The sequence below is a fragment of the Cygnus atratus genome, chromosome 2 (assembly GCF_013377495.2).
Source record: "Cygnus atratus isolate AKBS03 ecotype Queensland, Australia chromosome 2, CAtr_DNAZoo_HiC_assembly, whole genome shotgun sequence".
Lineage (NCBI taxonomy): Eukaryota > Metazoa > Chordata > Aves > Anseriformes > Anatidae > Cygnus > Cygnus atratus.
This window is the reverse complement of record NC_066363.1, coordinates 29,301,297-29,362,244: the sequence shown is the minus strand read 5'-3', so window position 1 is coordinate 29,362,244 and position 60,948 is coordinate 29,301,297. Positions and strand designations below refer to the sequence as shown.

Sequence of the window (60,948 nt, the reverse complement as noted above, 5' to 3'; positions counted from 1 at the left end):
TTTTCATGAAAGCTTCAAAATGTTTACAACAGTGATGTCTTGCACTACATAATCATGTACAGTATCTTAAATTTGTCCCCTACTCTACAGCCTTGTTTTTTTTTTCCTCCCAAACATCCTGCTACTTAATAGTATGCTGCAAAATTGTAGCATGATTTCATATTACATCATGAGTGAAGGGTGCTTTGCATAGTGCAAACCTGTTTTACATAGTCTATGGTATGCTTTAATAAAACAATGTCAATAAATTAGTCTAAACCTTTTTTTTTTCTTTTTTTTTTTGAAATTGCAACCTGCTGGAAAGACCTATACTGCCATAAACCTGCCGTAGAATTACTTATTTTTCCATAAATCCACTGTCACTGACACAACTCTGTCCCCACAAGAGCCGAGAACTACATTTGGCCAGTTGTCAGCTCTTTCAACCATACTATGCTCTTGCTCTCCTGTTGCTGTAAGAGACTGCAAGGCTGATAGCAGCAGAAGGAGCTGGTAGAGGAAAACCAGGGAAGAAAAGATGAAAGGTTTTTTTACTCCAGCAGCTGTTATTGTCACCTCTTTTGGTCTCCTGCATGATCCATGATGAAAGGTGTTAATCCTCCTATAAATACCATTCCATCATGATTAGCAGGGGTCAAAGAAGTACCTTAATGTTTAAATTTTGTCAGAGATCCAGAGCGTCTCTATTTCCAGTTCTTTATTTTGTAACTTGTTTGGTAAAATACCTCTTTCTTTCCTGTTGTCTTCTTTACAAATACAAGCTTTGGGAAAAACAAATTGTAATTTCAGCCATGCAGCTTTATAGGATAAGTTTATTATATTTGGTAACAAACCAGAAAGTTATCTAGAGAATTATGGAAACTCCTCATAAAAATTTCCTGAATGCTTAGAAGAAACTTACATGCTTTAGAGAACTGACAGAAATGAAAGACTGAATTCAATACTCAGGTTGTGCCAGTGATACCTTTTAAAAACTTGCTGGTCTGATGGAGCAGAACTGCTCCTTCCAGTGAAGAGACTCAGGGTGTGTGCACGGAAGATGGAGGCTGCAGACACCAGGGTGCCATGCCTCTGCCTCCGCTCCTGCCCTGGGACCTGCCGCAGGCACACCTGCTCTGCAAGGGGTCACCAACACCAGCACCTCCTCGAGGCAGCCCTCGCCCAGCGTTTCCCCTTGCAGAGGTTTAGCAGGTGGCAGGATGCAGCGTTTTGGTGTGCAGGGCTTGGAGACTCACCTGTGACAGCAGCAGCTATGTGTTCCAGGTAGGTCTATGCATCCTAAAGAGAGCGTGACGCATTTCTGTGGCCCGCTGTATACCCGTGTGTATGTGAAATACTTCAGTGTCTGCATGGGCTGGGGGCCTAGAAAGAAAAATAACAAATAAGTTTACAAAATCTTAAACACTGGGCCACTTCTCTGTCCTCTGCCAGACATTTCCAAAGAGGCACATCTCCCACCAAGCCTTGAAGCACCAAGTGCTTGAAACCACCAGCTACTTGCTGTAACACGCCCTGCATTAATGGTGTCCAGCACAGGAGTTTGTGGTTATTAAAGCACAATTACCAAACACCTCTGGTGATTTAAGGAAAGGACGGCAGCATTCACATCGAGCAACCTGAAACGGGCTCTTTCCCAGCACTTTACCACACCTTAGGGAAGAAACAGAGATAGCACCCCGCCGAGCACCTCCAGCAGGCCCCGAGGGGCGGCCCGGCCCTCACCCTCACCGCCCTCACGGCGGTACCGGGGCCAGGGGCGGTCTGAGGGCCGGCCCCGCCGCGGCCCCCTCGGGAGGGGCGGCATTAAGGCATTAAGGGGGTGGGCGCCGAGAGCCGCCACAACCACGGCGGCTGCGGAGGGGAGCGGGGCTGGGCCATGGCGAGGGGCGGCCTCTGGCTGTGCGCGGCCGTGCTGGGCTGCTTGGCCGCCTCCACCGCCCGCCGCCCAGGTGAGCGGGGCCGGGGGAGGGCACGGCCGCCATCAGGGCAGCGGGGAGGCGCCGGGGGGCGGCGTGGCAGCGCCCCCGGCAGGGAAATGCCCCGGTCCGTGTCTGTGTTGCTTAATATTTCTGGGAGAAAAGTCCACTTCAGGCCAGCATGCTGTACGGGAAACTACTAGAAAACAGTCTATAAGCATATACTTACGTGTATTTTTATTTTACTAACTTTTCAAAGTATCCCCTCAGAAGTGGACGTGAGTGGTGGAAAGTGTTTTAACACCCCTTAAAGTAGTGCTTTCTGTAAGGATGTATTAATGTGTGCATGCTGGTTGTACGTGCTTCGTTGTTTATTGTATAGCATTCATCTTCTTGTTTCTCTGCCTTGCAACATTGTAACTGCTACAACATTTATAATTGTAGGGTTTTATGCTTCTCATCCAAGCAAAGGGTATCTTTCAGGTGAATAGTTACATTTATTTTTATATTTTGCTTAAAAAAAGTGTTTCTCTAAATAATCATTTCAGGATAACTTCTTTCAAAAAGTCACCTTCTTTCTATTCTGGTGTTTTGCTGGAGTTTAAGTCCACAAATCCGTCTGAGCTCCCCTCTGTGGAAGCAGTCCTAGCTCCAATTAGTGCGTGGGATGCGGATATGCAGCGTCCTTTGCAGTCAGTTGAAGCAAGAAAAAGGACACAAGATGAGATTGGCATGTACTGATGTTCATGTTTGTTCACTTACAGTCACTGGCCAGATCCTGGCCCACGGAGAACAGGTGATATAAACTGCTGGGCTATCCGCACCTGAGGAGCTGTGCTGCCAGTCAGTGCCTGGACCACTGCTCCCTGGGGACCATTCCCCTCTCTGGCCTGTGCCCAGCACTCCCTGACAGCTCCTTAGCCTGGACCTTGCCCAAGAGCAGGTGGAAACCATGTATCAGCCCTTCCCTGCAGATGTGAAGGGGAAATTCAAATACCTTTCCTTTCTAAAACTATTTTTTACATTTGAGCGCCTTGGAGGTGGTCATTGGGAAGCTGTTTAACATCTCTTTGTGGAAAATGGGCTCCTGTGTTTTTCAAGAACCTCTTTGACTTTTTATTAACTTGGTGGTGTTCAGGATACATGTTACCTGACACAGTCACTGTACAAACCCCAGTGTGTTGGCAGCAAGTGCAAGAGTGCAGTTCCCTGACACTCAGCCTAATGATCTGCCTAAAATAGTTTAATTTTTTTTGTCTGGATGAGCTTAAGTAGCCATGCCTCTCAGAAGACAATCCTCCAGAAACAATTGCCATTGTCACTTTGGAAATTTCATCTCTGTGTCTCCCAAAAAGGCCTAATCCAAATATTTTATTTTATTTTTAGTTTTTGCATTTTAATCTGTTCAGATAGAGAACTGGAAAAATCTGCCCAATATAGAAAGCAACCAGGAAAACAGGTCTCAGAATAACCTGACATAACAAATAGATACCATGAAGCATGGGAGCAAACAGAGCAGAGATGTATTAACCAAAATGATTTATTAATCCTGAGCTGAGCTATTTGTACTACTTAAGGAAGTTTTCATCATGTAAGCTCAGGACTGGATTTAATAATGAGGCCTCAGTCTTTTAATTGAGAGCAATAGCCTTGATCAAGCAGAGCACTTCCTATTGCTCATCTCCAGCACAATGGTATCCTTGTGTTTAAGTTCTTGCAAAAGTTAAATTATTTTCTGGATTAGGGTCACATTTCTCAGTATCTGGCAGGACCAGTAGGTCTGGGAGGGATCCAGGGAAAGCTCGCTGTATTAATCCTGACTATAGTCAGCAAACAGTAAATAGGGAATCAAATTCTTCCTGGCAGGCAGAGACCTCTGTTAACAAGCAACAGAGAGCTATGAGACAGTATACAGGGTGTTTGTGGAAAAAAAGGACCGAAAATGATAAATAAACTCAAATTCTAGGAAAACAGTTACACATTTTTCTGAAGATAGACTGCTTTTTCAGCAGACAGCATGTCGTATCTAGACCTCCAAACACAATGGGAGAGTTTGACTTCCTAGAAGTAAGCATCTCCTCGTAGTTAGTTTGTGTTGCCCCTAGGTTAAGTTAAACCAATAGTGCACAATCTACAAAGGAGGCTGAATTTCAATCTCGATTCTTAAGTATTTATTTGTGTATTTTGTAATTAATTCGAAGTTTGGCTTCACTGTTCTAAAGCAAAAATTAAAAATTAAAGTTACTAAATATATAAATCACTAATATGTTTAAAGGTCCTAAAAGAAATAAAGGGAATATTCCCATGTATGTAGTAAGATTTTATTTAAGAATGATCATTCTTAAACAATACATTTTGTTAAAGCAAACTAACACGAGTTTTTCATTTTGTGTCAGAATATGTCAGGATATTTTGTGACTGTATATGCTGTAAGTCAACAGTAGGCGCATAAGTCTTGCCATACTTTAATGTACCTCCTATACTAGACAGAGCTGGTAGATAAGCTTACCCTGTAAGTAAGTTTCCTTAACACTTTGAGTATCAGACGCTGTTTTCAGTTCCTTACTATTTTGTCAGACTTGACTCATTGGGCTGAAAGTTGCTGGGGGTTAGATATAGGCATAGCTTTTCCGGAGCATTACTGCAGAATTGGTGTTAGTCATTCTGAGAATGAAGTTGAAAGAACTGTTTATATCAAGATTACTTCTTACAAGTCCTGAATAAGGAAAAAAAGATTTCAGTGGAAAATTTAGCCATCTCCACTAAAACGTCTGTGATTTGAGCAGGTCTGGTCTGCAGCGGTAACTTTCTCACAGTGAACCCAACATTGTGTGTGTGTCCATCAGTACAACAGTTGTACTTGTTTCTGCTGTTGCTGGAGGTAGGCAGCACAGCAGTTACACGCAGATGAGAATAGTTTAATCTGTGTTACTGACGATGGACATTATTTTCAGTTGTTTTGCAGAGTGGGTGAGGAGATAGGAAAGGAAAAGAAATCAAGCAGTGTTAGACAACATGAGATTTCTAAGGAATAGCTCTGGAAATACTAGCATACTTTGAGAAAGGAAGAGAGAATATATGAAGAGCTGGGTGACATTTTAAAGTGATGTGTATAATAATAAGAAACATATAACTTGATCTTTAGTAGGATTTATAACCCTATTACAAGTGAGTACAGTCAGCTGTTTTAGAGATCTATCAAACGATGATCTAATTAAACTGTAGAGGAAAAAAATAAAGACTTGTCTCGTGTCTAGCTTGATTTATTAATGGAAAACGTAACGGATATTAATTGTTTCAGGAGTGTTGCAATTACAGGAAACAAAACTAATGAGGGTGCTGTAAGAAAGGTAGAATTCCAATAAAAAATAGAAGACGGGAAGAAACTTTCACCATGGCTCATAAACTACTTGTGCTGACGCTTGCTTGGGAAACATTTCAATAACACACATGACTGACCTTTGATTCTTCAAGGGCTTTTCTTCAAATTCCATCGAGGGATAAGTTCTCGATAAGGTCAACTTGTATGGACATGAATAGCCTACAGGCTACGACAGGCAACTCAGAAGCACAGTGGTGGCACAGTCAATCACATTGACTTCCATCTGCCCTTAGAGGATAGAAGATAAAGCTATTGTTACCTGCTTGGGTAGCCTAAAGCTATATCAGATTAAATCTTTAGTCTTTGAAAGACTATAGGATTCTCATACCATGCTTGAAAGAGAAGAGGTCTGTTTCACTAGCGCATCTTCTCCATTTAAAGGGTGGGAATTCACTGATTTGGGAACTGTCTTATAATTGTGGTTATCTGAACAATGATTTGAAAGACTATGCTAGATACTGCATTATTGCACAGTTTGAACCAAAAATGTTTTTGCAATCTGTGACACAATTAGACCAAGCAAAATATGGGGCAAATATAAAAAACAAACAATCTGTACGTGAGAACTGAGAGATCAAACTAATAATACTCAAAATATAATATTATGGAGCTTTGCTTACAGCTGTATTTTTTAATTCATGTTAGAGGCAAGAATTGAGATTAACTTTGTCATCCAGTATAGACTGAAATTCCATTCACAGTCAGCATCAGTTGGTATCCATTTTTAAAAGCAAGATATATATCCTATTTTGACATCCTCTTTCTTTATTTTTGCCTACTTTAACTTCCCAAGCACTTTGCTGAGCAAGAATGGCCATTCATTATATTGCAGATAAAAACAGCACAAGCCAGAACTTTTACTCTCACTGCCTTTGACATGAGTCATCTCTGATTCCAAAGAGTGGTCTCAGAAATTCTGGTGTTTTGTTTTATTTCTGAGTGAGTTTGCATTTTTAAAACTGTTGCTAAGACTTTTTCAGATTCTGAATCCTAATTTTACCTAGCAGTAATTTAGAGATTATTTTGAGGCCATAAGGTCGCTTAAATGTCCCAAAATATGTTTGTATTCATTTCAGTTGAGCATGCCAGCTATGCAAATTGATTTAAAATGTGTAATAAAGTATGGAAACAGATAGGTACTTACAGTATAATCTGCATTTATACATGCAAACTATGTGCAACTATTGCATCCATTTGAGGGAATTCTTCATTTCATACACAGGGCCCCTGTAAAGTGGTAGCCTATATGCAAAAGATGAACCTTTGGATAATCCTTTTTCCTCAAGAAGTAAGAGTTTGATCCTCTCACGTATCAGACACCCCATTTTTCTTCAGGTTATTAGGTTTTGTAAACATCAGTGACAAGTCAAAATCCAGAGAGGAAGCCTAAACCCTGTTAAAATTATAAAAGCTTTCCACCTTTTCAACATCTGGAGTAAATACTTAACATACTTATTAATTTGCATTTATTGTCCATTTAAACAAAGGAATATTACCATGTGATGAATTCTATTAAATTTTAGAGTGCTAACATAGCTATTTGTTGTTGTTGTTTTTACTAAGATTTCAATATGTTTTTCAGTAAAAGTGGTCTCATACCATTCCGCACCATCTTCCAGTTAAAAATACTTGAAAGCTTTTTTAAATGTATTTGTTTGACATTTCGTCTCAATGCTCTTTCCCCACAGTTCTTGAATGCCATCCCGGTGGACATCAGATCCTGCAGAGCCCTTACCGAAGTGTCGATTTTGATTCATCCCACATCCAGCAGTCAGCTATTCAGGATTTGATATGTGACCATTCCCTAACACCAGGCTGGTATCGCTTTATGATTTTTGATAAGCCTGCTGAGATGCCAACCAAGTGTGTGGAGGTATTGTTACACCTCATTTGTTTATGAAAAATATACGTGTTTTTCATATGAATTTTTCAGTAAGATAGGTATAAAAAATGACACAGTTATGGAGACTGATGTGAAAGAATGTAAAGCACCTTTTTTTCTAAGTGTGTGGCATATTAAAGTATGTTAACTGAACAATAAAGTCTTATGTGTTGAAAAATTTTACACTGAATGGACTATGGCAGATGATGATAAATTAGATCACTTTTAGAGCATTCAAAAAATGTCATTGATAGTCACTGCAACAGGTGATTTTTCTCAATGCTAGCGTAGCAGGGATATCATGTTGTAAAGCTGCAGCTGTGTGATGGTCAGTCTTTTCCTAAAGCTATGTGTAAGCAGTATGAAGACTTGCAGCCACATAATTCCAGTAATTGTGGATCTTTTAAAAGTGATCATGTCGGAGAGATTACTCCTAAAATGAATTGAACTAACAGAGCTAACTGCAGATTAGTTCCTTTATCATCTGCAAGTCCACTAAGACTCAAGAACGACGTAGAATATTTAACACTTTAGACTTGCGATGCTTGATTTTGAAGCTATCTCAACATCTTTGTAATAGTTACATTTGAAGGAGATATATCTTTGTAGCTTCCTATTTGAAAATATTTCCTTATTTTAAAAAAATGTCATTAAGCATCATTTTACCTGTGATCCTGTGATTTTTATACCGAATTGAAATTGCCTGGGTTCAGTCTCTAAAAACAAACCAAAACCCTTTTAGAAGGAATGCAAAACAGTTAAAAATACTACAAAAATTAAATTGAGTTTGTAGCACCTTTTTTTTTTTTTTTTTAATCTTTAGAGCGTTATAAAGCCACTGAAATACCTTTAATATGCAGCTGACTCGAGGACTTAAAGGGCTGTGTGCAGAGGCTGTTGTTATCCATGCTGTTATCCTGCAAAAATCTTGAGCAACGTCTGTTTCCTGAAGGAAGGACTTTTTATCGGTTAGATTTAATAGAAACAAATTAACTGAATAGTTTTATTTCCTCAAAATGGACACATCTACAAAAGAACCAATATGATAAACCAGGAAAAAAAATAAAGCGTTTTTCAGAACAGAGGTTCATAGAATCACAGAATGGTTTGGGTTGGAAGCAACCTTAAAGATCACCCAGTTCCAAGCCCCCTGCCATGGGCAGGGGCACCTCGTACTAGATCAGGTTGCCCAAAGCCTCATCCAACCTGGCCTTGGATTAAACCATCAAGATACCTACTCTGATAATCTAGAAGAGTATTAAAAATCTGACCCAAGCTCTCAGTGCTTAGTAAATGTATGGTAAAAACAGGCTACCATCCAAATAGGGAAGAGCCCAGGTAATTACTGTTTGCAAGAGATTGATTTGAATCTTAGTCAGCAAATGAAATTTATGCACTGACATCTGCCTCTTTGCATGTGTTGACAAAACCAAGACAATTATTTTGAAACATTGAAGTCAAAACATTAAAACTGAACCAAAATGAATATCTTGTTTTGGAAGTTTCCTCCTTTCCTTCCCTTTAGGAGAAGTTTTATTACAGCTATACTTAATACTTGTCAAAGATTCAGACTGTGTTAAACAATCCATCCCATTTGTGTCTACTTCTCATAGATTCTGTCTGTCTGATGGATTGATGACACTCAGTCTGATGGCTCAGACACTCTAGACAAAGAAAAATGTACTTTTGAGATGAGTTTTGTGTACAATGAGCCTGCAATAGTCTTTAGACTTTAGACGAAGAGGTATTAAAACAAGATGTTCTGAGACCTCGTTTCACTATCAGGTCAAAGAATATTTGAGGCAATTTATGAAGGAAAAGAGGTTCTCAGAATCTTAAAATTTCAGATTATAGTTATCATGTAAATATTTTTCAAATCCTGGCTTTTGCATACTTCAGGAACTTTCTTGGAAAGTTTTGGGTTTATTTCAGTTTACTAGTTAGTTGAGAAAAATCTTTAAGGTTTTGTGAGGAAAAATACATATCGTTGTCCTTCTGTATTTCTCCTGTGCTTGCTTTCTGCATCGCAAGACAGGCTGTGATCTTGAACACATTCTGGTAACCCATGAACCAGATTCCCTCATCTCCTTTCATCAGGATTAATTTTCTGTATTCCATTGTTACACTCCAGCATCTGCTGAATGAGATTTAGGTTTTGGTTATTATGAGGGGTATTACTGTTGTGACCTGCATGGCAGCTTCCCTGACCTGAAGACCTCATATAGCCAAAGTGGTGGCAGGAGGATAGGGACTATTGCACAGCACAGCTCTCCTCACACCTTGGCATAAAGCACTGAGCAAGACTTTTGTTTGGGTGAGAGGAAGCTACAGCTGTCTTAAATCATCTGTTGAGTTGGCAGCGCAACCACAGACCTTGTAATGTCCACTGCTTCATAAACACCAAAGGATTTATGGTTTCTACAAAATCACCATGGTTGGTGCAGGGGTCCTACAAGCACGTCTGCTTATAGAGGTGGGGAGTTGAAAGACAGACTGAGCTTAGCCAGTGTCCTGTAGCTAGGGTGCAAGCAAGTAACCTTGCTTCATCTGATGATTAGATGAAATCCAGGAGGTTAGCTGGGCATTGAGTCCACAGCAAATGGCAGTAAAATGCTTTAATACCCTTTTTTGATAGTTGGTGCAGGTATGTTCTACCCTTTGTGCTGCCAGAGCCTTCACACAGGTGGTTGCTGTAGGTTAACTCGTTATGCCATAACACAACTGGTAGCTTTTTGGGGCAGAAAGCTCATGTGTGGTGGCTCCTGGTTCAGGGACTAAATTTTATCCTGTCTTTAGAAAGCCAAATTCATGAGACCCAAACAAGGACTTAAGTCTCTTTTGTGTGTACTTGTATTCAACTTTGAAGGGGAAAAAAGCAAACCCTCAGTTACATTATCTGAACTTTGCTAAAAGCTCATGCAGGAAATGGAATACATACGTATCTCCTTAAACCACAGCAACAATTTGACATAGCATTAACCATCTTCTGGCATTTTTTTTCTGGTGCTTCAGATGAATCACTGTGGTACTCAAGCCCCTGTCTGGTTATCTCTGAGGGAGTCAGAATCCATGCCTCAGCCGGGTGAGATCAAGCAGTTAACAGCCTGTGCGACATGGCAGTTTTTCTTCAGCACTTCAAGAGACTGCTGTCTTTTCCGAATCCCTGTCAGCGTGAGGAACTGCGGAGACTTCTTTGTTTACCTGTTGCAGCCCACCCAAGGATGCATGGGGTATTGTGCAGAAGGTGGGAAAGTACATGCTTTAACTCAAGAGCATATGTTTATTAGTGTGTTTTTCAAGTTTTCTCATGTTCTGAACAGCAGCGTTCTTCACTTCTTCAGCATTTCTTTCATGTTAACCTTCTTAAAAAGAATATATCTTCATTAGGTGTTCTCTGGTGTTTGGTTATTTTATAGTTATTCAAAATAGCTGAAAATAATAACATAAGAACAGTAACTGATGTTTCTGTGAAAACGTGATATTTTATAAGCTATTTTGCTGAGCATGCCTGGCAATAGTTATATATACAAAAGTTTTCTGCACTCTTAGTTTTGATGTGATAGAAAATGATTTGTTATAGCAAGGTGCAATCACAGACCCCTTTTTAATTTTCATTTGGCAATCAAGTGTTGTTCAAAGCCCCAAAACTTAGGAATTTATTTTTTCCATTTAGTCAGGTGGGGTTATGAGACACATCCAGAAGTCAAAATTCAGAGTACCTATGTTGGCACTGATACCGTATGAATCACCGTCACTGAATGTCTACAGAGTCATGTATAAGAGTAAATGTTGTTTAAGAACTTGATGAAAATATATTTATGTCAATTATTGTTTGTTTTCATTAGGCGTATCCTTCTTGCTCTAACTCTTTTATCTTATTTTTGGAGAGTACATTCATTGTTGCCAGGAGAAAGTTAAACACAGAAATACTCTACTGATACACACTTCTCAGTATGGTGAGAATGAACTGAAGTGAGTCCTTCTGCAATGCCTTGTGATGTTCTGGACCCTTGAGCTGCAGAACTGTGTTGTTCGCAGCCTGAAACTTAAGTATTTCATTATTCCTTCTGGATGCTTTAGATAACTTAAGGAAAGTACTGTTAAACTCTTACAGGTATGGATATTGATAAATAGTGACAAGCCAGTGTGGTCGGAGAATTTTATTAGTGCTGTAAAACACTGTTGATGAAAATACTTGCAATATTTTTATGCATGAAATAATGTATTGCTCTACGTCATATTCTCTATTACTGACTGCTTGCAAAAACTTAGCAGCGACACTACTGGTAGTTTTTACTGTGCTTTATTGGCCCATCATTATCCCTTTAGGACCAATTGTTAAGTCATTCTCTAAGAGTTTATTGACAGAAAAAAATGCCAGAAATGGGACTGAATGTCAGAATGCAAGTGACTGAAACAACAAAGAACGCCCGCACAATATGACTTTGCATTTCCTTTGGATGATGGTTTCATGAAGAGGAAAGAGGATATAAAAACTGTAGGCAGCAGGCTAGCAAATTTCTACTGCTTCAAAGTGGAGAAGAAACATAACTCTGGGTTGACTCTGGTGAATACTCCAAGCCCAAAACACATTTTGAGTTTAAAAGCCCTTTTTTAAGGTGATGTTTTTTCATGCTAAGTGTTTTGTATTTTTGTGCTGCTTTTTGTATCTAGGTTACCATATGTACTGCATTTTCCCTTTAATGCTTGATAGCTGCAAATGCTTGATGCAACTTTTCAAGCAGTTACTCCTGTACATGCTAAGGAATACAAATGTTGTATTGCTGAAGCATGGAACATCAAAATCCGCTTTTCATTCTTTCTAATGAATGAGTGTTTCAGTTTTGCTGCTGCCCTTTCAACTTTGAGCAAATAACCTCTTCCTACTCCTGTTAAAATGCTGTTATTTTCATGTTTAATCAAGATTCCACTGTGGTTTATTTTGTTGTTGTTGTTGTGTTTGTTTTTAATGACATTCAAAGCAAACAATAGCAGTGCATGAATATGTTTTCTTAGGCCCATGTAGGAAAGATAGATGTTTTTTTTTTATAAAGCAGGTCTGCACTCAATTTGGCTGTCCTAGGTTACCGCTAATAAATAAGCATTCAGATGTCGACCTTGGGAGACAAAAGATGTATTTTAGAGAATAGTTTAATTCCTTATTTATTTATTTATTATTAGCGACATCTCTAGGTATTTGCTAGGTACATCTGTATTAAAAGATGTAAAAGTGCTAAAATGTTCTGTACCCTTGCTCCTAGATGCAGCCACACAACTTGTGGTCTCTGTCTTCGGGTTTTGTACTGACTACTACCGTAATTGTGTATGAAGCAGATTACAAGATTTATTCTGTTCTGGGAACTTATACATCAGTTAGTGTCTTGTGATATTTGTTTTGTTGTTGTCGTTGTTTTTTTAACATGGGGCAATAATTTATAAGGTATAGGAATATTCTTTGGTATTTCCTTGGTATAGGAATATTCTGTATGCATGTTGATACCTGAGTTAGGAAGAATTTATAGATGTTGCAAATGCAAAGCCACAGACCTGTGATGCCGAGGGAATGAAAATTCAAGGCATCTGTTGCAGTATTTTCTTTTGATTTTTTTTTTTGAGATTTTCTTTGCATCCATGACCCAATAATGTCAACACTTTCTAAATTATACACTTTCTTAAATAAAAAAAGGTGTTCATTTACCAGTGGTATTGCTTGATATGATGCAAAATCAGAAGTTAGGAGGTAACTTCAGAACTGCAATTGCAAAAGTAGTTCCTCAACATAATGTTCAGAGTAAGTACCGTAATATTAAAAAGTAGTTTTAATAATTTTAATTTACTCATTACTTTGATTGGCAGATTCATGTTATAACTCCCAAGGAATCATACTGTTGCTTTTTCCTTTCCTTTTTTACATAGCCCATTCTATTTTTTTTCTTTATAAGTAGGCAAATTCCTTTGGATGTTGCTCTCTCCTGTCTGGTGAAATGATTCATTGCATTTAATTTGCTCGGTTTTTTTCTTCTTCAGCACCTTTGTATGGTATAGAATATAATCAGTTTTTCTCATTTTAATAACTAATGAAAGCAGAATACATGTTTTCTCTGATTCTCTAAGCAATTATGTAAGATCTCCACATGTGAAAAAAGGTAAATATTATTAGTGTATTAACTGATAAAGTATATGTCAATGTTGTTTCATCCGATACTGTTTTTGCACAGAATGAAAAGCACAAACCATGCTTTTGTTTAACTAGGTAAGCTGGCTCCTTCATCATCTCCATCTGTGTCACCACCACTACCAGACATTCCTGAGGTTGTAGCAGAGTTGATCAAAGGCAGCATTTACCTAAGGTGTACCTTTGACGTTCCTTTTGCAAACAGCTCGGTTGGATTCATTGTGACTTGGTCAAGGCTTTCTCCTGAAGGTATCAAAGAAGAACTGAAATGCGAGACAGCAGTTCATGCATTTTCACTTTTAGAGCTAGATGGGATAAACGTCAGACTTGGAGACAGAGTATGTTAAAAACTATTATAATCACTTATTTTTGTAAATTTATTTCTCCTCTGTAGCTGTTTTGTCTAAAGGTTTATGATTTCATAAATGCCCAGCAAATATTAACAGTTGTTAGAGATGGAGTCCCAGGGTCTTTCTGTATATTTTTTTCTTGGCAGAAATATACTGCCTCTAGTTCTTGTTTACATCAACAGTGTCCATATGAATGTGGAAATGTCACAGAATGTATCAGTAATTATCAGTGTCGTTATCATTTTGAGACTGTTTCAGTACAGTATACTGTGCCTTCGGTAGATAAATGTTTATTCAAGTTGAATCTTCTTCACCTTTACTACAATTTCTTTTGATACTGTAAATTAAGAAGATTCTGGATGTTACTATCTAATTGAGAGGCTATATGAGGTAGCAGTTTTGAGAAGCTGTGCTATTTATTCAGCAGATAGATTTCTTTTTTCAGAATCAGTAATGAGCCACTGCTTGATGATTTTGTCTCTGTTATCAGATTAAATAGTATAATTCTCAAAAGCAGTGTGAGTAATTACATTAACTTCAGTGGTAGCAGAATGAAGATCTAGGTTTATATGGTAACTTTTGAGAAGCTTAAGTACTGGAAAGTCAATAGGCTTTCTACCTGCATATACCAAAATAGAGGTTAAGCTTTCTTAGCCAAAATAAAAAACATAAGAACGTTTTGTGTGTGTGTGTGTGTGTGTGTACATATACTAATACCCAATTGAAGTCTGTTTTCCCAAGCTGTTTTATGTTGATAGTGCAGTGGGTTTCAAGCCAAAAGCAGGCTGCTTGAATGGCTTACAGGCAATAGTAATTGCTAATCCTCAAAAATCCTTCAGAGAATTTGTGTATAGTTGCCTGACGGTGCTAGCTCAGTGACAGTCAAACGAAAAGGCACAGTTATAAACTATCTGCTGTTGTGATGAATCCTTGCTTTTCTCAAGATTTCAAATATTTAATGTGTGGTCATTGCATCTCAAAAAAAAAAGGATACAGCAAAACAAACTATCACCAACCAAAAAACAGTGTATAGAAGCATGGAACTGGTTCAGTGGAGGGAAATCACAGCAAACTTTCTCAGTTTAAAAAAGATAATCCAGGTCCATAACACCAGGAAAAATCTGTATTGAGAAGAAAGAAAGAGGGGATGATTTTTTTACATAATCCATGATCTAGTGGGTACTCAACAAAATGAAAAGGCAACAAACATAAATCAGACAAAAAGAAGTAAGTAACGTTTAAGAAAGTATAGAATGCATTTCCACAAGGTGTTGTGGGGTGCAGAAATGCTCCAGAAGGGATTAGTTAAATACATGGAGATTTAGGTGCTTATTAAACATGGTGATTTGTATGCAGCCTTTAGTTCAAGAAGTGTCTGAGTCACGGGTGGAGTATGCCAGGAACAGATCTTAGAATATTCAGTCTAGTTCAATCAATCAAGCAGCACCACTGGCAACTGTTAACTTCTGATGCAAACAGAAGAGCAGGCTTGATGAGTTCATCAAGCTGGGGCATTATGGCTGGGTTATGTATTCACATGACCACTTCATACCAAAAATGTATTCTACTATGTTGATTTTGTTCTACAGGTCTACTGTAGCAGTTCTGCTTTTTTCGTGGAGAAGCCAGGTATACAAAGTTCTCCAGTTGAGAGCAAGGAATTTTTTGCTGGCATTAAGGTAATTTGAAAAGAAAAGAGTATTTTACTTTATTGTAGTGGGAGTCTTTCTGAGTATGAATGCAGCAGATATGTAACTACTTGGACTTTTTCTGTGGGTATACTGTGGGTAGATAGTTTGAATATTTCTGCAATTATTGTGTGTCCCAATCTGATAAGACAATGTAGAATGCTGAACAAAAGCAAGTAAATCATGATAGCCACAGCAGACAGTGAGTCCTCTGACTGGAAGGTACTCAAAATTTATTAATTGTTAATTAATAAAGCACGTTGTTGGCTGTAGTGAACTGGACGAGTCAAAGATGTTTCTGTATTCCCCATATAATCGAAATGCAGGAAGACTGAATCAAGAATTTTTGCAAGCTATAACAATCCAGTGAAAGCCTTCACCACCATCAACTAGAGTAGAGTCTGATGCTTCCTCTGTATTTGTAAACTAAGGAGGGCCATAGCTCAGACTCGAGCCCTGGCATATTTTTGTCCATTATGTTTAGCTACTTTTACCCTCTCTGGCCTGATTTTGGCCTATGATATGACAACAGGCTGTCCCAGAACATGGCTGACATAAGGCCTGTTCACAGCTGTCTGTGGGGAAGAAGACTTCAGGTTTAGATAGGAAAACTGGAAAAAGTTTAACTATGTAGATACAGGCTGTGTGATGCCACTTGATCAGTGGCCAGAGAACAGGTCCAAAAGGAAACCTTAATTTGTGCTGTAGATTTATGTACCTGTTTGCTGGCCAGGAGCTGGGACCCTGATCCCAGAAGGACAGACTGCACACAATTACATACTGGGAGTAATTCTATTGACTTGAGTGAGGATTTGCCTGTCATAAAGAATTTACCTTTCTGCAGGATCAGGGCCAGATTAATCTCATGTAAGTGCAAGTAAGTAGCACATGCTATAAATCTGAATGCATTACCATTTTATGTGAGGCCCGTATGTTGTTTTTTTCCTCAGACAATACAGCAAATTACTTGTATACTGATTTCCAGAAGTTACCCAGGGAATGCATTTTAGTGGTGTTAATGTGCTTTGCTAATCCCTTGCCTATTTAGCTAGCTTTACTTTATCCTTGCCCCTTATTCTCACACTTTCCAGACTCTTGTTACAGTGTCCTCATCTTCTTCCCAGTATGCCACTGCTCTTCAGACTGTCTAGATTACCCTAATCAAGTAGAATGAGCCATGCACCATGCCATTCTGCGTCTAGTTTTTCATACTTTCCTCCTACCTGGTCAGTAGTGGTGCTGTAGTTCACAAAGGATGTTTGCATTTTAAGTATACTTTCTTCTGTGATAGATACATCCAGAAACATATGATATATCAGAAGATGGCAAGGAATACAGGTTGGCAATAGAAAGTAGAATGCCTATTCCTTGCCCTGAATTTAACCAGCTTGAAAGTGACTGTAAAATATCACTAACGTTGAGTACTGTTGATGAAGGTAAGTGTTATCCTGATTTTTAGTGTGTTGCATTTTGTATGTTTGCTGTGTTTATCCAAATATTCCTTCTGGTTTGCTTCTTGGGAGAAGTAGGTACATCATAAAATACTGTAAAATACTTCCTAAAATACTAAAATATTCACAGAGTGTATATTCTATTGTTGAAAGAAGAATGTGACCATAATCCATTACTTGTTGAAGTAGAAGGTAGCTTTCGCGGCTATAGCTATCAGAGCCACGTTGACTTGAATAGTCAGAGTACCACAGTACTTGCAAAGTTTATAATTTAGTTATTTTTTTTGACTTGTTGTTTTGGAAGTATTGTATATACAGTCATGAAGTCCTCAGTTTTTACTATTATTGTCTTTTTCTGTAGTACTTTGTCAAGCCCAAGTCCTGTGAACCTCACAAGGAGCCTTGCCCGTGCAGACAGTCATTTTTGTCACATCAGCAAGACTTCCATTATTTTAATTTGTCTATCACTGTGGAAAATTAAAACCATTTTCTTGTGTTTGTGTGAATGTGTAGAGAGGGGGGTATGCATGACCAAACCCGAGGAAAACGCATAGTTATTTTCATTTATGAACAGAAAAATCTTTGCTATTTGCAAATAAATCAGTATTTATGTTAACAGTAATATAAAAAATGTGACTTGTTCAGAGGAAAGCTCACTAATGATGTGTTTTCATTAAAACAGGTAAAGAGCAGTTAGGTTTAAACTTGGCTCTTTCTTCTTGTCATGTGGATCTTCTCCAGAAACCCTGCAATAATGGAATCTGTAGTCAAGCTATAATTTATTTCACTGCTGTGACAGACTTTATGCAGGATGGAGACAGAATTACCAGAATTGCTGTTGAACCTATATCCAGTGAGAATTTTCTGTGGAATGGCTATGTTCCAGAAAGCATACAGGTTGAAAATCTTCATGTTAAGCTCTGTAAAACCAACAGGCCAGAAGTATGATGTAAATGAGGTTTCTATTTCAATTGTGACATGCTGATTACACCAAGATTTCTAAGTGGTCAATTTTCCCTTGGTTTATTTTTATTCAAATGCTGCATTTTCATTTGGATTTTTTTAAATAAATATGAATATTAATATAATCACTTAGATTGGTTAAAAAGTATAATATAACCTATTTATTAGAAAGTAAATTAATATCATAAGACAAGTAATGTGCCTGAGTCTATTTATGTCTTAACCTGACATGACTTAACTATGCGTTTCTTTGTTTTGAAGATTACAGTGAAGGATCTACCAACTGCCTATTGCTACTCATTTACTGACCCTCATATAATTACATTTGATGGAAGGTAATCACTGGATTGTTGCTCTTAATTTCAAGATTTTTTTGTTCTATTTTAATCTATGCTGGTGATGCAAACTGTAGTTTTCTGTAATTGTGCTGTGTGTTTTATACTCTTTCTTGGACAGTAACAATAAACATGCTTCAGTTAGTTAAAGCTTCTAGTATGTTTGTAATATTTGTATTTCAAAATATAAGATTTAGGTCGTGCCAAAAAGGGGAAGCAAGCGAACTATTTCCCTTTTCAGAGGAGTATGCCATGAGAGGAATGGTGGCTGTACAGTCTGAATATGAAAGACGGAAATATCATTAAGTATGAACAATGATAAAATTAGGCAAAACTGTTCTAATGCAAAAGTGTTTCCAGTCTGCAGCATAGTTTCCGTATTTCTGGTGTAGGTATCTGAATTCCTGTAAGGATCAAGTTGCTAGAAGCTATTTACTGTCAGTATGACATTGTGCTAGGTTCATTAATGGCATTGACAGCAATTTATTCACTGCTGTCACTTGCACATCACTAAACCTTCTTTCAAAGTGAAGACAGCTTCCTTAGCCACAGCTGGCATGGTTTTGGTGTGCTTCTGTCTTTCAAAGTGTTTCAAATGCATGGAAGGAATCAAAACAAGTACAGCTTCCATCTGAGGGACTTGTGTATTCTCTGCTCAACAAAAGCACATTTCTTCAAGTGACAGGGTGAGAGGAAGAGGATGTGTTGCCTCCAAATAAGGGTGTTTGTCCCACAGCGTGGTTCTTCTTGTGAATCTGATAAAGGAACGGAAAAGACAGGTTGTAATGGCTGCTCTGATAGCACTGTGACTAGTACTAATAATAAAGTCAGAGGAGTAATGCAGATTTGCAGCTCTTTCTTCAGTAGAAATGATAGGGATGCCTTCAGTGGGCATTTTAACCTTCAGTGCATTGTGATCAAGCTTTCTTGTGAAGCGGTGATTTACTGTGATATGTTCTTGCTGGAAGCACGGAGCTTCTGGGAAAGAACTTTATTTTTAATGATAAATAGTGTTGCTAATTTATTTTACAAACTGGGGAAACAAATAGAAAGGGAGCTGTCCCTACTGAATCACGGGTAATCTCGTGCAGTCCCAGCAGGGTGGCCATCTGCAGTTTGTCTGCTGGGCCTTTAAACAGAAAGCAAATCACCATTCTGCAATTAACTATCAAATGCCATTTATAGCCAAGAGGCTGTTAAACTTGCCGCAAAAGTTTTTTTCTTTGTTGTTGTACCTTTTCTTTCTTATTTTTTTTCCTTCTTCTCTTCTCACCACTGAATCATTAAATTGGCTATTCTAACCTTGCTTCAGGGAACAGATGGCTAACCCTAAGGGGAAAAAATGGAAGTGACTATTTATGGTTTTCATCTTAAATCATTTTCAAATCTTTGGGAATACGCATTCCCCGTCTCCATCTTAATAAAGCAGACCTTTTTAAAAGTATGTGACTTTCTAAATCATTTTTTCAAGGGTACTGGTACAATCTTCAACACCTGCCCCCCACATACACACAGTTAAGCATCTTGCTCTTGTTGTCTGGATGCATTGCAGTAGAAACACAAAGGGTGAGAAGCGCCTGTGATTCCCTGTTAAAGTATGCATAAGCACAATTAAAAAGCATCAAAGAATCAAAGTAGCTTTATGGTTACATTTCCATTTGCAAACATTGTCTACATATACTCCACTTGTGACCCTTCTCTACTTCCTTCTTTTTCTGCTGTAGAACAGGTTTGAAATTTTTGATTTAGAGCTTCACAGAAGATATGACGGTGTTTGTTCAGAACAAAGTTGTGCATTGGTTTGTGGGCTGAACTTTTTTTTTCCTGATGCATGAAAATGAATTACAGTATCAAAGGCCATCAAATATTATAAATCTGTTTTAAGGTAAAGTTGCTGACACATGGTGATACAACTGTTTTATAACCAAAGTGACATCACATACTTTTCTTTTGATTCCAGACTCTATGACAATTTTAAAACAGGAACATTTGTTCTCTCTAAGAGTACGTCTCGAGATTTTGAAGTTCATGTTCGCCAGTGGGACTGTGGAAGTCTTCACTATCCAGCATCCTGTAACTGTGGCTTTGTTGCCAAAGAAGGGAGTGATATAATTGCATTTGACATGTGCAGTGGTCAGCTACATGAGTCACAGCCACACTTATCCGTAATAAGTAGAGACACAACAGGAAGCCATGTCAGAATCACTGAATCCTACCTAGGAAGGAAAGTAACAGTAAGTAAATATTGCTTATGAAGGTAACAGCAATTATTTTTACCGGTTCACACCAGCTTCAGAACTAAAACGTTCTTTAGTTTCTGCAATTAAGCAATAGCATAATGTTTATTTTATGATCATAGTCCTTTAGCCAGTGTTTTGCTTGTAAGTGATGGACGTTGTTCTCAAAAACAAGGATGTATCAATGTGCACACCTTTCTGGAACTGTGTTGTCAGTTACAATATATGGCCCTTGTGTGGATGGTGCAGTTTTCTGATCTAATATGCACTTATTTAGCAGTTCTAATTTTCTGAAATGGGGTCTCTGTGTGCTGTTTGCTCACACCAGTGTCATATCGGAAGGTTGTGTAGGCACATAATGAAGTATTCCAGGTGACATCTGCAGAATTGGAAGTGTAGGTGGCTTCTCTAAAGAGTTTGGCCCTCAGATAAAACATTTATGTTTGCTTTTATAATTCCCTGTAGCTTTTCTTTTGTATAGAATTGCTTTAGAACTCCACTGAGTTTGAAATGAAGCAGAATTTTAAAATGAAACACTGAATTGCTCTTAATCATTCTGTTGGTCTGGAAAGCAAGCCATAAAAACAGATATGGCATTTCAAAGTAGATTTGGCTATTAGCATAAGAATACTTTAAATATTTAGTTGTTATCTGAACACTTCAGATATTAAATATTAAAGCATCATTAGGCAATAGAGAAATGGAATTTCTTACCTTTTAGAAGTAAAGATACTGAGAAACAGAAAAATTAAGTGACTTGCTCAGGTTTGTGCACCATTAATAATAGAAACAGTATTTAAACTTGGAAGTTATAAAATCTTGTGTCTTCACAACAGCCATACAATTCTCCATGGATTCCCATGAATGATTAGTGTTTCTTTGTCCTTTATGTGGAAAAGAGCATCTTCTCCTTTGGCACAACACTCATAAGCTTTTTTTTTTCCTTTTTTTTTTTTTTTCTGTGAGTAAAAATGTGTCTGGATTGTGTTTTTTAATTCTTCAGATTAGTAAACTAAAATTTTTAATTCTCAGTTTATTTTCAAGATAGTAATATTTCTACTGATCAAGAAGAATTACCGAGCATATTGCAGAATAAAATAATGAATATTTGAGACTACTCTGAGCTGTCTAGAAGACTTAGGATTGCATTTGCAGGTAGAAAATGATTCTGTTTTCAGCTACTAACACAGAGAATCATGTAGCTGACAAAAAGAAAGTGAGAAAGGTGCTCCCCAAAACTCAATTCATATTACCAGAATTATCTCTTTACATCTGAAGAGTGAGTGGCCTTTTTTTCTTTGCCCAGCTGATCTTTGATTTCCTGTAGTTTTGTTGTCATTGACCTTCTACAGTATACCTGATAATGATGGATGAAGCTTATTGACCTGTAGAGCAACATCTAGCTGCTTGCTAAGACTGAGATGCTTTGGATTTGCATTTACAGCATTTCTCCAGAAGAAATAACAAAATTTGTCTGATTTAGAAATGTTAGAGCCAGAATTTAATGGGATAACTTGGTATGCCTGGCTTTGCAAATTGTTCCTTGGCAACAAACATACCTGATTTTATTAGGTAAATTAAAAGTCATGTTTCTCACAATGATATCATCAATCTCTTTTTAGGTTTTGTTTTCTTCTGGAGCTTTCGTTCGTGCTGATGTGAGTGAATGGGGGATGAGCATAACACTTAGGGCACCCAGTTCAGATTACAGAAATACAATGGGACTCTGTGGCACCTTTGACGGAATTGCAGAGAATGACTATCACACTGCCAGTGGGGTGGAAATCCCAAACAATTCTAATGCTCCTTTTTCTTTTATTAAGGAATGGAGGTAACAAAACACTTCTGTTTCAATCAAACATCATCGGTTTTGGTTCAGCCTTGCCTTTGTGCTGTTTAAAAACTTGTTGAAATAAAACAAATCCTTCCAATTTTTTAACTTAAAATCAGAGTAAATTCAGACTGAAGTGCCAAATTAGTATTTAAATACTAAGTGTGATGTAAGATTAGTTTGAGTAGGTTTTGAACAAAATATCAGAAAAGATCTGTTCTCCTAATCTATTTTTTTTAAAGTTATTCTTATGGGTTTTGTGATTTAACCGGGGTCCATAATCGTAGCTGTATGTTGCAGATTCTGTAATCAATCCTGTAGAAGTATGAAACAACAAAAAGCAAAACAAGCTCTGATTCTTTATGGGGAAAAAAAATGGACAAGGAAGTTGAGATACAGATTCTTCTTTTTGTTTCTTCTATAGAATTCCACCAGGAGATAGCTTGTTTGACAGGATACCGGCTTCTTTACCATCTTCTAGGAAAACAGCCTTCTGTGACTGCACACTTGAAGTTGCTGGATTGTATCGATCGGTGAATAAACTAGAGGCAGTCTCTAAATCAGAACTTTCTCTGTCTTGCAAAGAAAGTGAAAATGGTAGATTTCTTTCTTTGATACCAGGACTGGATGTCACTGCTGAGTATCTCAGTCCTGTTGAGCTTGTCAGAGGCTTAAAGAAACGTTCACCTGCACATGAAATGGATTCCTCTACACTTCTGCAGAGGGAGGATAATCAAACCAAACTTCACAAAACTTCACTAGTAAACACACATGTCTCTGCAACCGCAGAGGTCAGTTTTGGTGCAGAAAGAGAAGAAACTCCAAGATCAGGCATGAAAATAATTTCCTCCAGTTCCAGTAGTAATCTTCAGGAAAGCCAATCTATTACAAGTAGAGGGAAGCGCCAAAATTACTATGAATATCATCCAGTATTTCTATTCCAAAGTCTTAGCCAAACAGACTTGGAGGGCTACAGGTACTTTTTCCCAGAGGACCATGCCACTGACACAGACCAGAAGTTTCTTCCTTCTTGGCCTACACCTTCTGGCCTCACTGAGTCTAGAGCTTTGGGACTGTGCCAGCAAGCAATAGCCAATTCCAGTATAGGAAGATCTTGTGGTGGCCTTCTTGGCAGGCGAATAGAAGATGCGATCAGTATGTGTGTTAAAGATTTGCTGCTGAAAGATGACCTCAGATGGGCAGAAGCTTCCTTAGCTCTTCTAGAGAATGAATGTGAAAAGCGAGTTTTAGAAGAAATAAATGACAACCAACAGGAGCTTCAAGGTTCTGTTGAGAACCTACTTATTGCACTGAAATGTCCCGGTCTCTGTAGTGGTAACGGAGAATGTACAGACTGGGGTTGTGCCTGCTTTCAAGGCTATGGCTCATATGACTGCAGCATACTATCTGGTAAGTGGGAAAAACAATGAGATTTCCTTAACGTTTTCCATATTTGTGCAACATATGTTTATTTTGCTGCCTTTCTCTCCTGCTTTTTATACACTGGCAGGGGTTCCCTATCGTGGGACTGTGTTCAGCAGTCTAGTTCCAATTTAATACAGCTGTTATTGTTCTCTATTCAGCCTTCTTGTTTCCCAAGGGCAAAACGTGGGTTTCTAGTATGTCAGATTTTAAAAAATTACCACTCAGTTTGCAATCCAGAGTACTGCCTCAAGAGATTACCGTGTTTCCGCATGCTGCCTTCTTCAAGGAAGATCTGCTGTACACTCCTGCGGTCTTGTTTATTAACTGCAAGCGGGATGGTTTTGGTGGCTACATCTCTGTAAGCTAACTGTTAAATGTGGTAGAAGCAGAATTGATGGTGAAGAAAAGAGGTATAGCAAATAGAGCTGGGCAGGGTTTTTTCAGTAAAAAGATAGTGACTGAAAACACAGGTAAGCAGCTACACTATAAAAATATGAGAAGTACTAGAAAATGTGAAACCCTTTCAAAACAAAAACAATATTTTGTTTTGCAATAGCATTTTGGTTTTAGTAACCTATTTAAAAAGAAATGGAAGAAGGAAGAGGGTAATAACAATAAATATTTGCTTCCTCTTTAAATTAAATAAATTAATTTTACTTCAAAAAAATCTGAGTATTCTAACTTTTGTAAGTTTAGTTCATGAACTAACCTCTACCTGTGATGTTTTTGTTTGGTCTTTAAACAAAAAATTCCAATTATAAATTATTGTATAATTCTAATCTTTGCAATTCTTATTAGTGGATTCTGTTTCAATTACATTTTATACTGCAAGTGTTATGTAGAGAACCATAGATGAGAAAACAGCCCATATATTCACAAGTGTTTATTATCAAATGAATGTTTTCTCTGCTTTATGATACTGAAGTTCCAAGAGAAGAGAAAAAGACTAGCATTAAAGCTAAAACTCATTTTACCAATACAAAGTGTTTCTCTTTGTACCTTTCATCAGCTGTTTACAGGTTTTATTGTTCATATAGTTTTCTAAGTTAGATAGGCAAAGAAACATACTGCTTAAAGTAAATGCGTATGAATGAGTTCAATATATTTACCTTCATTTTCTAACTTCTACTTTGAAGACCAGGCTCCAGAAATTACGGAGCTGGAAAATGCTGGGCTATGTGATATTCGGCAGTATGACTGCACATCAGTGAGAGTTTTTGGACGTGGCTTCAGGGAGTCATCAAGTTTGAAGTGTGAAATTACCAAGTTGCAGGTAGATCTCATTGTATGGTAACAATTATGTTTAAACTTCTCAGCGAATGAGGAAAAACTGTCTGACATCTACTAATCATCTGTGACCTAATGCTTTAGTAGAAACTAAAAGCAGAGGCACTCAATACTTTGCAGCAGACACTCAAGTCTTTGCAAGATTGCTATTTCCTCAATGATAAGAGAAATAGGAAACATAATGGGAATGTTCAGCAGCTAAGAGGGAGATAACAGCATACAGCAGCTATCCATCAGGAAAGGGCAAGGGCTGAGCTATTAGTAGCAACCAGTGCATTGTTGTTCGTTTTTCTTTTTTTTTTCTTCTTTTTTTTTTTCTTTCTTTTAAGTGCTTATGGAGAGGAAGTAAAGTACCACTTCTTTGAAAAAGGACAGCAAGGTTAGAGACATTACTAGATTTCTGTCTCAAATCTAATGCTCAAAATAGCCCCGTTTAAAAACATAATAAATCTGTTATAAAAAGGTTTTGATGTGTTGTCCATTTCCCTGGGGTAGAATGCCATGGCTATTTAATAATATGTCGGTTCTATACCCCAGGTTTGAACAGGAGATTAAGAATACTGCACTGTAAAGTAAGAGGAGTCTGTACAGACAGAATGCTGTTACTCAGACCTAGAATTTGCCCAAGGGAAAATTACAAGCTGTTTACAAGTGTTAGCCTGAAATGAACAATCTGTAATTACAAGTTTTTACATCATGTTAGACATGAGAATAAAAAAGCTTCCAAGTAAAACTGGATTTCACTGATGTGATGATCTGGGGAAGGGGATGGCAAAAGGAGAAACATTCAATGGGTAACTTTTGTCTCTGACACAAAAAAACAAAAACAAAGCATAGGTAGTGGATATTAAGGTTATTTAAGGTTATTTTTGAAAGATTAAGTAATATGGGCTATAGATTTCTTTTTTTTTTTTTTTTCCTGAGCACAATATGTATCCACTCATCTGCAAGTTGGCTTGAAATGAGAAAGTTGAGAGTACGTTTACACTCCATTAGGTTAAAAGACTTTTAGACCAAGCTCACAGTGAGACAATTATTGGGAGTTCGCTTGTCACAGCTTGAAATGTCTGTCTTAACTCATGGCAAGATATTCGGGTATAACACTCTTTGTGGTAGAATACTTGGCTTCTAACTACCCAAACCTCCTAAAAGTTAATCATTTTTACTGATGATCTTACTGTCAAGAGCCAGGTTAGAAAGTGAACAACATTGATACTATGTAAAATTAAGGAAGAGGCTGAGAGGTGTTTTGTTTTGTTTTGTTTCTTGAAAATACCACAGAAAGGTGGTTTGTTTTTTAACTTTCAGGCTCGCGTAATGATGGTTTTATGCAAATGCCAGTGGAGTCACAACAGTATGGAACTCCTTGTATTTTGAGATAAACTTAAATGATCAAAATTTCGTAGAAGAGACGTTTTGGCAGAATTTAGAGCTAACGCACACTGAAATTTTCATTTTTAATATTTTCACTTTTGAAAGACTAAATCAAATCCATTGTTCAGGGACTGGCCTACCATGTTAGAAAGAATGTAGGTCTTGTGCATGATGCTAAAAGAGGGGATTCAGAGAAGTCTGTATTGGAATACCTCAGAGATGAACTAGTGCACATCTCTTGGTAGAGGTTTGGGTAGGACATGGCCAAGGAGCCTATGATTACACAGATCCAGAATTTTCTTAGATTTTGTAAAGGATAAGAGTGCGTTTAAACCCCCAAAACAAAAATACAGTTTTAGTTTCTTCTCATTTACGTTGAATTGCAGAAGCAAATTTTTCTATGAACCTTGTTCTAGTAGAGATTTTTAATTGATTTTTTTTGAATGGTCAGTATGTTTCTGAAAAAAATTATCTGAATGTGCTTCCAGCTAATAAAAGGTTTCTGGAGAAATAGACTGCATCATATTTTGAAGGTTAAATGTTCTCAGAAACACCTATTTAGAAATGTTTAGTTGTTTTTAAGTCACCCTTGCCATGAATTTCTTAACTCAGTATAGGATGAAAGAAAAACAACAAAAAAATTGGTTTGAACAGAAACAGTTCGTATGTCTTTTCAGATTTTTTATTTTTTATATGGGGCTATTTTTCTGTTAGTAAAAATGGAAGACCATGCTTCTCATGTCAGGATAGGGATTAAATAAATGCCTCAATTGGCTCCAATAACTGAAAAAAGTAGCCAGCACTGTAAAACCTAGTTAAGCTCAAAATGATTTTGAACTTACTGTTCTCTTGATTCTTAGTCTGCCTAACTTTATTTTCAATATGCTTAACCCTGCTTCCTATTGCAATCAATACTTCAGTGAAGTATTACCATCCCTATTTTATCTCGGTCTCTCAAGATGTGGATGACTTGCCCTCGCTGTAGTTTAGAAGAGAAGTCTACAGGGGTTAATGGTGTAATCCATAGGCTTGTGCAGGGGTTCAGTGGCTAACGGCCAGTATCCCCTGGCACCCAAAATGATAGCTGAGCCCTGCCAAAACCTCATCAATTCATTTGACTAAAGCTTGTCCTCTCCTGGGAGCAGGGATGGAGAGGGATAAAGGCACTGATACATCGGATCAGTGCTACTAGAGGATCACCTGCTGCTTAACCCTCCCGTTAATCTCCAGATGCAAGCACTCCGCTTCCTTGGTAAGGCCATGCCAAGTACCATGCACCAGGGAAGACTTCTCAGCCTCTTCTCCCACAGGAACAGGCTAGAAATCTACTTCTGAGAAAAAAAAATTGGCATTTAACATTTCCCACAGCATTCTAATCCAAAGACAGTAGACACATTGAAATGCTATGCAATATGTTTTTTTTTTTTCCTCTGATTAAAAATATTTTCATATTGCATTTCACTGAAAAACAGATTCTCTGTCCTAAAATTTAGTATAGTGATAGCCAATGGATTCCTGGAGAACCTCTAACTATGTCAGCTGCCTTCCAAAATGCCAGGACTGTCGACTGCCAGTTACCGAATGATGGCCAGCAGTCTGATGCCATGGATCTGGTTGATGATAAACCCATTGCCTGGTGGCAAATAAAGGTACTTGTAGAAATTTCAAATATTCACTTACAGATATTCCTGTTAAGATAAAAATATATTCCATAGATACTCTCATTTCTTTAATGGTACTATGGGTAGAACTCATTTTGCTTAACTTGTGGTCTCAGTTTTGTCACCTAAGCTTAAGCATTGAGTGCCATTTGAGAGCAAAGTCCTGCAAGGGAACCGTCCACTCTAAAGGGGTAGATATGACCTAGAATCTACAGAGGCACACATCCTTCAAGAGCAGAAGGCGAGAGCCTTTTGTGCATATCAAATTGTCAGACACGTTTATGGAAAAAATTAGTTGAGCCTAGTCTGCATGCACAAGTGTCTGTTGGAGGTAGGTATCTTGAGTCAATACAGTCAACAGAACCTAGAAATTATTCAGTCTACCCTGATGTAAACACTTACCTGTGGTCAGTTAGGTATGTTAAGTCAGTTAAGTGCCTTGACTTACTGACAGGATTGATTAGATTTTTGCTGACTACTATGAGAGTTTAAACAGATAAATGTAATGTCTATCAGTGAGTTGAATCCCATGCTAGCAATCTGTGCTGGTGAGATGTTGATAGCTGTATGGGTTAATCCATTTTCACTCTACATCTTGCAGATTTCTAATGACGGATTCATTTATAGCAACTCTAAAACAATGATTATATATGATGGAGCCTGTCAGACATGTGAATCACAGGAATCTGGGTTATGTACGCTAAAGGTATATATGCCATTATTTTGTGTTTAGTATGAAAATATGCATCTCTTCAGGTAGAAAAAAAAATCATACCCTGTTTACAGCAGGATTTTTTTCTTTTCACAGAAATAAAAAAGTACAGGAAGAGCTCAGGTAGAGCTATTTTGAAAAAAAAAAAAAAACCTCTTTATATAATACCAAATAAAATCATTCTGTCAGTTGTTTACTTCTAAAAGTAGTGGAAATGTAAGATAGATTAGATTTTATTTGACACTTTAAAAAAAATACAAATACAAATCCTGTGTTTCTGTGATTTACTGTTTGACAACAGTTAATGAATCACATTGTCATTTCTCTAAAAGGAGAAAACATGCAACATAGATGGACTCTGTTATGGTGAAGGTGACACAAATCCAACCAGCCCTTGCTTACTGTGCAGACCTGACATCTCAAGGTTAACGTGGTCAGTTGTTGAAAGTAAGTTCTGAATAGCTGTGGTTTTTGTTTATTTTTTGAAGTACCAAGAAATTTTGAAACTACTAAGTTTCAAAATCTATGGAAGTACTGAAATTTTGAGTTTAACTACTTAAGTGTTTTAGATAAAGCACTATTTTAGCTTGTGATCTGATGTTGGTTTTCATCTTGCATTTCTCCTAATTTCTGAAAATGATATTTTCTTTTCTAGGCTAGTCTTGTTGTCAATTTGTGTTTTGTTTTTTGCCCTTTTTGCTACTATTCAACTGCTGAAATTTAGCAACTCTTTAAACCTAATTAGCAGGTTACAGTCTTTTGATTTTTGGAACAGCTATGTCCACAAATGTTTGTCTTCAACATTTAGGAATAAAAGATATTTTCCAACAATCAGATACATGTTCTTAGGCATTTTTTTCCATTATTTGAGTGGATAGTCTATATACAATAATCGGATAGCCTATATATGAAGAATTTCATCACAGGAAAATTCAGACTGGAAGGGGTCTCAGGATGCTATCAACTCCATCCTCCTGCTTAAAGGTCGGTTGTGAGTTCTGTTCAACTCACTCACCAATTAATTTAGGGTGTTAATAGCAGCATATAAGCTGCTATTCTTTTCATATTACCTTATGTGAAAACACATACTGAAAGCCAAGGTAGCTATATCCATGTTCCAAAAGAATGAAACATGAACTCCTGCAGCAGCTGGGGAGTCAAGGGATTTCCACGTTAGAGCCCTAGACCCTAGACTCATAGAATTCAATATTACCAAAGTCAGAAATTGGAGAAGTATGTAAAACAGAAGATGCAATTCCCCCAAAATGAGAAACAGAACCTCTTCTCCAGCCTGGATGACATCAGGAACAGGGTGTAAGAGTCTAACTGCTGAGGCATTGATTACAAATTCTTTCCTTCAGGATTTTTGCCACAGTTGATGGTCTCCTGCTTGGAGGAGTAGTCACTTCACTGTAAACCTTAATTTAACAATCTTAATCCCCTTCCTACATCCCAGCTCCAAAACCTACACTCTCCTGAGGGCTCCTGCTTCTCCTCACTTCCCTGACCTTTCCTGATCTTTCACTGACCTTGTTCTGGTGTTGGTGGTTTTGCCTGTTTATTTTCACCTGGTGTCTTTAGAGCTGGAAAGTGAGTAAGCTGTGTGGTTGAAATGCTTCCAATGAACAGTGAGTACTTTATTTATTCCATCACCCTATGCTCAGTTTTGTTAAGATAACAAAACTTCATATCTTCATATCTATCATAACTTATAGTATGAAGATAACTTCAGCCCATTCCCAAGTAGCGCTTAACAATGTCTGTTCCTTTATTAACAGAAACGCCAATCAACTCTGAGTTTCATGGCTTTCTGTACTTTGATCTGCAAACTGTAACTCTTCATAGTTAAAACAATGTTTAATTTCAATAAAGTCTCAGTTCTTTTGGTGTGTAGATGCAATGCATTTTTACAAGCCCTTGAATAAAGTAATTTATTGTTAATTAATGTTGTCACATTTATAATGGAAATATCTACTGTTTTTGCTGTGCCATTCAAATAATACTAGAATTTATTGAAATAATCACATATGACTTCCTTAACAGAGGTATATGTTCCTTTTTTTGTTTTTATAAGTATATTGCAACTCTTGCTTATAAGAGAAAATATCTCCTTTGTTACAGACAACCAACCTCCAGTGCTTGAAACTTTTCAGGATATGCTACAGACTTTTTATGGAGAAGACTTTGTATATCAGTTCTTGGCTTCAGATGCAGAGGGCTCTGCTATTCTTTTCACATTGGAGTCTGGTCCTGAAGGTGCCAGTCTTTCCCCATCAGGTCTCCTTTTGTGGAAAGCTGTGTCAAAGAATCCCCATAAATTAACATTCTCTTTGACAGATGACTGCAATGCGGAGACTAAGGTAGAAATAGAGGTAATTAATTTTATAGTAAAAAGACACGTGCTAGTAAGATGTTTACAATACCTAATTACAAAGTCATTGCTAGTTCATAAAAAGAGAAAACTGTCTTATTGGGCATGTCTTGTAGGTCAGGGTAAAATCGTGTGATTGCCTAAATAATGGCTCATGTGTGACAAACATTAATTTCCCACCTGGAAGTGGAAGATACCTCTGTGTGTGTGTGGCTGGATTTGAAGGTGATCTCTGTCAAGTGAATACTGATGACTGTAAACTTAACCAGTGTGGTATTGGCAGATGTGTGGATGGAATAAACAGCTATTACTGTGAATGTCCACCTGAACTTCAAGGTAAACTACTACTTTATTTACACACATCTATCACACTTAGTGACTAATAGGAGTTTTTAATTTCATGTCTGATTATTTTTAAATTTTTGACTGAAAATAGTTTACTGTTTCTATGAAGAAATTTTAAGGTCTTGTGATTTATGTTATACTTCAAGATTTTTCTTGCATGAATGCAAGGGTAGATTATAGTGAAAGAGCAAGTGATTATGAGAGCAAATTTTCCATGTTTTCCTCTGGTGAATGTGATGAAATAGGAGTGGTGGGTTTGGTTACAGTGTGGTTCCTCCCATGCCTGCGGATAAAACAGTTCACAGAGCCCATCCTCTTCGTTTTCCTCAATAAGCAAGATACTTGGCATATGATGATAAAACATGCATAGCAAACCTAGTCAGCTGTACACATTAGATATACTGAAATACGTTGATGTACTTAATAGATGCATGTCTTTATGTTCATCATCTGCATACATTGTGCTTTTATCACTTATAGGCATACTGTCAAAGTCTGGTAACAACAATATTATAAAAATCTGTATTTGAATGCAGGTAAAAATTGTCAGGATGATGTAGATGAATGCCTTTCCAGTCCTTGCTTTCCTGGAGTATTTTGCTTCAACACTTTTGGTTCTTACTATTGTGGTCCATGCCCGAATAATCTACATGGAGATGGGAAATCCTGTTATGGTAAAATGATCTATTTTTTAGAAGAATGCTATTATCTTACTGTAGTCAGATAAAATATCTTTGGTTGTGCTATATGTTTCTAACAGTAACTTAGAACTCCTAATTGGCAAAAAAATTGGTTTTCTCTGACTGCTGAGATTGAATCTCAGTTGTTCAAAACATTGGAAGACAGTGGGTCACATAGTAGTAAAACCCTTTTTCAGGTGATTAGAAAAAATAGTTACAAAATGTCCAAAATTGTTTATCTAAAACTAGAATGGCATGTGATGTATTTTTTTTCCTGCATAATACCAGTAATTGTTGACAAAATGCTTTCCTATTAGACTGCTTAACATTGAACTGTTTATTCAAAGCAAGACAGTTGCGAAATAAGGTGTCTAAACATCTATTTACTGTCTATTGTGCAAGTCCTGAATAACTTGTATTTTTAAAACACTCCACTGAAAACCTTTAAGAAACAATTTTTACTCTTCACCTGCTTTCTAAATTGAATTATTTTATGTACTAAAACTTTTCAATTTATTTGCTGTTGAAACAAAAGCAACTATTACCGTTCCTCCTCATCTGTTGTTTTTAGAAACCTTTGAAGACATTTCTGTTGAAAGAAAGGATTCCACAGGAGAAATTGAAGGTAATAAAGGTGATTTTTTTTTTATGACGACAGTGAAATTTCTGATTCATACCAATACGAATATAGCTGGTAAATTAAAGGTTTTAGTAAGTTTTATTTTACTCACTTTTATTTTTCAGTTTTAATTTAATTCATTACTTGGGTTGCATTCCTATTTCTGATCTTACAAATGACACTGAAATGTCAATATCAACAGATCCCTTAGGTCTGTCAAGTCATTTCATTGACAGGGTGATGTATGACATTCTTTCTGTTGCCTTTTGTTTTTGTGACTAACCACAGACATACAATAGGTAACATGGGGAATAGGGACATCTGTTACATGAGATAAGCAAAAGTTTATGGCATTATGTTGAATGCCATTTTCATACTTTAACTCAACAGAAAGGTGAAGGATATGGCAAATGGATGTCCTTAATTCCAAAACTCTGTAAATGCTCTTGCTGGCATTTCCAGCTCTATGCCTGCTGGGGCTTTATTCACAGGGAATTCTCCCTGGTTGTCTTTTCCCTTTATCACTGACTTGTTAGCAGGGCAGGAGGAACGTTCTCTCACTCAATTGCCAGCGCTGGATAATTCTTCATCAACTGCAAAGTATTTTGCTTTTCAGCAAATAAAAATAAATAAATAAATAAATCAGAGAAATAGCACTTATAAGATTTGGGGAAGTTTAACTTTTTGTTGACAGTTTTCTAATACTGTTCAAAATGGGGTTAGGGACAAATCTTAAGTTAGGTTGAACAATCTCCTCCAGCTCAATTCCTGCTCAGACCCATAATGCTAAAAGCCCATATAATTAATTATATTATAATAATTACAATGCCACATTCCTTTCCACGATCCACCAGAACACCCACTTTTCCTGGGCAGAACATGGGGCACTTCTCATTCATTTTACACTGCTGTCAAAGAGAAGGCTGAGTCCATCTCTGTCACTTATAAAACACATGTAACATCCCAGTAATAAAAACCTTTACAAAAGTGAAGAAAAAAGTTTGGAGAATTCTCAGATTTCTCTGAAATAACTAAACTGATAAAGTAATGTATAATACTTTTGCTAAAAGGTGATGGATTATTCATGTAAATACTGTTGATAATGCATCAGTAAGTATAAATGTATGTACATATATTTTGTGACTAAATATCTGCTTCTAGACTCTAGGTTTATTACCTGCACTTAGATACACAGGTGAACAACAAGCAGTATCTTTTGTTTAAGCTCTCTGTTGCAGTTATCTAGGTGGTAGCAATATATAGTGCTGGTAATTTGCTCTGACAGTAGGGCTGTTTATTGCCCCAACACACGAAAATCTCTAGCTGCGTGCCTCATATATGTGGTGCTTTCTCCTTATCTTCCATCCATGAAAAGGCCATGGTGAATGTGGGAAAGGAGGTAGCCAAAGTACCTTCATCTGCTCTGATTCTGCCAGCTAGGAGTTATGTTCTACTGGGTACTTGTATTCTGGTGTACCATAGGAGGATAGGCTTTCTGAAGCACACAATGAATGGGTTGTATGTTTTTCTGCTCAGAAGAAGTTCCCCACCCTTGACAGAAATAAGCCCTGATATATTTCTGTATTTTTCTTCTCCTTTATTTCTAATATTCTGTAGGTTTTCAACAGTCATCCTTTGACAAGGTTTTCAGCATCTCAAGCTATATTCCTAGTTCTACAGATATCCCTGAGAGATTTGTTTCTCGAGAAATGGCCAGTAGCAGCACTCCACCTGCCTCCACAGTAAAAACAGTCACCTCTTGGAAGTCATTTAATTCTCAGAGAAGTGCTTCTGTACAACCAGCTGTTACTGGAAACGTTGTTCACGCTCTCAGCATCACCAACAGTCACCTTACTAACACAGAAGGGAGTTCCTCAGTAAACACTGTGGTGACCACTTCAGCAAGGAGCCATGCTATATCACCTGAGAAGAAAACAAGGGCACAAGGTGAGCCCTACAGTTATTCTGAGACTCACAAGAAGGCTTCTTTTAGCAGCACAACAGATAAAAGCAAAGAGCTTTCTTTGCCAAACAAAGTATTCAGAGGCAGAAATGCTCACAAGGTTCAGTACCTGTTAGCCAAGCATAAAGCAAGTCCTTTACCTGTTGTTCTTGTTAAAGTGACTGTCCCACCAAAAATGCTTCCTGAAGATTCTGATGAAATCACGGTTCCTAAAGCAGTCACTTGTGCTGATTTACCCTGTTTTCCTGGAGTATCTTGTGAGCCAAGTCGGGATGGAAGTGTCAAGTGTGGTCGTTGTCCTTATGGTTATTACGGAGATGGCTTCACTTGCAGAGGTATTGCAAATAACTGTACCAAATGTTTTTTTTTTCTGAAGAAGGATCTCATGATCTCTTTTAACCTGAAAGTTCATTGTTACTGTGTGATCACTGAAATGCAAATAACATTGAATTTCCTCATTTCTGCTTATTGATATTGGCATAGCTTACAGGCTATTAGTTGTATGGATGCACTTAATATTTTTCTAATGTACCTCAGGCTCCTCACGTACAGGAAGGGACATAACTGATTGTATGTGATACGTTTACCTTGCTAGGCAAGACACAGTTATGCTGAAATGCCACTGTCTGTTTCCTTATTCCTTCCATTGTTCTCTTACTTGCCTTTCAGCAATATGTAGACAAACATGTGGCAAAAATATGGAGTGTGTGGCGCCCAATATTTGCAAATGCAAGCCTGGTTATGGTGGTTATAACTGTCAGACTGGTGAGTATGGTATTTTGATTTAGCCCGTGGTAACTCGTATCAATACATTAATGATTTCAAGATTGTTGTTGACTACACACAGCTTTATGCAGACCTGATTGCAAAAACCATGGGAAGTGCATTAAGCCCAATGTCTGTGAATGTCTATCAGGATTCAGTGGCTCCACTTGTGAGGAAGGTAAACAAAATATTTTCTACTCTTGAATCAATAAATGCCCAAAGGGTACTGTAAATGACTTTCGTAACTGTGCATTCTAACAGGAAAGATGTGTGTTAATTTTACTTTAACAGAGATTCCTATGTTTAATAAGTTATGACAGCACAATACCATATTTTGATTTCTGGCACCTTCAGTACAGTGTTAATCTAAAAATCATGAAAAAAATTGTTTGGTTGTTTTTTATTTATCACTCACTTCTGAGCAAGCAGATTTACTGTGCTTTATCCACTGGATGTTTGTTCAGAGTTACCTTCTCCACTTCACCCTTTCAGCACCTTTTAGGAAAACGAAGGTCATTGAATCTCACCTCATTTTCATGTGCATGCATGTGCATTCCTAGCAGATAATGACCTGTGGCGAAAATCCAGTCCCTCTGGGGACTCTCTGGGAATCTGTGCTAGACACCTTCACTTAGGCATTGCCATCCCTAAATTGGCACATACAAATCTCTGTCTCTTTGAGGATGAGAGTAAGAATACAAAAGGATGTCTCAAACAACCCTCTGAATTCTTTATACTTCAGTGAAGAACAATTTTGAAATACCTCCATGTAAATACTATCTTCTCTCTACTGACTGTATAGAGAATACTAGTTGTCTTCAGGTGGTGACCCACTTTGCTTACTTGTGATTTATTTCTCTGTAAGTACAAGTGTTCCAAATCCTCTTAGGAGGAGTTCCTAATGGCACGTAATGGTGACACCCTGTGGTGGTTTCACACTGCTGGGCAGCTGAAATTCCACGACAACCACTCTCAATCCTCAAAGGAAGAGAGGGAGACAATATGATGGAAAAGGGCTCGAGGGTTCAGATAAGGGCAGGGAGATCACCCATCAGTTACTGTCACAGACAAAACAGATTCAGCATATGGAGATTTATGTAATTTATTGCCCATTGCTAATAACAGACTAGAGTAGTGAGAAGCTAAAAACAAACTAAAAACACCTTCCCCCCCATCCAACCTCTTCTACCTCCTCCCCCTGAGCAGCACAGGGGAACAGGGAATGGGGGCTGCGGTCAGTCCCTGTCGCTTCGTCTCCTCAGCTCCCTCATGGTCACTCTCTACCCCTGCTCCATGTGGGAATACTAAGGTCCTGTCTGGAAATTGTCTTATGTTTCCTTTCTTTGGGATGACCATCGACGTTGGGACTCTGTGTGCTCTGTTGGAATTAAATTCTTGTTGTTTGTTCTTGTCAAAAGCATTATGTATTTATTTCTAGTTCTTTCCTCACTGTCAATTATTAACATTTCCCTTTTGCTAAAGCATAACCAATCCATGCATCTTCTTAGAGGCAGTTTCTTGAACAGCATAATTCTGTATCTGCAGCACATTGTAAACCACCCTGTAAAAATGGAGGCACGTGCTTGGCCAGAAACCTCTGTACCTGCCCATATGGTTTTGTGGGACCAAGATGTGATACACGTAAGTGAAAAAGCGTAAGTGAAAAATACAGAACATTTCTTTTGTTCTTTTGGAGCAACAAAGCAAATTATGGTTAATATTTTTGATGTGCTTAGTCTAATGCTAGCAAATGATGTAAAACTGTGCCTCTTTGAAGGCTCCCGTACTTGGGCTTTACGAACATTAATTAGACAGTATTTGTCTATAACTTTTTAAAACATACTACACTATAAAACGTTTTTTAATTTAGGGAACATGAACATGGAAACGTTGAGCTTGTGGAGCATGAGACACCTACTTTCACAACAGATGATTAATGTTAAATTGATTAATTGCTGAGATATGTCCAGAAGCTAGTATCAGTGAATGGCAGATCAGAAAAATTGTGATACCAGAAAACTGAATTAAGAAGCACACTGTGGGATCTTTTCTGAGCTGTCGTGAAAATTGGAGAACTTGCTGTGATTGTAGCTGAAAAATTGAGATTAGTCTCACATCAATCATCTTTTATATACTAAATTCTACATGCTACAATTTGGCAATCCCAGATTTAGAGTAGATTTCATACTGGTAATTCATATCATTCAGAGACTCCGAGTTTAGTCATGCTGTTTGTATATAATTCACCTGAATGAGCTACTGCATTATTGACCTTTATTTGAAAAAGAGTTTTGTTTGTCTTTTCCTCAAATCCCAGGACTCTGCACTCTCACTTTTCCTTATTTTGGTTTCAATTGCAACACACAAAAAAATCTGCTCTTTGTTAGGTAAGACTAAAGAGATGTTGTCCTGGAAAAAAAAAGATTCATGGTTTTCCACAGCCATGATATTTTAATGTCTTTGCCTGTTAGTCTTGTGTCGCTCTATCCGTGCAGCCACACTTGCTGAAGTGATGGACACTTGAGTGACCTTCCTTGGAGCTCATCAAATCCATATTGTAATCTGAACATATCTTAGTCTTGGATTTCCTTTTCATAGATTTGTTTAGTTCTTTAACACTAAATAAAACGAGATGGATAGTGGATAATTACATGGAAGGATGCGTCATCTACCTCTAGTGCTAGCTTTGAGTCTGGATCAATCTGTTCAGCAATTCATCTGGAATTATGGAATCGAGGAATTGTATGTAATTTCCAGTGATAGTATCTGGGAAAGAACTCAAAAATGAATTAAGCATAAAGCTGTAGCATATTTACTTTTATATATACATATTTTTTAACGTTGTTTTCCTTGTTTGCTTGGATGGCAGTGGTTTGCAACAGACACTGTGAAAATGGTGGTGAATGTCTCGCTCCAGACACCTGCCAGTGTAAACCTGGATGGTACGGACCTACATGCAGTACAGGTAACACGGGATAGTCCCCGTCATGGACTCCTGCATGTTCCACGGTCCTGGGAGAGTGTATGCAGAACTCTCTCTTCATCGTTTGAAATTTGGACCCATGTGGCTCAGACAGCAGCACTGGGTGGCTGCTGACTGCTGGGGAGCTCCTGCATGTCTCATCTCTGCATGTTAGTTCTGCTGCTAGTAGCAGCTCTAGGAAATCTAGTACAGATCCCAAAGGTTGCGTAGAGATTTTAAGTTGACCGTGTAACCTGCACTTATCTGAGGTATTTAACCGCCATCCTTGCAACAGAAGCAGATATCTTACAGACTTCATTTTGTTGTCACACTTCTCACTCTTCCTCACCCTGTTTGTGCAGCGATGTGTGACCCTGTGTGTCTTAATGGTGGCTCCTGTACTAAGCCAGATGTTTGCCTCTGCCCACATGGATTCTTTGGTGCCCAGTGTCAGAATGGTAATCTTTTTTTTCTATTAGCTGCCATTAAATCTATGAGAAAACATTGTTAGCTTAAGACACAGAATTCATAATCAAGTCACGTACCTGAAAAACGGTGCAAAACAGATTTCTTTTTTTAAAATTTGCTTTCTTTGTCTTGCACTCAACTCTTGAGCAGCGTTCAACCAGTTGACCTGTTGTATTGTACATTATATAGTCTGGTTACTTGTGTATGCACACACAACCCTGACACCTCCTTATTTTATTCTGTATTTGCTTTTGATGGCCATCAGTATGATTTTTACTAGACAGGCCTGATAGTTCTGAAGATCTATATAAATTATCAAAATTTTAGTGTTGCAGTCTTGTTTCCTACAAGTATATTACAAAGGCAAACAAAACGCAAACCACAGCCTTTCTCTTTTGTATCTTTTAGCTGTTTGCAGCCCGCCTTGTAAGAATGGTGGTCATTGCATGAGAAACAATGTCTGTGCTTGTCCTGATGGCTACACAGGCAGAAGATGTGAAAAAAGTAAGCCAGTGTTGAAATCCTTCCAGGGTCTGAAAATAACTGATCAATTATTTTGTAAACCATTAAATGTATTAAACAGCAAATGTTTTTGACTTTAAGGTATCTGTGAGCCAAGATGCATGAATGGAGGAAGATGTGTAGGGCCAAATGTTTGCTCTTGTCCTTCAGGGTGGGGAGGAAAAAGATGTAACACACGTAAGTATTGTAGTTAAGAGGAGAACCCCACCTTAAATGTAATATATGATTAAAGGACCGCTCTGTCCACATAGATAATATGAACTTAGTGCTAAAGAACTCTTAAATATACACACATTGGAAAATAATGGTCTATAACTTCGCAACAAAATTTTGGATAGGGAACTAATAATACCATGCAGCCCTTAGGCTAAATCATGTGACCAAAATATCTTTTTAATTCTTGCATAGTATATAATATTTGTTTCTTTCTTGATTCTTGTCTAAATAAGAAGCATCTGTATTTTTGAATAAATACAACTGCAAAGAGCTAAGTCAACGAAATGAAAGACTTTCAATTTGTGCTGTAGGTCATAGAACCAAATATCATAGAAAGAGAAGTACAGTGAAACACTGTAAAACTGGGAACATAGTGGGAAATAAGTGGAATAGAAGAGGCAATGGCCACAAACTATAGGAAAGGTAGAAACAGGGCTGTAATGGTAGCACAGCTGTGGTTCACATTGTATCTTAATGAAGTTATTGATGGCACATAAATAAAATGTGGCAGCTTGAATAAAAGTAGAGTCTGCATGAAAATCAGCATAAGGATGGATGATAGAAATCCAACAGATAAAACGTTAATGTCTGTCATAGTACCCCACCTGAGGCTCAGATATTGATGTGGCCGGTGAGTTCTCTAATGGCATGGAAGAAAAAACATTTCCCATGTTTTTCCTTCTTTAATTCTTGGAAAGTTTTATTGGAAAAAAAAATCACCCATATTGACAGGGGTTAGATATTCTTAGACGTTGTAGAAAAGAGATTTCATCATCAAATAGTCAGTTAACCAGTGAGAAATAATAGTGCTTTAGATTGTGGCTTAATAAGCAGGAAAGAACGTGCAGAAAACATAGGTCACAGGAAATAATTTTGGATCAAATATTCATGGGTTGATTCACTGTGAATTAAACTGCATGATAGACAAAAGATCTTCCACTAAGGTTTGGATTTTAGAAAGGTATATTTGGAAAAAAAAAAGCAAGAACATTTAGTGGCGTTGACTTAATTCAGTATTTCTGGCTTCTGTAGCTGTCTATGATGCATCAGAACATCTCAGTGCCTTCGTGGGCCTTTTTTATTCTGGTTCCCTCTTCAATAACGTGTTGATCTTATGTTTTCAGTGAAGGGGAGGTGACTTTTGTGCATGAAAAGCATTCAACATCTACTGGGCAACCTGAAATGTATATAATAAGTAAAAGTAACAACTTGGGATATAACCAAACTTTGTGATGATGTTTGTGCAGCCATCTGTCTTCAGGAATGTAAGAATGGAGGGGAATGTATTGGACCAAGCATGTGCCATTGTCCTCCGCAGTGGGAAGGAATCCAGTGTCAAACACGTAAGTTTACAGTATGGGCCACATCGTTCTTTCTGCTTCAGCACATTTTAGAATGCTTCAGAAATGCCCAGTGCCTAGAAGTCCTATTCCTTGGTTGTATTTTAACCCAAATCTGTGTCAAAGGCAGGACAGAGAGTAGATATTCCTGTGCCCATTTTGAAGCCCTCAAGAATACAAACGTACCCTGGAACCATGGCTATACGCAGTGGATTGCTAACACCATAGGCTGCTGAAAAGGCCTAAGAGAGCATTGCAATAGCCTGAAACAGTAGGATGCTTTAAAATACACCTTACTTATGTCCCTCTCTCCACACATTTATGCTTTCAGTATGTTCCCATATTAAATCTGTATCTTTGTATAAATGGACAGGCATTAAAGCATTGTTGCTTCCATGTGAGTGTGAAGTTTCCTTACACTAAGGGTTTTTCTGCTGTGAAAATACCTACCAAGTTCTCAGCTCCTTTATGCTAGTAAACTATATTGAGATTGTAGCCACTTTCTTCACTAAGTTTTCATTACTAAAGCTACATCTCTCTCTCTCGGTATAGCTGTGTGCAATCAGAAATGTCTGTTTGGAGGCAAGTGTGTGTCACCTAATGTATGCTCCTGTCGCCCTGGTTATACTGGAGTCCTCTGTGGGAAGAGAATTCAGGTAAGTAAATGTCAAAATGCCATCACAGATGTGGAAATTTGGAAGTTGTTATTTAGCCCTCATCCAACGAAGCAGCACCAAAGATACCAAGCGTTTGTCTAATTTTTTCATTTCAATGTATAGTGAGGGTAACTTCCTAAAATTCTTGAGTTATTCCAGTATTTTATGAACTCTCATACTCATACTTACAGAATTCTTCCCAACACTTAAAGTAAATTTCCTTTGTTTCTAATTAAGGTGATTATCTCTCTTCCTGCTGCAGGCGATGACTTGATATTTACTCTTTTCATAACGAATTTCATTCTTTTCTGGAGTCTGGCCCCATTTAGGGGAAAAGTATCCCACTGCTGAATTGCTTGGCTTGTATGATGTCAAGCCCTGATCTCTTTTTTTTTTTTTTTAACTAACAAACAAACTAACTACTCTGTCACTCTTTTCATCAAACTCTTTCATGCAAACATTTATTATTAGCTTTACTTTCTTGCATGATAGTGAACGATGACCATTTCTCTGCTTTGTCTTGTCATTTTCTGTTATATTCCTTCTGCTTGGGCATTATCTTTCACTTAATTATATAACTTTTAATTAAACATTTCATTACAATTTTGTGACATCTGAAGTAGAAAGCATTCTACATTTCTCTGCATCATCTGTGACTTTCCTTTTCTTTTAATTTCAGCATATTTAGACATTTTTCTGATGCCGGTAGAATTCACTTGGAGGAGCTGGAACATACCTGGTTTTCATACTGCATGCTGGTGCTATTCCTTTACATCCATCTTTAATTACATGCCACTGTGTTTTTTAAAAAACATTCAGCTTTTTGGTCTGCTGCAGCCAAGAGTGTAGCCTATCCTTCCCCTCTTTCCTTCCTTTGCCATGTACTGTCTTTTAAGGTAAAGCCTATACTGTGACTACTAGATATGCAGACATTTTTTTTAGTGAGGAGTAAGCTTAAAAAAAAAAAGGGGGGGGGAAGAATAATAGCAATATAGCAATAGGTTTACTTTCATCTAAGCTTTAATTTCTCCCAGTTGAAACTACTGGGAGTTCAGATCCTCTTTCTGTTTTATCAAGTACCATATATAATGCCATTAACATTTGTGTTCAGGTATCAGATAATTTGCCAGAGATGGGGTAAATATTTTTAAGAAATTGGAACAATAAATAACTGCTCATATACGCTTCAAAAATAGAAAACTACACATATTGATCACCATAAAGATGATAGGACTGTAATGTTTGTGGTATGGATTTCCAAAATGTGACTTAAAATTAAATAATTTAGATTAAATGTCTACATAAATACATCCTTCAATGCATTAGTATATCTTTAATCTAGAAAATACATTTCTGGTCAGTTTGACAGTGCTATACCTTGATGAAAATGGCACATTTTTTCTCAAATTTTTCTTTCTCAAACAAATGAACAATCTATATGCACAAACTGATCTTGACGTTGTTTCTTTCCATATCAGGAAAGCAGAGATTCATTAAAATTGTTTCTTCAATAGGCAGGTCCAGTTAAAGTCTCTTTACATTTATTTATTTTTCCCTCCAAGGTACAAAAACATCATGGATGAAGAAAAGAAGTATACCAATTAAATGCTGCATGGATATATGAGACTTGAAAATACCAAGAAGTTTTGAAGGCATTCACAGAGTTTATTTAAATGAAAGGGATATCCAGAACATTAGTTTAAAAAATTCATGTTACAGTCATGAATTTTTGAAGAGCCTTAGTACAACAACTTTAGTACAACAATCTTGTAATTGTAACACGTGTTTTTTTGTTTTTTTTTGCTACCTCAGAGCCTCTGATTCTTCACTGGACTCGCAGATTTCATGAACCATGCACACACAAAATTCTTCAGTCGGTTGATGTAGTCAGCTGGACTATGATCTTTCCTTTTTGGGAGTGAGACTGGAGTATCTGCTGAGCATCTCCAGGACAGTAGGGTACACATAATCACTTGTGAATGGTACATTCTGGTTTTAAATGTTGTTTACATCGATATTATTTGGCTGCATACAGAAGACAAAGCAGAGCTATTTTTTCTTCATCTTGTATTTGCATTGCTCTGACTTACTGGTAGTGAGGAAGAAGGGGGAACCCAAAACAAGACTTCAGTAGCAGCAATGCAGCCAGGGCCCTATGTCTCATCAACAGTCAACCAGCAGCAGAATAAATCTGGTTTCAAGGTAACAAGTCTTCTTCATTACTTACCCACACATGCGTGAGTACAGGATGAATGCTGTGTCCATAAGACTTTTATGCTTCTTTTTTTGAAATAGCATTTGGAAAGATGAGGAAATAGAGGCTTTTAGAGAAAAATGACAATGTTTTACTCAGAGATGTCCCATGCTGAACCTTAAAATAGGAACTGACAAGAGTAGGCATTTGCTGCACGTCATGCCATCTGTATGTATCAAATCAGAAACTGTTTGTAAGCACTCCATATGGATATTTTTTTCACATTACCTATTGTTCCAATCAATTGTTATCAGCAACCATAAGCCAGATAACTTTTGAACAAATAAAATTCTCGTTTTTCTCAAGTTTCCTTCTTTCTTCTACCTTCCCCTAGAGGTGCGAAAGCCATTTCAATTCCTGCGGCAACTGAGTTCTGGTAATGGACACAAAATTCCCTTTAGCTTAGCCATCTAAATTTACCACTTTGACTTGTTTTGGGCTGTGGGTTGTTTTTCTTACCAAAAAATAAGCTTCATTATTTTCTGATCTCATGAGCAATATCCCATTTACGTGCACTAATGCTGAATGGGAACAAAATCAAGCTCATTTTGCCATTTAGTGCCACTGTGGGAAGCCAACTGCCAATTCATAGCTGTTAGAGCAGTTCCGAGCCTAGATTTTTCCTCACCTTTTGATAGTCTTCTTAATCCATTTTGAAAAGTAAGTTGGCATTTGTGAATCTCAGCATCATTCCAAAATGATGGATTTCTAAGTGCTTGATGTTTATTTCAAAAATATTTTTGATCTCCCACTTGCATTCTAAGTTTCAGTGGTTCAATAGTTTTTGGTTTGCTTTTTTTTTTTTTTAATCCAGCATCCAAGTGGCTGGTAGCCAGATATGCTGGGAACTGTTCTATTATTTAAAACCTACTTCACTTGAACTGTTTCCTTTTTCACAGCTCACAGTGATCTCTGTGAACAAAACCTGACTAGCTTTTGGAACCGATGCCTCAGGATGAAGCCCTGAATACACAATATTTGTAAAATGTAGGCACAAAGATATTGCATAGGCTCATCTTGTAACAATCCCTACTCCATGTGTCATTTAGCTACAGCGTTGAGGTAACACCTGTCAGGAACAGTATTTGGTTAATGACTTTGTACAACCCTCCATTCACGAAACTGACCCAATACAGATGCCTTTCTAGGATTTCAGGCTGAATAAAGTTCTTTTAAAATCACAATGTTTAATATTTCCCATTAATTTTCAATGTTTCTAAAGACAGATAGTATTTCCTTCTACATCATCTAAATGCATGCTGAGCAAACAAAAGCACATCTAGACTTTTGCTACACTGGTTAAAAATTACATGCTCCATGCAAATTTAAGCTGTGTTCCAATAAGCACATGAAGCAGAAAAATTACTAGTACATGCATAGAGACAGATACTTACTAGACAGGTTTGAAGTATGTGAAACTTTTGTTACTAGATTGTTCATACACATGGAATAGAATTTGTTTGTTGTAATTTGAAAAGCAGAATGCAGTAACATTGATCAGCATAACACAAGCTTAGTCGTTAATGAAACTGTTCTAGAAGTGCATAGCCTGATCAGAAATTAGGCCAAAGAGAATTTAAGGACTTGGAATGGGTGTCGGAGCAGTTTACTGCAGGAGTCGCCACAGTACCAGTCAGATGGAATAAAGGGGAACTTGTGCCAAATGGAAGCTTTTATGCTGATTCTTAGCACATTAGCCAGGTTGCAGTAACAGGAAAGGGTTTCTGAAGAAGTAAGTCATTGCTATAGTCTGCATGTGTCAGAGTTTTTCCATCAGATTTGGAGTCAGAAGTAGGTAGAGAAAAAGTGGAGCAAGCAAGAGGTAAAATAAATCAATACGGCATACAAGAATACTGGTCTCTTCACCAAACTCTGTTGCACTATTTCCTTAAATACTGAAGATACCTATGCGCATCGTCTGTCATCTGATGTACAGCATCTGGCTGGACTAAAATTGCTGTGCAAGCCAGTAGAAATTCTCCTAAGCACAGATTGAATTTTACCCAAGATCTTTAAAATGCTGTATGACGAGCATTTTCTGAAGGAAGGAGCCACTCATATCACAGAATATACCACAAATCTTAGCAAGGACTCACCTTCATACATTTATATCCATATTGGCTAAGATTAAAAAAAAATAAAAAAAGAAAATGGTCCACATGATTACTCTTTTTACAGAAGTTAATTATATATTGTCATTGCTGAGAATAGAAAGTGATTTAACATTTCCACCTAGCAAAAGCAAACCCTCAAAGAAGAATCAGTGCAAACGCTAACGTAAATAAGAATAAAAGCTACTTGCCAAATTGGATATATCCAACTCGCTTACTTGCCCACGTGGGAAAATTCAAAGTTTAAATTCTCACTAAATAACACTGGGGTATATGAACAGAATCACACAGAAACGTTTATGTCAGAAAGTGTTTTCAAGACTAAAGATGTTTCTGCTGTTTCTCTTGTAATATCACGTGGCATTGCTGGGTTATTCAATTCAACTTTCACCCATAGCTCAGTTTAGAAAAATTATTTGCTGGAAGCCTTTGTCAATAAAGGATATTTCACAGATGAACCAAGCAATTGCACTCTTCGTACAAACACTGACGGCAGAAAATATAAACAGTAAACTGCAAATGTAAGTACATTAAAAAGAAACACTTCTCATCCTTCCATGCACACTCTAAAATGACAGAATATCAAAAATGCAACCAGCAGACCTCCCCTACAATTTTCCCGGTCATTTTAATGAAAATCAGAGCATCTGTATAAGGTGTAGTTAGCTCCAATAAATAACCTGTTCTGTCTCATTTTTTTTGACCTTTGAGCTGTGTGCATAACTCTTTTCACAGGAAGATATGCCTAGCTCCAAAAATTGCATGCTGTAACTGGTAGGCATGTTCAGCCTTCCAGTGAGTGGGAGGGGATGGAAAAACAAACAAAAGAAAATGGACACTGACAGCTCTTCAAGCAGATATATGTGGGATTGTGGAAACAATCATCTGGGGACACGGCTGTCATTTATAATACATTATGATTCTGTTCTATTTTGAGATAACTACTAGGAAATTCACTTTAAAAGCGATTTAAAATATTGTGGAGATCTAAATAATGATTTTTCTTATAAACAGAAGGAAAAGCAATTCCTTCAGCCAGCAGATGGTGCTACATTCAAGCTATTTCTAAAATATGCCATCGCATTTGGGGTGTTCCATCAAATTACTGCTTACTTCACTTTAGTCATTTCTAAACAGGGAACTATTTAAATCAGCAGTTGTTCTGGCAAGCTCAGAACATGAATTAAAGATCTGCTTCACTGACTGTTCCTCACCTTATATTCCTAAGGATATTAGTATCTCTTTTTGGTTTTAATAGCCATTATTGTCACTTTGGACTTTACTATTAGAAGCCAGGCTTTTCAGGAACAATGCTGAGATACGCCTCCTTGCATTTACATACTGCTCGTTTACTGCGAAACCTTGGGGCTGATGCAAATTTTTTTTCGTTCGCTTCCCTGCAACCAGTATTTCATCTGAGGTATTCAACTTCACTCCCGAATTTCTCAATTAGGGCCTGATTACTGTAGTGAGCTGCGATAGACACAGCATTTCATCGTCCTATATCCTACTCCTGAACTGTTGATCAGATCATTGTTCCATGCATGAAAACCACATTTTTTTCACCAGCATGTCTGAAATATCCAGTGTACCATAGCAAAAGCAGCACAAAACCAAACACTCCTCTTACTCTGTCCCACATCCCCGGCAACAAAACCTCCACAAGACCAGTAGCAGGTTTCATCTGAACCAAAACACAACAGCCTCCAGAGAAAGGCTCCTCTCCACAGGCAGAGAAAGGCTTCTCACCTACACAGCACGGCGACTGCTTTGTACCAGAAAAAAGCAGCCTCATGAGCTATAACACAGTCTTTGCTCTGCCCGCAGTAGGCTTTGTTTCTCTCTCCTAGCTACGTTTGGTAAAGGAGGATGACCCATTTCTTTTGCTTCTGCTCAACATTTGGTAGCTTGTAATCCCTGGAGAAACAAGTCCACGTAACTCACTCTGCCTATGAAGGGTACGTTTTGATAAGAGAATGAATATACAGATACAATCTTATTTTATCACGTGGATTAAAATAATGCATGGCCGAATAGATCAAAATAACGCAAAGCTGAAACTCTCACACTGAAAATTACGTTTCACCTAGAACACAATGAAAATCAATCTAAAAAAGATTTATTTTGACATTATTTAGAAAATTGCCTCGTTCAACTTGCACGTTTTGGCACAACCTTCCTCAACTGTAGCCTTCGAGAAACAGCACAGCTGAACCATGGAACAACGCCTGTTGAAGTCTGTCAGATCTGCAGCCCACCCAGAATGCTGCAAAACCTAAATGAAGCCAGACTGGAGCATGGCCAGAAGGCAAACCTCGGCATCCTCCACACAGGTGATTCATGGCAAATAAGGCTTTTCCTTGCTCCGAGTCTGTAGCCACCCATTCCGTTGCTCCTGCAAAGACACAACCTTGAGCAGAAACAAATCATCAACATCTACATCTCCAAATGGAGATAAAGCCATTTCCCTATATTGCTGGAATATGGAAAAGAAATAAATTGGAAGTACAGAGATAATCAGATACCATGATAGTAAAAGTAGCCAAGATAAGGACTCTGTCAGAGTATCAGTAAGGATTAAGCTTTTAGAAGGTAACAGTGGAACTGTCTGAACAAGTATTTTTTTTCTCTTTGTTTTAAATAAGGCTTTAACTGATCAAAATCCAAATCTGATTGGGGGTGAGGGGCAGGAGGCACACAAAAAGCAAGAATCAGGGTTTTAATAAAATGCTTTGCTCTTTGCTGTTATTCCACAGACATGCAAACTCTGCAAGTTTCCTCTTGCAACTGTGTCGTCTTATCAAAGGTAAATCAGACTTGGACTAACATCCACTTCTGACGATCTGAATTAGGATGCTTTGTTTCATGTGCTTTTTTAAAAACACATCACTACTAAAACATCAATTCTAGTCAGATGGAAAAAAAAAACAGAAGAGAATAGATCCATTTTGAAGCACTTTATTTGAAGAGTAAATTTTATTTAAAGGTCAGCTCTATCAACCAAGACATAATACTTGTGCTTATGAAGAAAAATGAGAACAGCAGAAAATCATACACTACACACAGGAGTGTGCACCACACACTAAACACACTTGGATACTTATAACGGCTTTGTTACAATCAGCAATACTTCTCTTTCATACAGAAAAGCATTCACTTAATATACTGAAGACAAAAAGCTACCCGAAATCAACTAGCTACCATGTTTAATTTCTCCCTCCCCCAGACTTCATCTCCGTATGGTGAAGAAAATGCAGCTTATCTTTGCTGAAGTTGTTTCATTCCTTCCTTTTCTTTGTACACTGTAGACCAGAGTAGGGCAGTCGACATCTGCACACGTTTGGAGCTATGCATTTTCCTCCATGCTGACAAGGTAGTTTACATACAGCTGAAATGAGACACCAGACACACAGTATGTCTTCTGCACAGCACAGGATCGTTTTTCTTCTTTGTCTCACTGTACTAGCAGAATTGTTCCCTGGAGACTACACAGGGACAGTATAAATAAAAGCATAATGGAAGAACCGAAAAGCAATGCCTCTCAATTTATGGCCTCGTGGCCTTCACTGGAATATAGCCACAGTACGGCTAGTCTTACTCATGCTCCATTCTCCTTTTAAAATACTATCATTTCCATTGCTCTTTAAGGTACAGACTATTTTTAGATGGATGCCTCCATGGGAGTGAGGGACCGATAAAAATTTCTGCTGAAACGTTTTTCAAGGCAGTTCTTGGATCTACGCATCCACGAGGAAACAGTTACCACATACTTGCTGCTGCTTACACATTGCCCTTGTGTTTCCCCACTCCTCTGAAAGAAGAACGGCAATGGGGAACCGAGCAGGCACAGCTTCAGTTGTCCCCCAGCTACACACCAGTTAAGGAAACAAATGAGAGGGCTTCAATCTGCTTATGAGTGCCTTTGCCAAGAGAGGTCAAACTGGGTAGAGATCTATGTAGTTCAGGCACAGTGATTATTCTGACATTAAGAACCTGAACATTTCCACCATTTTTCCTGGTGCAGGGAGTGGAACCAAGTATTTCATAGTTTCTCTGCACGCCACGTTCTTATCTTTTAATATCACGCTCTATCACAATTCACCATTGAATACAAAGAACAAGCATTTTCCTGATCAAATGGGAACGCTGAAGTATTTATTTGTTAATGTTTGTTTGACAATACACATATTGCAGAACTAATGCTAGCCAATTTGGACTCCCAGAGCCACACAAATATTTCATATGCAGGAGGACTTAATCCACAGACTTTGCACCCATCCTATCCAGATCAAAAGCAATGTTTAAGTGAGCTGTCTCTCAGTCTCCTAGAGAGCAAACAAAAAGCTTTCATTTTTTCATCTTGGGATTATTGCCTTTAGCATCAGGGCAGAGCTGTTACTGGCATACAGGCCTACGCAGCTCTAGGTAGATTAAAGGTTTTACAATATTCATCTGCTTCTGTGAATCAAAATTTGGTAAAATGCAAGTGGTTGTTCAGCAGGAATGTCAGTCAGAACTAATCCTCATAGAAGGGTGAGCGAAAGCTGGCTGTAAAGAGCACCTGGAATTGATTCTCCCAATTTATCCCTGAAGCTCACTTCAAGCAAGTTAAACTTCTCCACAACCATAAAATTTGATGAAGCTTCTAGCCCATGTCAGTAGTGTTAGCATTTCTGTAATGGCCATTTTTAGTTCTTTAAACCGTGGTTTCAGTTTACAGAAAATATTTCCGAAACACAATATACACTAAGTAATGAATTTGGTGACAACCAAAACTGAATCTGAAGTTACTTGAAGTGGAAAAGCTCTGTCTTTCTGACCAATGTGAAAAGCCACCTATTCCTTATGCATACACATAAGATCTCTAGTATGCAGAAAAACCTCTCATTTACTCTTCTAAAATACTTTTCTAGCAGCTTTGTTAGGCACTGAAGATTTAAACACTATATTGTATAAATCACACAAGTAGAGAAATGGATACAAGAAAAATGTCAGAAGTTATTTACCTAAGTGACATGCTCCACCAACCCATCCAGCTGGACAGCTACAAATCCCAGGAGCCACACAAGCTCCATTATTCCGACAACCTTGAGGACAAATTGCTAGAGAGAAAGAATGGGTAAGCCAGCAGGATTTATAAAACTGATATAAAAGAATCCTGACAGAATGAAATATTCAGGATGATACGAATCAAAATGGCAAAACACATTTTCTTCCAGGTCAGATGCTCAGCTGGTATTACTCTAAAGGCATTTCCAGGGCCACGGGAATGAAAAATAAATAAATAAATAGAAATACAAACACACTGTGTAAGATTTTTTGTTTAAATGTTGACAAATGTACACCTTAATGCAGAATCATTCGTGCTATTTTTTTGGAAGACATACCAATAACGCAGGTCCCTCATTTCTGTTTCAGTGCAATGACATTTCCATAGTTATTAGCTTCTTAATTTTTTTAAAAATGCTTTTGTCACTGCACTTACATTTTCATCAACATTTTCTATATGTAAACACACAACGCACTACGTATGTCCCATGCCACGATAACGTCATCTCATCATCCTACTTCACAGCAAAGCAATGCAAGCATCTTAACTGAGATCTGAGTTTCTTCAACTTTTCTCCCAGGTGAAATACAGGGTTTAGTTTGGTTTAGGTTGTGTGTTTTTTTTAATATAAATCAAATTAGTAAGGCTTCTGCTCTTGAGAATGCAGTGATAAAAAAAACTGGGACTACTTCAACGATGTATCTAGCAAATTATTTTTGTTTTTACTGCTCTCTCATCAGAGTCCATCAGGGCTTGTTTACAGGGCTTAGGGACTGTCGGCATTTAAGCGGTACAGATGAAGCGTGTGAGTGTAAATACTCACCCTCTTGGCATCTTGATCCTGTCCAGCCAGAAGCACAAAGGCACTTCACAACCCCGTTGACAGAGATGCATTCCCCACCATTTTGGCAGCCTCCTTCACAGCTTACTGCAGAAGGACAGCATACACACTACGTTTCAGGAGCAGCATAGGAAATTGAACAGATACCTTTAAACAGCTGGCCTACCATCGACTACTCGTTTTATCACTTCTGCAAAGACTAAGATTTTGACTGTTCATAGCAAGGCACAGCTCCATCAGAAGTTAGCAACGATGACGGAACCATGCCAATCCACCACCACGCAGTTAAAATTAAGCACGTGCATAAATGCTTGTTGAGCATTTAACCTGAGAGTACCAACTAACAAGTACGATTATGGTTACGGCACAAAATTGCGGTGCCTCCCCACCCTCAAATAACTGAACCGAATGTTCAGCTGCTACACCACCGTAACTACTGCCATGCACATTGTTATCGATCTAGCCAAATCACAGCTGGTAAGTCAGCAACACGTGGCCAAGAATTCACATATTTCCTTCCCTGAGCGTTCCTACACATAACAAGAGCAAGAAGAGAAGGGGATATTACTTTGACAAATAAACCTATGACTATAATGCAGCTGAGTGGTGCTTTACCAAAGGTCAGCTAAGCAAGTCTCCTCATTTCAGAACTGTTCTACATGTCAAAGCCCTGAAGGGCTAATTAATGAAGCATTATTTATGCCAGACATATGACTGGTATCAACTGCATAGTGCACTATCATCTCTGAAATATGGCATAATCGCTGTTCTGTACAATCAAATGCATCCTTCCACAAGAATGAATGTAAATGTATACAGCACCTTCACTTTACGGGAGAAAAGCTTCTACCCTTCATTATAATGATGGACAGTCAGGACGCCTGCTTGATGCTTCCTAGGAAAAGCTTTAAATCCCTCTTCTACCACCAGTTTTGAGCATGAATTCAGCTAACAGATTTTTGGCACAAAGGCTGAATATGCAAGGGCCCACAAGTTTACTCTAGCACAGCTAGAAAAGCTCTTCAGAGCTTATTTTCGTTTTTCTTTACCACACAGTGTAAGCTGACGTATTTAATAGCACACGGCTCTTCACAGCAGGTTTGCACATCCAGGCTCCGTAAGCCACAATACTGCACCTTACAGGTGACCACAAGCACATCCTTTGCCGCACAGGGAGAACACACAAAACACAAGCAGCACATTTGCTTGGATAGAGATCCAAGTCTAGCCTATGGTAATAACATAAACCAATTCCCTATTCTGCTTTTTCTGTTCATGTAGTATCTATCACGTTGCTTCCAATTCAGACTCTTCTGAGAAGGTCAAGTTTTCCCTTCCACATAGACCCTATCAACATATGCTTTCAGCTGTTTTTAAAGAAATAATATATATGTACACACACACACACACACACACCCTATTGCTGGAAAACAAAACTGACCATGCTCCACTTCACCTCATTGCTGTCAATACTGTAAAATCTACTCAAAATGAATGGTAATTTCTCAATGCATTACACATTACTGTTATACAGATCTTCATTAGAAGACAGCTCCTTATCTTTCTCATTTGTCTTTAACGTTAACAATTTTGACATTAAAGTGTTATCACTAGCATTTGAATTCCCATTCAACCTAGTTAACATCCCAGAGCCATGATTTAAGGTTCAGCAAACTTAGATGTCACCATGCTAGGTAAGCTCAGGTCACACTTTCTTCATGAAATACCAAAACCCCCACAGACAACCCAACAGCAACAAGGCTTCAGAGAGCTGCAGAAGCCAGTCCACATTAGGTTATGTTTCAAGTAAGCTCTGGTAGCTATTTAACATTAGGAAGGAAATACAGCAAATGCCCACGGAATAAACACCAAGAATAAGCAGAGAATCCAGCGAGGTGCTTCTGGCTGCTCCGACTGCAGTTAGAAAGAATGCTTAGCAAGTTCTTAGCATGGTGACCACAGCCAAACTAACTTAACAGTACCTCTTCATAGAGAACTCCTGGCAAGTTTTCAAGCGATACACAGAGCCTTTTCTGCCGAAAGAAAAACAAAGATTTCTTTTCCTTCACTCTCTTGGGATATCCTGCCTACTACGTTGTTTTCCCTTTAAACTGTTTTGAAGTTTGCTTCACCTTTTATCGCAGAGCTCAGGAGTTATACCAGTAGTCTGGTGAGTTCATAACAAAACAACGTTTTCTTGGATCACCTTTTCCAACCTGTGCATATATTCAGTAGGCTTCACAAAACCATAAAAATTGGTCTTTGGTACTCCTCATCTCTGCCATCTCCCCTTACCTATCAGCAGCACAACGCTACTTGTAACTTTAGCAGCTTGCCCTCAGCATTACTATCTTGCAGGTACATAAAAGTTTCAAACACCTAACACTGAAATATGTACCTATACAAATCATCTGATGAAATTAATTAGAAAAAAAAGTCTGCTCTACAGCTAAACAGCATTTAAAACACAAAATATTTACAAACACATAAACAATGCATTTACAAGGGAGAAAATCCTCTCAATTTCTCACAAGAAATTCTCAAACAAGAACAAATACATATACTCCACACTATTATCCTGCAAGCACACAGATCCTCTAGGATGTACATTTTTTGACAGTACAGTCAGAGGTCTAAGAAATTAAGGTCATTATTTCAAAGAGCATTAAGCCTGCACTTGAGAAGTCCCAAATCCATTTTGTCTGTTTTCAAACTTGGAGTGTTTCCAAGCTATCACTTGTTTGGGTTTTACTCACCCTTATGACAGTATCTACCCCCATAGCCGGGTGGACATCTGCATTTTCCAGGCCTCAGACATTCCCCACCATTTTTGCATTTTGGATAACACGTGGCTGTAAGAAAGACAAACAAACCTTGGTGAAGCTTACCAAAGCTAATACTTAAGTACATGAGAAATGTGCATTATTTTAGACTGTGAGTACTCAGTTTGTCTTCACATTTCCTAAGATACGTTTGCTCTGCCATCCCACACTGCCGATGAAAAAATTTCCATGCACAGAGAGATAAGTCATCACTTCCTTCTTTGTCACTCTCTTATTTTTATTTTTTTTCCTCAGCTGGCCTCTCAAAGACCTGTCTGAAATGCCCATTTAGAAATCATCCAAGATGGATGTAACTTCTGTCATAACTAAATCATTTGTTGGGAGAAAAGCATCTGCGGCCATCCTAGATTCCACAACTCTTTCATTGCCAGCAGCTTGGATGTGTTGTTTAAGGCATGAATAAGAAGCTCAATTTTGCAAATCCTTGCTAGGATTTTCATAAATCATTCCTCAGCCACCTCTGGTTTCTGAGAAAACACACATTTATTCACACCCAAATTTTAGGAAGCTATGTGTTTCAGAGAGTCTGATTTGAATTACCTACAGGTGCGAGATGAGCTCTCTGCATGACTTTGCTTTGTCTTTTGACTGGATGAGTGAGAAGTCTTGACGAAGAGGAAAAAAGTAAGCACTGAGTAACACCACACTGCTTGGTGGCAACATCAGGGCAAAATCCAACTGAAGAATACATTAATATCTGCACAATGAATATTGCATGCAAATAAAGGATACAGACACGTATGAAAGGAACATTCAGCACTCAGCACTGCTTAACTGTTTTACTAGATGCTTTCAGTTCATTGGAAATGCCATAAATTAAAATATCTCCACCTCGGGAAAATTCTATTTCTCTGTTGTTTTTTTTTTTTCCCAGTTTTATAAGGCTTATTTTATTTATGCTAAAAAAACATACTAATATCAGTATCAGAATACCACTGTGGAGTCACGTACAGAGCAAGAGAGCATCTTTGCCCCGACGACCTAACAGTTAAATCTGACACCACTTACATGAAGAAAACAGCAAGAGGGAAGAGCTGGTGTGCAACAGAAAGGAACCAGAAGAATAGCAATGAGATCCCAAAAGCACAGCTCTGTGTATTATGCAGTGCTGGAACCCTACACCACTATTCTCATCTGCTAACTATTACCATTTGGACAGGCAGATACTTTCCCATATGGTTGGACTAAAGGTTGGACTAGATGAACTTAGAGGTCTTTTCCAGCCTGAGTGATTCTATGTTTCTGTGTATTTATAGAATTTATAGAGCTGAAAGCTCTCCGTAAGCCAAACACCTTTTAGAAGGCATTTCAATACTGAGCTGGGGTAGCGTGAAAGAACTTTGTCCTGAAATCTGCAGCCTACAAACTGCACATCTTCTCCTTATGCTCGTTTTACACTTTGCCAAAATATAAGCAACTGCTCTTCGACTTCCCAGAATAAGCAAGGCTGTATCTCCAATACACGGGAGGAATCTGATCTGCAGCTTCTCGCTAGAATAAAAGCTATGCTAAAAACACCCCGAAGTATTTTGCAATATCCCAGTGACCAGTGAGCTCTCAGGACAGGTAGAACCTGCCACCACAACATGCTTGCCTGGCATGTCACTGCAATCCCACGTGGAGCAAGAAGGCTAAGCAGTAAAACTCTTCTTCTGAGAAATCCACTCAACCAGAGAGAATTGCACTAGGAAGAGTCTTGCTCAAGTTTTTCCCTCTATTATGTCCATGTTTTGCAATTCCACAGGTTCGGTTATTTCACAGCCTATACTGAACAAGGATCTGTGCATGTTATTATATCCATTTAGCTTGCAACCACAAATTCCAGTTAGAGTTTGAAGACCATCTATTTAAAAGCAAAGAAAAAATAACTTTTTTTTTCCTAACACTGGATTTTTTTTTTAAATGACAGATTTTCTCCTTTCCATCTGTATTTTCTCAACAGTCAGGGAAGACTAGAGACATCACAAGCACTTTTTTTTTTTTACCCCACTATTTCAAGACCATGGTATTAACATAAAAAACACAGCACAACCCCACAACCCCACCACGCACACAGAGTCAGATGGACATGTCCCATCTTTCATTTCTATGATTTCTGTGAGCAAGAAGAGGAAAATAAGAAGTTAACTCAGTGGGTTTTCTTGACAGAGCAAGGGATGAGGTCTCATTTCTTCACAGTTGTTTTCTCCATTGATGGCCTTATCGGAGCAAGCAGTGGTTCCCTTAACAATAGCAGATCGTTCACCACTCTAGCTCATAAATAAACCTGTGTCTCTGATGATCTTTCACACCTCCACTAAAGCCAGGCAGGGCTAGAGTCCAACATTTGTCTGGAAAAAGCTCTCACGGCACCGCTACTCATCCCCACTACGCAGTGTGTTACCGGGCACCATAACCCACCGCCCGCTAACCCTGGTTCTCCATAAACCAGCGCTCCCCGAGTGACTGCAGTACGAGGTGAAATTTTCAGCACCTGTCACAGAAGTGGCTCAGGACGCTCCCTGATGCATCCCATTTCAAAGTTTAGAAGAATGACATTTTAGATGAAGTGCACTGAGAACTAGGAGAAATACAGTACAAATTGCATTACCTCTTCCTACAGGACAAGACATAAGGCAACAGAGCTTCTCCTGATACTGAGTTGTAGCAATTATTAGCCACAGTACTCTAGAGTTCAACTTTTGAAGAAAATTAAAAATTGGGAACATTACACTAAACAGGGTTTAAATTGAAACTCTTCTCGCTAGCATTTTGTGCATTGAGCAACACTTTCAGAAATACTTCATCTCCCCTTGGAGACCAGCAGGAACAGACCTTTCCGTTCATCCCAACTTACCCACCACAGAAACGGGGTGTGCAAGCAACTCCGTGGGTAAGGTTATATCTAGGAAATAAGCTCCTGTATTTTTATGAGCATGGCGTGCTCTGAACAAACGGGGGACCCAGCAAACAACCTGCTTTCTACACACATTTTTACCTTTTCCTCAGCACTCATCTCACCAACCCCACCCGGCAGCACCGCCTAACGTTGCTCAGGTCCAGACAGCCGTCAGCCCTCCAAAGGCATCAACCCTTGCCCAGGGGGGTTTACACTCAGAGAAAACGGCAAAGGGAAGGCGATGCCGAAGCTTATTCAACAAACAGGTATTTAAAGGCTCTTCAGACGATAAAACGCGACCCGCTGAGGCACCACCATTTCACACCCAAGCGAGCATCTTCACCCACCTGCTGACTGCCGGCTGCGCCCTCAGCACCGTTCCCTTCACCCTGCCTCCATCCACCCCACATCACCCCCCTCCTGCCCCACACCCGAACCCCATCCCCACACCCGAACCCCATCCCGTTACCGTGCTGGCAGAGCTCGCCCTCGTAGCCCTTGGAGCAGAGGCAGGTGCCGTTGCCGAGGCACAGCCCGCCGTGCAGGCAGCGGGGGCTGCAGGCCGCCGCCGGGCCCCAGCCCCAGGGCATGGCAGTCCCCCGGCCGGGCTGGGCACCGCCGCCGCCCCACAGCCCCCACAGGGCCAGCCACAGCACCAGCCGCCGGGGGACCCCCCCGCCGCCATCACCGCAGCCACCGCCGCCCCCGGCCCGCCGCGCCATGGCCCGGCAGCTCGCCGCCGGCCCGCTCCGCTCCGCCGCCCGCCGCTCCCGCTCACTCCCCTTTCTCCCCCCGCTCATGCACGCCCCCCTCGCTTTTCCCCCTGTCAGTTTTCTCCTCCTCCTCCTCACCCTTTCACCCCAGCCCGTCTCACACACCCCCGGCTGTCTGTGAGGGGCGCGGGGCGGAGGCTGGGATCCGCAGCTGGGGAGCTAAGCGACCCCCCAAATAGTGCCGGGCCCGCTAGCACAGGGCTCCTTTGGCACCTCCTGGACTTCCTAAATGAGCAGGGATGAGGTCTTGCACCCCTACTCTTTGGGACAGTACAAATGTAAAAACCCATGGCTTGATGAAATTCTTTCAAACCAGGGAGTGTTGTTAAAGCGGAGACCTGCCTGCAGAATGTCACCCAGTGCTCGTGAAGCTGGATGGCCAATGCTAAATCATAGAATCATTAAGGTTGGAAAAGACCTCCAAGATCATCTGGTCCAACCATCCCCCTACTACCAATGTCACCCACTAAACCACGTCCCTAAGCACCAGGTCCAACCGTTCCTTGAACACCCCCAGGGATGGTGATTTCTCCACCTCCCTGGGCAACCCATCCCAATGCCTGACGCCTCTTTCTGAAAAGAAATGTCTCCTAATTCCCAACCTGAACCTCCCCAGCACAACTTGGGGCCATTCCCTCTAGTCCTATTACTAGTTACCTGTGAGAAGAGGCTGACCCCCAGCTCCCCACAGCTTCCTTTATATACCCATATTTTGAGAGAGATACACAGCCACCACATAAAGAGTTTAATGACTGAGCAGCTACCAGGTAGACTACGCTGTGTGCAGTTCAGGTGAGCCCATCTTACCATGAACCATGCCTTTTGTTGACCATTGCACCTGTTCTCAGGATGACATCTCTAAGTTGTCATCTCTAAGTTGTAGCCGCAGCTCTTGTAATATGACTGATCATCCTGCCTCTTCTAGACTACAAACTCTAGCTTCTACTCACTTTCATCTTGAAAGTCAATATCAGACGTGGATACTATGACAGTATTTGAAAGGGAATATGAAGGAGAAAGAGGGCTGAGTTATTAAACTCACTGCCATTTTGCAGATGGAAAAACAGAAGGAAAATGACTTTCAAGCTACTTCCTCAACCAACATGCAGTCTCTGGGAATGTATTGTTTGGATAAAATTTTGTGGAAAAAAAAATCAAACAGCAATATTTCAAATATTTATCTTCAGTCGCAAGAACATGGGGGACAAAATGATGAGAAAGTTGTTTTTTTTTCCCCTCCTTATTCCCATCTTTCATAAGCACATCCTATCACTTTAAGTAATTCCCAGAGAAAGCAAATACTTTCAATGCCAAGATCAAGCCCAAGGGATTTTTTTCAGGGGAGCTTTATTGACTAATAGCAATAAAAGGATAGTAAAAACATTTATACAAATTGTGTACAGAAAAGTGAAATAAACCTCATGCATCTTGTAGAACTAGAGAAAAATAAACAAGCTTTACTTAACCAGTGAGATTTGACTTCCAACTAGTTTTGTGACTAGCATAAAACAGCATGACTTGTTGCCTAATAAGTGAGTTCACTTTAATTGGAAATTAAAGTTTGTGTAATTGCTTGATAGAATAAAAAGAAAAAAATATATATACTGTTTCTGTTGGAAAACTGGATTTCATCCCTGTACTTGGAACATACAGTTCCTAGAAGGATTAAAATATAAGGCAATTCTGTTGCTAATATAGTGTGCTGTCTGGCTTTTTGCAAAAATTAAGGTGAGTGTAATATGATATTTACAAGACCGTATTTAGCTTTTCAAGGAACAAAGTGACATGTTAAATGATTAAACAAGAGAAGCCTGTAAGTACAATACTAAATAACTGCCTAAAATGGGCACAATTCTCCTCTTGCTTGTACCCAGGCAACCATAGCAACTTTTAGATGATACCAATACACATACAATTACATTCATCCTGTGCAGTGCAAAGTTGCAAACACCCCTTGGTGTAATGTTGATGCTGCAGGAAAAAAAAAAAAAAAAAAAAGGTGATTTAATTGCTTGTGCATAAGTTAGCAAATTAACAGAATATGACATCTAGAATAAAAAAAGTCAAAATGCTGTTCATATTGCAGTTCCAGTTGTGTTGAGGAGAGCAGGGTCTCCTGTTTGTATATACACTGTTCCCTCTTGAAAGCATGAGGGTAATTGGATTGTGCAGTTATAGCACTCTCGGTAAAATTACTTGCTAGAAATATATTGAGGAATAAATTCTTCCCAAAAGGAATAGCTTTGTTTATGCTAACCTCGCAACAGCAAAAAGATACAGAAAGAATGGAGACATTGACTCTGGGGTATATTGTTCTTTGGGTACATCACAATTTTACACTTCCTTGAGTTCTGCCAATAATTTTGACCATATTGAGTTCTTTACAGAATTATTTTTCTATTTTTGACTTTTCTCCATATGACAGTTTAGCATGTAAGCGTGCATTTCTTATATCAATGCCTAGCAACAATTCATTCACACAGAATTCTTTTTGCGTTTTAATGAGTATTCTTCATTATGCATGTAGGGAGTCTGACTTTTAAAGTACTATTTATTTTCAATCCCATATCCCATCTACCCTATTCCAAAAAGATGACTTCTGATGACTCAGATTAATTAAGA

At 38.5% G+C, this 60,948-nt stretch overlaps 2 protein-coding genes across 2 annotated transcripts; one reads left to right on the top strand and one right to left on the bottom strand.

The window, feature by feature from the left end:
* The first annotated feature begins 1,739 nt into the window (after positions 1-1,739).
* Positions 1,740-44,023, top strand: VWDE (von Willebrand factor D and EGF domains). The gene is made up of 30 exons (XM_050708432.1): positions 1,740-1,949; positions 6,987-7,171; positions 10,193-10,424; positions 13,434-13,693; positions 15,295-15,384; positions 16,685-16,829; positions 17,527-17,741; positions 18,069-18,142; positions 20,103-20,376; positions 22,002-22,210; positions 22,635-23,620; positions 24,772-24,908; positions 27,790-27,945; positions 28,559-28,663; positions 29,002-29,116; positions 30,791-31,041; positions 31,157-31,376; positions 31,922-32,059; positions 32,637-32,690; positions 34,302-34,982; positions 35,317-35,412; positions 35,495-35,590; positions 36,958-37,053; positions 38,282-38,377; positions 38,737-38,832; positions 39,251-39,346; positions 39,446-39,541; positions 40,828-40,923; positions 41,473-41,576; positions 43,139-44,023. The coding sequence occupies exons 1-30, from the start codon at positions 1,877-1,879 to the stop codon at positions 43,157-43,159; spliced, it is 5,493 nt and encodes a 1,830-aa protein (XP_050564389.1). The 5' UTR covers positions 1,740-1,876; the 3' UTR covers positions 43,160-44,023.
* A 4,867-nt stretch (positions 44,024-48,890) lies between these two features.
* LOC118247332 (von Willebrand factor D and EGF domain-containing protein-like) lies at positions 48,891-58,275 on the bottom strand. Its single transcript, XM_035545167.2, has 5 exons — positions 58,023-58,275; positions 54,589-54,684; positions 51,815-51,919; positions 50,948-51,043; positions 48,891-49,329 (listed from the first exon to the last, which is right to left on the bottom strand). Exons 1-5 carry the CDS (start codon positions 58,273-58,275, stop codon positions 49,220-49,222), a joined length of 660 nt encoding a protein of 219 aa, XP_035401060.1. The 3' UTR covers positions 48,891-49,219.
* Positions 58,276-60,948: the final 2,673 nt, after the last annotated feature.

Coding starts and splice junctions, on each gene's coding strand:
- VWDE (XM_050708432.1), top strand. CDS start 1,877: ATGGCGAGGGGCGGCCTCTGGCTGTGCGCGGCCGTGCTGGGCTGCTTG. Junction 38,378..38,736: donor CGGACCTACATGCAGTACAG/GTAACACGGGAT, acceptor CTGTTTGTGCAG/CGATGTGTGACCCTGTGTGT. Junction 40,924..41,472: donor AGGAATCCAGTGTCAAACAC/GTAAGTTTACAG, acceptor CTCTCGGTATAG/CTGTGTGCAATCAGAAATGT.
- LOC118247332 (XM_035545167.2), bottom strand. CDS start 58,275: ATGGCGCGGCGGGCCGGGGGCGGCGGTGGCTGCGGTGATGGCGGCGGG. Junction 54,685..58,022: donor GGGCGAGCTCTGCCAGCACG/GTAACGGGATGG, acceptor TCTTTCTTACAG/CCACGTGTTATCCAAAATGC. Junction 49,330..50,947: donor TGGTGGAGCATGTCACTTAG/GTAAATAACTTC, acceptor GTCTCATTTCAG/CTGTATGTAAACTACCTTGT.